The sequence below is a fragment of the Passer montanus genome, unplaced genomic scaffold (genome assembly GCF_014805655.1).
Source record: "Passer montanus isolate IOZ18808 unplaced genomic scaffold, ASM1480565v1 scaffold28, whole genome shotgun sequence".
Lineage (NCBI taxonomy): Eukaryota > Metazoa > Chordata > Aves > Passeriformes > Passeridae > Passer > Passer montanus.
In genome coordinates, this window is record NW_024367483.1 from 6,276,490 (window position 1) to 6,348,578 (window position 72,089).

Genomic DNA, 72,089 nt, shown 5'->3' on the forward strand with positions numbered 1-72,089 from the left:
TTCCTGCATTATTACTTGTAAAAGTCTGGCAAGTGTCAGAGTAAGGTGGTAGATGTTAGCACTCAAAAGTCTGATAATTCTATTAAGCTGATCATAAATATGTTAGTAATTATAGATAAAATAAAATTAAATAAAATAGCTTAAACCAAAATACCAATAATAATAATGGTAGTCATACCCATTTAAAAAACATGGTCTGAAATAGATTTCTTTAAACAATTTTTGAGGCTAGAAGACAAAATCTTGTCAAAAATTTATATCATAGAAAAGCATAATTTAAGAATTTGCAAGTAAATTCTTGTTTACAGAAAAAAAAATCATGACTTCTTGCAATTGCCTAATGAATATAATTTTAAAAAATGTTCTAAAACCATGAAATTATAAAGCGTAAATGTTCAACAGATAAAAGAAGCAACCATTAATAGAATGCTGGTATAGGAACCCCAGGAAGCTACAGTAGGTGTCTGAAGCAGTTGATGATTTTCCAAAGAACAAAGAGAATGTGAGGGGCTGTTAATAAGTCTTTCAAGAGAGCTGGACTTGAGCCACATAGTGCTTGGTCTGCAAATACTATGTTTAAAAATCAATCCTTTGCTTCACAGGAAGCCAATGTACTTTTGTCAAAATTAGAGCAACATGAACATCTGTCCTGGAGCCTGTTAACCATCTCACTGCTCGCACACTTCTGATATTCCCTTTCCCCCCATGAGCAGAGGAGAGCAGAATTGTAAACACCCACAGAAACCCAAGGGTTAATGCATTTGCACCAGTGTGAGGGTATCAACACACTTTAGGATTAGTGAGAAAATTCAGGCAGTCAGCAGTGCAAGACAGAACTTGAGGATACAGGATCTCAAAGCAGAAACCAAAGCCCAAAGTTACAAGCATTGAAAACTGTTGAGGATAAATAAGACAAGAGCAACACAGGATGCCATTTCACATCTTCAAGGTTACCTTTCAAAATAATTCAAATATGCGTTTAGGAAACACCAACTAAAAGGTGTTGATGATACTATTTAACTTGCAATCTCTGGTTTCAGTTAGATTTTGTTTTTTTCTAGACACAGGTTTTGAGAGAAAATGCTTTGGTTTTGGTTTGTTTTTGTTGGTGGGTTTTTGTTTTTTTTTCTAGTCACAGAAATACTAATATTGTAGGGTTGGAAAAGGAAAAATATCAGGAGGATTTTTTGCTTTCAATATATTTCTATACAGAGCCATCATTATCCAATGAATTAAGCACCCTCTGCTACAACCACTGTTGAATGGATAACCTTTCTCCCTTTCTGGAGTAGCTCTTGTGTGGATGCAGGTGGCTCAATCAAGTCCACCTCTGCCTTCTGATTTTTTTCCCTGGAGACCACCTGCCCAGATACTTGCATTTGACTGTAATTCTCTCCAACAGCACTGCTACTTACTTCCCTGGGGCAGGATTTTGCCTTAGCTATTTACAGAACCATTTTGATGCCACCTAAAAAAATCTCATTATCGTGTCACTTAAGAGAGAGAGAGATGCAAGTGAAATATTCCTACAGCATAGCTGAAACACTTGGGACTGGAATAGACTGGAAAGCTGCTCCCTGCCTGAACCTGACCCTGTTAACAGGTCTCCAAATCCTTCAGCAAGCTGCAGATTAAATACCTCAGCCTCAGTGGAGCAGACCCATCATGAATATTGTGTAACGCTGGGCATCCAAGCAGAAGAAATGAGATTTTTCAACTCGAAAATGCATCAAATTCTTATGCAGCACCGTCTGGCACAAACTAAAGCTTGCAACAGGCACTGCCACATGTGCCAAAAGCATGCTTGATTAGCATTGCCCAAGTCTTTGTAAACCACAACCACTCACATGCCTGGAATTTCACCTGTTCACAGGAAACTGTCAGTGCAGTGTTATGTGGCAGGTTTCATCTTGGATTAAAGAAAGGATTGAAAGCTCTTAGGAGAAAGCAGACACACTGTAAGAATAAGATCCCTATATGAGGGAAAAAAACCCACCAAACAAAACCATAAAGCAAACAAAGAAAGCTCAAAACAAAACAGGAAAAGAATCCCCAAGAAATAATAATTATAGCTACTGGCTTACACAACTGCCCCTTGAAGCTAAGAATAGCCAGATGAAAAAAAATTTATGGAGGTGCAAGCTCAAGAATAATCTAATTATCATTTTCAATTCCATTTCCTGTTTGCTGCTCTTAAGCAGTTGGGTTCTTTTTCCTTTTCAAGAACATGAAGAGAACATGAAACTGAATGTGGATTTTGGTAGTTTGCACCACATTTTTTTCTTACTGGAGGGATGGAATTGCAATTAAAGCACTGAAAACCATCAAATCCCATTTCCTTCCATACACACCTGGTAAATAAACATTTACAGGACACTGATTACAGGTCTTTCTCACACGGAAGGCAGTTTCTGCTCTCTTTCCTATACACCAATCTTTTTGAGTAACAAAGAAAGGCCATGAAACAAGGAAGGTGAAAATATAGATCCCTTGACTGCTTTAACATAATTGTGTTTTCTTATGGTAAGACACAGTATTTTCATTTCTTCCCTGGGTGGTGGCTCATTAATCATTTTAGAGTACTCTTCCCAAGCTAAAATTCTTCCTTATAGCACACCTTGTGGGAGAGTCTCAGAACTCTAAATCTTGGTGCATTAGGGGTCAATAATAAATGATATTAATTTTTCTCTACACAGAACTAAAGGACACTTTAATAAGTAAAGAAGGCAATAAACAAGACTGAAAGGAATGTGATTATGACAACTTGTCATAGAATATTAAATAATGTAGCATTGATATAATTAAGGATCAGAGATAGGGATGCATTAAAATAACTTATGCTAATTATTTCATTTGAGAGTTAAGAAATATTGCATATGTAGCTAGACCTATATTTGTGTCCTTATTTACATATTTATAGCATTTTAACTATAGTAGGACAACGGCTATTTCCATTTTGCTTCTTACAGAGCCTCCCTGCTGTGCTAATCAAATCTTGACATCTGACTCTAACACTGCGAGTTTTAAGATAATTAAGCACTTTAACCTAATGAACTTGCATTTTAATCCACTGTATTTGTTTAGAGAAAGCCCAGGAGACTAGTAATGAGATATGGGGTTTTACACACATTTATAGTGAACACTCAGATTAAGGAGCAAGACAGATCTGAAGCTTCATCTTCAGTTGCAGCACAACAAAGTGATGACAGAGCTCATCACACGAGATTAGATTTGTCTTGCTCTAATGAAATGCAGTATCTGTTTCAATACAATGGCTGCATGTAGCTCCCCAAACTAAAAACTCCACTGTGATTGACTTTAACTGGTGCTTGCAGCAGGCCAAATGCAGAATGGAAATGGAATTTTATGGCTATGGCTGTGGCTGCGCCAGAACAAGGGCAAAACCTTTCCAGTTGAAAGGGGTAAAGGGAGCTTACAACTGCCAGGGATGTGTCTGTGGCCATCAGTCCCAAGGCTGTTTTAGCAGCACTGCATTCCTCTACACAAAACAATCATGCCAAGAGCCAGAGGCAGGCCTCTGGCATGCTCAAATCCCTGTTACTGGGCAGTTACCAGGTAAGGAGCTCCACCGGGAAATGCATTATCTGCCTATTCACAGCAACCTCACCAAGAGAAGGGGCTACAAGCTGGCTATGTTTCCTCAGCTTCATGCAGATTTACCTCTCCAAAAGGCAAAACAGTTACAGGAAAGAGTTGTCTTGCCATCCATGCCTAGCTTCTCTCTTTCCCCCTGCACCCCACCCCCCACCCCCCAAAAAAAGGAAAAAAAAGTATATATTCTTTTTCATGATTGAAATAATCCAAGACTGTTGAACAGGAAGGCAAGAAACTACCTGCTTTCTAACAATTGCTGCCCTGCATTTAATTCAGAGAGTTGAGCTAAACCTTAATCTTACACCTCATAGAAGCATCTCCTAGCCAAGAGCATTTATTTATTCCTGCATGGACATTCTGGAGATGTTCTGTTTGGAGCTTTTCTTTAATTGTTTTTAAACACTAAAATGCTTTTCATCATCATGACTCTGTAGCCCCTTAACTCAGCAATGCCTCAGAGACTGAGGTTGTTGCCCTTGCAGCTCGTGAGGCTCAGAAAAAACTTCTACACTGCTGAACACCCAACAGCCTGACAGATGGATCACTTCCCTGGTGGGTGAGTTTTGTACTCCTCCCTGTACTCCTCCTTTCAGCTTTGTGGCTGCAAATGTACCCCTGATAATATGGAAACAAAGACACCAAGTTACCATACATAGCACAGCTCTTAAACATTTAAAAATGTCAAACTGTTCCCATCTCCTTAAGCATCACAGCAGTACTTGTGCTACTTCCCGTGGTTTTCTGGTTTCTTTTTTTCAGTGGTTACATTTTCAACATTTTAACCACACCCAAGAACAGTGAAAGACTTTGGAATTATTGCATTTGCCATCTAAGACCACCAGGCAATTTCCTGGTTTTCTTTGATAGATTAAAAAAAAGAGAAAAAAAAAACCAAAACACTAAGAAATGTTGTAGAGCCTTTAAAGAAGAAAATTATTCAAATGTGAACTGTCAACATAGAATGCCAGGTTTTCCCTCCAGAAGCACAACACATAGTCAAAGGTAGATGCAGTGGGAAGTAGAGGAGACCTTACCACCAGGCAACCATGCAATAGTCACCCCAAATCATCAGAGAGAGAGAGAGCTCTGCTTGCTTTCAAATTCAATAGGCTGGTGACACAACCTGATCTTCATTTCCCACAATGTGTTTTCCTATGAGAATTTTCTGAGAAAAAATTATCTGCACTAGATATTATTTCAATGAAATAATAATCAAAAGAATCCGCTTCATTTTGCATGATAGTACAGAGCAAAACCTGTAATGAACCTTTATCCTTGTGCTATTATCAAGTTAAAGTTCTGAGATGAGACTCATAATATCTTTTGCTCTTCATTTTTCAATGTTCTTTATTTTTCTAAAAGGTACACTACATCCCTTCCATATTATATTTGTGGTCAATACTTTATATGATAACAGGTTGATTTTTTATCTGTGTGTCTTCCCCAGCCAAGTCTGGGCACAAGTCTGCAATCAAACATTCCTTATTTAGGTTTTGAAAATAACAAGCAGAAATATCTACAAAATTATTCAAGAAAATTAACCAAAACAGAGGTAAACCAGAAAATTAATTCTTTTTACATATAACTTAAAAAGCCAGTGTTAACTGTGTTTTTAAAGTTTTTAATATGATCAGTGAGGTTTTGGTAGAAGAATTGTATCCTGCTGAGATCAGTCCATAGAATTAAAGCCTTCTGATATGAGCACTTATGTGGATTATCCACTTATACTCCATCTCAAACAGGTTATCTGCTAGAAATATAATCAAAGAGCCCTCCACCCTGAGTTTCTTTCAGATTTAGCTAAGCTGATTATATCCCCCCACTTTTAAGTCCTGTTTTTTCTCATGTAATCCTGGCATTCTGGTCTCTCCCTGGGTTGCCACCCACCATCACCATTGTCACCATTTTGCAAGGCTACCCCAAGTCTGCAACCTGATGTGCATGTGAAAAACTGATGTCAAGAAGCACACACCAACACCTGTAAAGCCTGCATGCATTTTAGAAACAAATGAAATTGCAATTGCTCCATCCTATAATCATCCTGTGTTTGCAATAAAAAACATCATGGAAAAATATGCTGTTTCTTCCTGATGTTTTTTAATACAAACACAAGATGATTTCAAGCTAAACATGAAAAATTACATCCAATTTTACTTATGAAAACAAATTTATTTTCTAGAGGAAGTGGTTGTGTTTTCAGCATCTAGTATTTATGTATATATATGTATGTACATGCATACTTTTTTCTTATTTAGGATTTTTAAAATTGCAAAAAATTGAAATGCATTTCCTTATGTCCTCTCTAGTCAAAATATACAAATAAACATTGTTTTTTATAAAATTTTGTAATCCTCTTTTTTGCAACAGACCACTTTGCTAATGAAACATTGAATTTTACATTTAACATTAAATTTTACATTAAACATTGAATTAAGACAAGGGTATACATTATCAGAATAATTTATTACATACTGTGGAGAAGGTAACATTTAAAATGCAGATGAAGATATTTAATGAACTTCTTATAGATTAATGATGTGGCAAACAGTTGTTTGTTTCTATTTGATGGTGATCCCACGAAACCATTAGAGGTCCAGTTCCACCTATTAGTCACAATTCAGTGGCTACAGAGCTCCAGAAAAGCCAAATGCAACACATCCTTGTGACATTCTGCACTAAAGAACTGATGAAATATTAATCACTCAGGCTCCACATGCAAAATACAACAAAAAAAGAAAGTCAGAATAAGAAAAAATAGCACAGCAGGGGTGCTGTATATTAACATCAACAAGCCACTTTGAAAGGCTAAAGCAAAAAGCAGCAACCCCAACCCCACATGTTTGTAATTTTAAAACTCTTGTCATAGCTAAGTAATAGCATGGCCACAGCAGGATACACCAAAATTAAAGGTAAAAGCTCTCCTAAGGGGTGCAGAGAAGACGTAATAGTGCCAAAACAATCATTGGAAAGGGTATTTAGCTTTTTTTTTTTTCATTTTAAGAGAGAGAGAGAGCAAAGCAAAAGAACCAGATTCATTACAAAGATTCATTTGGCACAATTATCTTCTCCTTTGTGATTTCGGAAAGCCTTTGTCTGTCATCTACTATTGCAGAAATTGGTCACTCATACAAATATCACCTCTTACCAGAGCAGCTCTGTGAGTACTACTATTGCAGAAATTTTCTGTGTTCAGACATTTGGTCACTCATACAAATATCACCTCTTACCAGAGCAGCTCTGTGAGTGACACTGGTCTTCCCAGATCAGGTCTCTTTTGCATGAAATATTTCAGGAATCTACTATGCCAAAAAAAGAAAAGGAAAAACAGTGATTGTAAAAATGTTTGTGTACAAGAGAAATTTTGCAAGTCTTCAAGTTTCCTGGTGATTCAAAAAGCATTCTCTTGTAGCAAACAAAAATGCAGAATAATATATTTCATATCTTGGATCTCTTCCCATGATGTGCTTCTAATACAAAATACTTCAAGATCAGGGTACCACCAATCTCACTTGGATTTCACTGATAATGTAATACAGTAATTAAACTATCTTGAATTTTCTGGAGCCTTGAATGTCAGAAAAAAATGTTAATTTTTTTTCTAAATACCAGCCTACTGACACATCAGTAGCAAGACTACAGTAAGTAAAGATTGCCCCATTGAGGCAATTATCTTATTTCTTGGGATGACTACAATTTACTCCACAGGCCTGTTTCTCATATTGTCTGAATTACATATTTGGATTCAATGCATTAAATTGTTCTCAAATTGTACTTATAAGATTTCAGCCATTCAATATCATCAGGCTTTCCTGTAACCAATATTACCCATTAATAAATGAATCTATTCTCCTAACAAAAAGCTATGGTAGATTTTTCTGTATGTGATCATCAACCAGTGAATTAAATGAGCCAGTGTGGTTATTTTCCAGCTTCAGAGTTATATATGAGAATATTTTTACATTCCTCCCTCACTTAAACATTGATCCCAGTTGTACAAAACACCACTGAGAATTTCAAAACCACATATTGTTATACTGTGGTCATCAGTTCTCATCTTCATCTTTACATAAAGAACTAATAAAGAGAAAGAATTTCAGTTTAGGATTATTGCTGGTGCTCATTGCTGCTTGAAAGGTCTTACTGTAAAATTCAAGCTACAGTAGTCAAGCTCAGAAAAGCAACACAGACACCATTTCACACAAAACACAGATTCTTCATTGAACTTGTAGATTCTAAAAATTGTTACCAGGCTGCAAATCAAACCTACTGACTGCTAATGAAATTTAAAATTTTAATTATATATTATAATTAATGTGATGGAGTGAAAAAGCAAACATGGGTGGCACCTTTCTCTTCGTAAATTCTCCATTGAGTTAATCAAAATCCAGAAGGAAAAAATGTAAGTAGAAAGAAATAAGAGTTAAATCAAAGTTGATATTTTTTCCCATTGTGTGACTTCATATTGGCTGCTAGAGTGTTCTACAGAAAGGGTGAGAGAAAAGGGGCCCCAGAGCTGGACAAGTGATATTTGAGCATCTTGGAAACTCCAGTAAAATCACACACAACAGTGAAATCCCCCCTCTCCTATGATGCCAGGCTCAATCTGTTTTGTAATAGCTGATTATGAAGCCTTGCTGCATCTCTACTAGATTGATTTTTATGCCAAATACATGAATGAAATGGGAGCTTTCAAAGGAGGAAAAGGATATTAATTAGGGATCAGCAAAAATTAATTACAATTCCCTTTTTCTCTGAACTGAAACTCTTCTAGAAATGGCACACCAAAGGCCCCTGCCATCTGACCTCCAGCCTGTAATACTAAAAAGGAGAATTTGAAGGCTTCTTGTGGCCAGTAGTTGCAATGTTCTGCACTTCCTAATGAAAGAACCCAGACTTTTTATTTTATTCCTGATGGCAGAGGGCCTCAGGACTTGCAAGAGCTCATCCAGATGTGCCTGGGTGCTGTGGCATTTGTTGAAGCCCATTATGCCATGTCTGGCTGAAATTTTGAGGCCAGAAGGGGAGTTCCAGGGTGGTCATAGCAGCAGAAGAAAAGGGTGGGGATTAGCAAATTTGTGCATTAAAATTTAAACTTTGTTATCAAAGAAGTTTTTCTGCATTAATTAGATAATTTGGCTGCAGGCTTTATCATGATTACAACTGGACTGAAAGAAACTGTTTGTACTTTTTTTAATCAATCTGTTAGGATTTTAATTACACTTGCAATGAATTCTTATCTCCTCAGTGTTCTCTTTTGCCAAAGCAAGGTTCCCAGTTTAACATCCTTTCCCACCACAATGAATTCTTATCTCCTCAAAGAAAGTGTTCTCTTTTGCCAAAGCAAGGTTCCCAGTTTAACATCCTTTCCCACCTTTCAGCTTTATATGGTAGGGCTACTTACCATTCTTTATTACAGTGCTGCTCTGCAGTCCCTTTCCCTTTTGCAAATCTCAGTTTTCTTGCTTAGAAAACTGGAAAAATTGTTTTCAATTGGCTCAGACAAAATAATCATACTGGTACTGCTTGTGAAAATAGCAGTGGCTGGAGATAAGTTATAAAAATAATTCTAAAAAAGAAGAATTATTACATGCCTGCATGACATAACATTTTTCAAGTTCTTTCATTTTGATTTTACATTTTTAAAAGGAAAATGTGGGCCCATACTGCAAATCCCATGTCATAAAGGAAAAGCATAAAGACTTAAGAGAAATTTACTGAGAGATACACTGCAATGACACCTATTTTATACACAAAGAAAAAATACTAAATGCACTAATGCTGAAAACTAAAGCCTGCAGGAAAGAACTTTTTCAATTTATTTGTAATGCTTAAAAAATTTTTAAAACATTTTTTAAAAAGTTCACAAATAAAATAAACCAGTTTTAGAATTGAACCAGATTTTGACTCATTACTTTAGTGGTAAAAATTATCAGGCAAAATCATAATCCATTATAAATTGTCACAGGTCAAGTCTAGGTGGCAAATGGAAATTTGTGATGTTTTTCTCCTACAGACTATGCAGACTTCTCCACAGTGAGTCTGAGTCTTCTGAAATTAAACAAATTCAGTCACAGTGGGGAACCATAAATAATATTTTTGAAGTCAACAAGAGTTTGTTTTCACCTGATTTCTCCATAAACTAAGAATGAAATATTTTCTCAATTTCAGTTACCCTCTACAACTGGACATTTCAGTCTATGAAATACATTTTATTGTGTAAACTGAACAAAGGGATATTCCATAGCACATGCTATCATGCTCAGCATACAGAAATGAATGTCTGAACTACTGTCTGCCCACGGGAACTGGTGAATGAATTCTTGGTTTTGCTTTGCTTTTGCATAGCCTCCGTTTTCCCTATTAAAATTTTTCTAACAGCCCATGGGTTTCTGCACTTTTACCCTCTTGATTTTTTCCTCCAAACCAATGTGGAGTGTGTAGCTGGGTGGTGCTTTGTTGTTTGGGGTTAAACCACAAGCAGAGGGTGTAATGGCAAAGACACTTATTGGCCACATCAAGGTTGCATGAGTAGAAAACAGCTTAATTTGTCTCTTGGATCTCCTGTCTATACAACAAAGACAGTGCCAGCTTGTTCTTTTCTTCCTTTTTTTTTTTTTTTTTTTTTTTTGGTAATTTACATTTTCTCCAAAATCAAAGCAGCTTCTCCTTCTCATGTCACAGTACAAAAAGGCTGATCATCTTGAGACAATATACGTGTGAGACAGAATATGTGGTTCACAAAGTGTTGTTTTAATAATTCATTCTTAGGTCGTCAAAGGGAAGACAGGCTTTAGAAGTTCCTTTTGTTGTCACTATAAAACAGGTAACACTACGCAGAAGAACAGCAACCACTGGGTGGCCTCTCCTGAGTACTGAAGCCAGGTCTTTTTCGTGTTTATATCAGGGATTTAACTGCAGTCCACCAAGTCAAGAATTGTAACAGGCTGCCCAGGGAGGTGGTGGAGTTCTTATCCCTGGAAGTGTTGGAGAAATGACTCAGTGTAGCACTTGATGCTATGTTTACCTTTTAAGTTGGTGCTCAGCCAAAGGCTGGACTTGGTGTCTTGGAGGTTTTTTTCCAACCATAATGATTCTTTGATTCTAACCAGAACCTGATGAACAGCAGCATGTCCACAAACAGCCACCAGTGCTGGTGTCCTCCCAGTGTCAAATCACAGGTGGGAGTGTGCAGCCACAGCCACAACTTCTGGAAGGTTCTGTGCCACCAAATGCCCAATGAGAGCCAACATATCTCTCTCTCTCCTTCCAATTAATGCACCAGGACAGCCTGGGACTCCTCAAAACCTCTTGGCCCAACAGCAACTCTATAAAAGAAGAGGCAAAAGGGCAGACACCCTCCACAGGGATGCTGGGCCAGCTGGTGCTGCTGGCACTGGAGGCTGGAGCCACACCAGAGACCTTCTGGTCAGAAGAATTAATGAGAGATTATGGCCCACAGTCATCCTCACAACTGCTGCTGACGTGCCACAAATGCCATAAAAGCTGCTGCTCTTGGGGCAGCAAAGGAGGAATGTGCTAAAACAAAAGAGACTTTTGATGTTGGTTCCCTGGGTAGACAGACCATTGTTGGCTGTATTTGGGACATAGCTAGCAGAAGGCAAAAGGAGAAAGAAAAAAGCAGAAACAGCTGCAGCTTTTATTGTGGGAGCTCAGTCCTGCTGCATGTGATAAATAAGGAGTTTTAAAAGACTAATAAGGAGAAAGGCTAGTGACAAAATAGAACAGTCAACTGGCACAGCTTCCTCTTTAGAGCCATGGGTCTATCTTGATAATAAAAAGAAACTGTAAAATAAAGTAAGCATTTTAGTCTAGAACATGCGAGATCACATTCTAAAACATTTATAGAGAAATGTTTAATTTTTAAACATATAGGTCCTAGGTTACTAAAAAAAAGGCAACATTCAAAATGAGCAGATAAAGTATAAAAATGGCTATTTCAGTTAATAGCTCTCTAGAAAATACTGTATAGTGGTGACTAAGAAGTAGTTTTCCACACCAGTACTTTAACAGCTCATCAGAGAGTTTTATTATCAGTTATTAAAAAAAAAGAAAAATTAATTTTTTTAATGTAATGATACATTCACATAAACTTAGCAGTCAAATTTTTATTCCCTATAAAAGTCGTGCCTTTTCTTATGAATATCTTATATTCCTGGGACCACATAAAAGGAAATCAGAAATAAAAATGCTACAGACACAAGGAAATTAATCTAAGCGGCAATGTATGTGAAGAGGTAAAACAACAGTAAACCAGTAAAAAACTCAACCTAAAACCGTGACATCCAGTTCCACTGGTGCATGCAAAAAAGTAGGGGAAAACAGCACACAAAAAAAAAATTAATTTAGGATGAGGGCTAAAGCACACTGTGTTCTACAGAAAGACTTCCTTTGGCTTAAGAAGTCATTAGTTCACGTCCTAATAGTGAATATACTGGGGATCTTATCCTGCATGTATCATTCCAAACTATTTCACTAAACTGAAGTTGAGTAAAATCACAAGGCATTATCAAAAAACGAACACTAATTTAGGCTAGACAAAACTTTCTTGAAATTCAGTAACACTTTAGCCATTAAAAACATATATGCTGTAACGTATTTAATAGTAAAGAGAATAATTAAGCTGGCTGACCTCTCATAGGAAACAGCTTGTTTCCAGTATCTGCAAGTATACTTTATTCCAAGGGGTTTTTTGCCAGTTGTATGAGGAAAAATTCAAACTTGGACCAACTAAAGTCATTTAAGTAATTTTCTTTTACTGTTTTTACATATCTGCTCCTGATTTTCTAAGAAACCTATGCACACAGTTGGAAGAAATTTCTTGCCTGTTTAAGGAATTGCAAGCTACCAAAAACACAGCTTTACATTTTGCAGAGTATACAGATTGCACCTGAAATTGTCTGTTATTTTAAAATCCCATATTAATGGAGAAAAAGCTGGCCGTATACATTTGATTTATTTGCAAGCCACCGAGACTTGATGAATTTTCCCCTGAATAGGGGGAGCAAAAACTGGCACGAACATTTAGCCGGAAGCAAAATCTCCAGCCAAGATACATGGTCCAAGATCTATTGTTCCTCAAAAAATGCTACCTTGTCCAGTCCAGCTTCAGCAACTAAAGTAGAAAAGTCCCATTCAGTTGCAACAAAATATTGAACTGAAAAGAAAAAATCTAATTTCAATTTTTATTGTTTGTAAATTTATTTTTTAGACATCTAAAATATTCCTACTGTAATTTCACTATTAAAATTCAGATCTGAAGGCTTCTCAGCAGTCACACCAAACAAGCTCCTGAAGATCCTGCAGCTGGGAATAAGTACTTTGAAAGTCAATGTGTTGCATTCAGGTTTCCAAGGATATTGTGATACAAGACTGCAGATCCAAGGTAGATATAAAACTTCAAAGAGTGAGATTAGATTTATGCCCAGCACCTAGGGACTTCCTCTTTAGGTAAAAATCAATTGCTCTTAATCAAATATCCTTATGTACTGCATAATTTAAATAAAGACATAAATAAGTACATCTATTTTTTGGTAATGAAAAGCACTCTAAAATTAAGTTGTTCTTCCCATTAAAATATGGAAATGAACAGGGAAATTAACACCATACAGGATGGAATTATTTCAGCATTGTGGAAGTACCTTCCCCTACTAATACCAATTCACAAGACAACAATTTGCTTCTGTAAATTCAACATCAACATCCACGGGGACTGCAGCATGTACTGCAAGGCCAGACCCCTCTCTTGGTACAGTTTTCTATCTTTTGTAATGAGAATTGTGTTGACTGGAACCCTTAAATTCTATGTTGCAGAGCACGGCTCTCTCATTATAAGCTGTCATAACACCTAAGAAACTATCATTTTCTTGATCCAGAATACTTATTATGGCCTTAAAATTGTGGCAGGTTGCAAATGTACTTAGTTTTAATAAATAAGTAGTTTTAGTGCAAATAGTTTTAGTGCCTTTTTTATTATGCAAAATGGATTTTGTAAAAATACATAGACCTCTATGTTCTATAGGTAGATAAAACAAATTAATCATAAGAATTCTAAAGTATCAATAATAAGATATATAAAAATAGGTAATCCAAGTTATGGACCATGGCTTTGGGAAAAATATTGTGGGTTTTTTTGTGGCAGCTCAGTCCCATGCAGATGTTCACTCACTTCCCCATAGAGGGATGGGGGAGGGAATTGGGTGTGTAGAAGTCTGAAAAGTCATGGATTGATTCAAAGACAGATTAATAGGCAAAGCAAAAAAAAAGCTCTGCACAGTAAAAAATAAAACATCCCTGTGTTATCAAGACTGCTTCCAACACAAATTTAAAAACACAGCCACTGTGAAGGAAAGTAACTCATTCCCAGCAAAATCGCCATAACTTAAGGAAAAGAAAAAGATAAATCATTCTGGTATATAATATGTACCTTCTTAATTGTAATGAAATTTATTTTCCCCTGTAACAAGAACAGAAACAAGAAGTTGTTACAGGAAAACAGACAAGAAAATTAAATTGAAAAGTTATATTAAACATAATTAATATTGTGACATAAACTGACAAAAGCCAGGAAATTGAAATCTAAGGCTGACACTCTATCTATAATGGTCTCTGTTTTTCCATTACATGACTTAAAACCAGAGTTATAGTCTTAACTTTGAATTTCCTGTCTGTTGTCAGTTTGTGTCACAACCTTCATGTTCCTTAAACATTTTGTGAATTTAATTGTATATTACCCTTTAATTGAAATGAGAATCAACAGTAAAATCAGAGCCTTTTGAAAATAGTTTAGAAAAAAACTTGCATGAGCTTTAAGTTGTCCATCTCTTGCATTTGAACTTTACCATATTTTCTTCAAATGAAAGTTAGCAGCAAATCTTAATTTCCTATTAAATTGTGAAAATAAACATTTTCTGTTTTCAAACACAGATATTTCATTTATAAACTACACATGGTCAAACTAAATCTCTAGGAAAAAAAGCAGCAAAATCTATTTTTGTTGGTGAAATTGTTTGCTTTACCATAATTGTTATTTATTGTATCTGTAGATCTGCCTCACATTATAATTTTATTTTTTGACGCAGGAAAAATAGGTGACAGTAAATGTCTCTGGGGAGTTTGACATACGACAGTAAAGACAGTAAATGCTCTGCTTGGGCCTCAGTTTCTTTCTATAAATAAGATCACAACTTTCAGGCACAAATTGTTACTGTTGCAACAATTCAAAGCTGCAGAGGAAGAAGAAATTTTCTAAACAACATCAGCAGTTTCAAGTTCTACAAAAATTCAAGAATGTGTTTAAAATATATTATATTTCCTTCTTTCAGAGAACTAGAAAAAGCAAAACCAAGTTAATTTCTAACATATATCTTAACACCCTATTTTGTTCCAAAGGCTTATGGTTTTCCCATCTCTTTATAGTTACTAGGTTAGCACACAGAAATGATAATTTAAAAGATAAAGAGCATAACTTTGTTGAGCTACACTACAGACTGCATTTACAACTCTTTGGTACAGGTATATATATTTTCTAATAAAATCTCGTAAAGATTTTAAGCGTACTGAGGCAACCTAATCTTTATTTACTGTCAAAATATTTACTTTCTATTTCAAAAGTAGTATAAAGTAAGAAAGTAATGATATTGCCTGTGTAAGAGAACGAAATCAGCTGAAGGGATGTTATTAGTTTTAATTCAGCAAGTGAATAGGTAGGAAATAGCATATTAGAAATCTCTTTCTGCAAGCCAGTGACATCGCATGTGAGGAAGCAGGATTATTTCATATATGATTAAAGGGACACATTTATTCAGTGAATTCATTGGAATTACACCAAGAATCTTCCTTTGGGAATAATTTTACCTGGTGGTGCAGATCATTCTCTGGTATAAATCCCTCAGGCTACTTTGGCTTGATTTATGACTCCTAGGAATGAGGCCCATTGTTCTAAAAGAGCAAAAATTTTGTTCCACAGGAAGAACTGCCAAGAAAAGCAAAGGAACCTTAATTGTAACATTTGATAAATTAATATTTTCTCTAAATTTATTTAGATAGTCAATCCTCTTTAAATAAACATTTTTTGAATGCCTAAAGAATTTTATACATATTTTAAACTGTGTCCTGCTGCATACGATACGATGCTATAAATTAACATATTTCCTGAGGAAAAAATATCTCTTTGACCTTAAGGCAAATTCATTCATATCAAATCTCTGCACATCCAAAGGACTCCTCCACACAAGGTGTGTCTAATGAGCAGGCAAGCTTAACAAGATGGTCCAGGGTTCACCTACCCCGAGCACACCTAGAGCCAAAGATGAGTCTCTCTGTAAATCACCTCATTACCCAAATGAGCATAAATGCCATTTGGCCTGGGCCTGGCTCCTGGCTGCTGAATTCCAGAACAATTTACACTCTCAGAAGAGGATCATGAGCAGAGTAAATGCAGAAATAAATTAAGAAAACAATGAGGTGCACTTAGCTTGTTTGTGCTCGCAGTGTAAACTCCACACTGTGACATACCCGTGGCCATGGGGGAAGGATGATACTGGCCAGTGCAAACTGAACCTGCCTCTCTCTCCAGGGCTGCCTGGAGCATCAGTGGAAAAACAGAAACATCAGCAGCTCTCTTCATGCACAGAAATCATCAAAACAAGTTAGCTGGCTTACTAAAGGTGGCAGCTCATCTCTTGTCTTAAAGGCAGGTCAAGGTGCCAGGCTCAGATGCAGATGATACAAATACCACCTTAGGTAACTAAAAATATACTTTTTTTTCCTCTCCAAATGCAAGTAATTTAAAATCAAACATGCAGAATGTTTGACTGTTTATCTCTTCCTGGTTTCATCTTTCTAAGTCATATTCTTTGATACATATTATAGAAAACTCTAACTCTTTATCTGTTTTAAGTACTATCCTTGTGGAAACTGATATGGGCACAGATTAAGCAAATGGCTCATTTCAAATAGCAGCTGCAGTGTATGAGAACAGGCTTTCTCCAGTCTGAAACAGAGTTACCTTTGATTTTGCATTAAGGCCATAACTGATTTATATGTAAAACCTATGCCTTTTCTCCCTACAGGCTGCTGGTTGGTTGGATAACCTGCTCTTTCACCATTTTTGCAAATCTTGCATGTGCAGTAAAGATTTTTTGGCAATAGTTTAGAGGCTTCCTCCCCCACAACTTCTTATGAACTCCATCTGGCCAGAATGAAGGAATCTAAGTTGAACAGTACATCAAATCCCCAAGTGATATACTCCTAAATCCATTGTTTCTCATAATGTTTCAAAGAATTATGTTTGAGTAAGGAAATTGAGGGCTTAGTAATATATAGATAATTAACACAGCAGATGTTGTATAAGTGTAGGTTGCAACAGCATTTCTCTCTGAAAAGAAAATAAGTATATTAAGCAAGAATAGAAACATTTTAGTGGCACTATTTTAGGTATTTTTAAAATAGTTTAGTCTTTTAAATAGCTGATTTCATGTCTGAAAGGAAAATATCGTCCAGTCTTCACAGTCTGCTCTTTGGATTTTTGGTTTTTTGGTTGGTTTTTTTTTTCCTGTCTTATTTCGTTTAAGTTCAAAATTAATCCATATTTTCCGTGATTTATTGGGTAACATTGTAAGAAAGGCAAGACAGTAACCTCGGGCAAACCATATGTAATGAACAGGTTCCAGAGACATTTTATTGCTTTCTACCAGTGGTAGGTTAGCACTGGCAGGCTTCCTTCTGAATAGGTTACAACTGCTATCAGATACATCTGTTCAGCATTTTACTGAGAAGGGGATGTAATGCCAAAACAATGCTGAACTTGGATTGCCCATTTCCTGAGATTAGTGCTCTCAAAAAGTTCACATAAAGTCTTTGTCTCTCTAATTTTAACATCTGACAAACAAAACCCGAAACAATGTTTTAATTTCATGCATTATTCGTAAACTTCTGCAGAAAATATAACTATAATTAGTATAATCACTATCATCTGCCAGCAGAGAAAAGAGGTTCCAGAAATCATTTATGCTGGTTAATTTGCAGGATTTTTGTTGTTGTTATTTTATTTTAATGAGGAAAGCCTACTTAACTATGTTCTAACCTTGCCAGTTAGATCTGTCTTGTCAATTTTGTATCCTCTTGTAATGGAAAATTCACTTAGATTTTATATCATAAAGTTTAGCTATTTTCAATTATGGAATTTTATTTTGCTACTGACAGTCTTAATAGAGACTTTCTACTCTATTTCCAAAATGCAGGCCTGTGCAGCCTTATCATATACACCACAACAGTTTACAGGTGATGACACAACAACAAAAAATATTCACAATACAGAAAATCATAACATTAAAAAAAAAAATCAATCTCACTACATTTGTCTTACTTTCATGTTAATGTTGTCCAATACCTATAGATGACCATAATAAGAAGAGACTACTCTGAGATGTAATGGAGGTGAAGCCTGTAGTTTAATAGCATGATAAATGTCAGCTCTGGAACACATTCTCCCACTGCTTTTTTTCTTGTTTCCTTTCTGCAGATTCAGTGGTGCAACAGAAAAGTTTGGGGTCCTGTATTCATGGCTCAAATAATTAATGTAATAATTTCTAGCGCCCATATTAATTTTTCCAAAATTAGCTTTACAAATCACAGTAAATCTTTGGGTTTGTACTGTGTGGGTCTCACTGCTGTAGTACAAATTTTACCTGACCATCTAGAATGGAAATGTGTACTCAGGAATACATGCTCAGCCTTGTCCCTGGCCATGGAGGGGACATGGAGCTGTGGAGCTTTGTATCTACCAGAGCTTTGCCACAGACAATGCCTTGCACATGGGAAACCATGAAATCCCTTCCTTCTCTAGTGCCAGCTGCACTTCTCAGCTTGGGGTCACCTGCAAACCTGCTGGGGGTGCACTGGATATAGCTGGATCACTGATAAGCACATCAAGAACCCTGAGGGACCCCACTCCTCACCAGCCTCAGCCTGGACACAGACACACTGACCACAGCCCCAGCTGCATCCATCCAACCCATGTGCAAAAAAAATCAAAAAAATCTCAGAAAATGAGACTGGACACAGCTGAAGAATGATCAGAGCAATAATCTTATTTTCATATTTCTGCCTCAATCCTATGACCAAACAGAAGTGAACTGGTGACTGAAGTAGATAAAAAATCACTTGTAGGTAAAGCTGAGTCATTTTTCAAGGCACAATACATTTGTTTCAGCAGTGTTTTCAATATTAAATTTACCACTGGAGAACAAGCAACTCTACTGACTTTTATTAAGACAAGACTTTTATATTCCGGTCTCCATCAGAGATTGAACGTGGCATTTAACTTTTTATCTCTTGTTATTCCTCAGCACCAGGTTTTCCTGGAAGGGTGGGAAATAAAAACATGGCCAAAAATATCAAATTTAGATATTATTAGATATGTTTCTTATTCACATCACTTATAATAGTTAGAACTATGAGGTCTGATGAAGACAGCTCTTATTGGAATTTCAGAAACACAAGAAGGACTATAATTATTGTTCTTGTATGTGCAACATCTTTTATTCTGATGAAAATTTCCAGCTCACTCTGCTTTGAAGGAAATTTTTGTGATCCAAAGATTCAACAGTTCCATAATAACTCCAATTAAACATCAACTCTTCTAAAAATCTTCTCCTAGCCCAGATGTATGTGTGATGATGTGTATCTGGTGGAACAGCTGACAGAGGTTCTATTATGCTTGGAAATGAAGCCTGGAGTTTACAACCCCTCAAACTCTTGAAAGCCAGGGACAAGCTATTTTACTTTTATGCTGAAGTGCCAAAAGGAACTGAACAACCTTCTTTACCAATTTCACCTATATAATGAAAACAGGAAGCCAAGTCAGTTTTATCTGAAATCTACACTAAATATATAACTTGCCACTTTGCTCTTCTTACTATATAAAATTTCTCAAGATTATACCCAGAACTAATGCATAAAGACCCACTTTTCAATACATTTTTTTTGTTCTTTTCAGAGATAACATTTTTGTGCCTAAATAATTTCCATAGGCCTGTAGAGAAGTGAAACAGAAAAATGACACATGATGCACTTGGTGTGCCGTTCCAATATTAACAGTCAATTAAGCAAAGGACAGGGACCAGAAAGTTACTAAGATTGTAGTGAAAGAAGCATCCAATTCCTTTCTTTGTGGAGATAAACATACCAGAAACCAGTATGTATTCTCCTAGTTTTATGAAGTAGCTGGGATGATGATTCAAATTTTTGTCCATCTCTGTTATGTGTTTAATAAAAGGCATTTTGCTTGACAAATAGAATTCTTAAAACTGATTTAGTTGTCACAGCATTCTGCAGAACCACCGCAGTTGATCCATGTGAGAAAAAGGGTTAGAACACATTTTTTAGAGCAGATTTCTAATGAATTATCATGTGGTGACTGATATCTGAGCAAACTCAGAGTTACTTGAATTTCTTTACCACTGTGACTATACTTAACCTCCGATTCCACTATCCAGTGGAGTCAAAGGTGAAACTATATTTTTTTCTACCAGGTATATAAATATCACTCTCTGAATCAGAGAAGTCAATACCTGTTTAATAACAGCCCCTGAAAAGTTCAAGTTCAGTCTGCTTCTACTGCAACTGAAGAAACACCCAGGAAGGAGATGGTTTTTTGCTTTCCTGTGAGAAAGTGTCTACAAATTCTCCAACACTATAATTACTGATAAAATCACACAAAACAACTAACACCTTCAGCTTCTCTCTATATCAGTGAAACTCAAATATTGAGGGAAGCACATTAAAAAGACATTTAATTCATAAAGTAATCACTTGTGTTTGAGCGTATACTTCCAATATTTTTCTGAATGCTTGATTTCTGCATGTCTTGACCTCAGATTTTCATTAAGTCAGGACCTGCAAATATTTCACAGCCAGTTTTGCATTACTCCACACAGCTCCTAATCGGTGGCACTTACCTGTATTCTAGTCCAGAGCAACTCTCACTTGTAAAGCTGGGATGAAAACCAGACCATGCTCCACTCTGAGCTACACAATTGTTCATAAGTGAAGGGACAGTAACACAGCCCTGCAGCCACACATTAGATGGGAGCAGCAAAACAGAAAGAGTACCCTGAACCACTCAATGCTGCAAGTAGTGACCAAAGCCTAAAAGAAACTAATCCCAAAAGGCTCAAAATGCAACAAGAAATGGTATTAGAATGGATGAAATTACATTAGTAACTCATGTACATAGATTCATACTGAAAAATACATAGGTGTTCTATCCTTGCTGCAAATTCTGGAAAATGTATTTGTTTGTTTGTTTGTTTTGTGGGAAATTTAGAAGAGGTTTTACCTTTTGCATCACAAGCTGAAATGCTTTCCACAGCAGCAAAAGACTATTTGGCAATAACACACTCTAAATTTTGGGTTTAAATGCTGGATCTGTTCAAAGTTCAATCTCGTGTGCTGAGGAAGGAAGTAATAAATTCTATATATGACCAGGCATGGACCTAGTATCCTATAGGGTAGTCTGATTTATTATATATATTTTTGATTTTTTGTCTTTTCATAAACAGTGATTATCTTAATGTTAAGCAGAACACTTTGTGAGTGGAACATACCAACTGACAGGAGACTGCTCTAATCTCAGCCACTGGACAAGCTGTTAATAGATGCTCAAATCTCAGTGTAGCTACATTTACTTTCCCTGCTAAGTATAAACCTGTTTGGTATTCACTGCAGCTGGTGTTACTAGAATGATGCTAATGATAGTTTATCTGCTTCCCACTCTTGCATAGCTCAATTCGTATATTTAAATCAATGATGCCAAAAAGAAAATTGTACAATATATCCCTGGTCAAAAGTTAACCTTCAGTTCTGGCACCCACCTGAACATGGAAAAATATGAAACTGCAGATGAAACTGCAGTCATAAACTCTCATGTAAATGCCTTCATTATTTTCTCAGTCATTGACTTTTATTCCACAACAAAAATGTTTTCTGTTTGTGTAAATAATGGCTTGGTTTTGTTGCTTTTCTTTCTCCTCCTCTTTAATAGCAAACCTGGCTTGTTGCCTTATAGAGTATATTACTTACAGTGATTCAATTTTCGTTATTAATTTCAACAACTCTAAACATTGTCACGAACTCCAGGACCACCAAGTATTTTTTGAAAATTGCTTTCTGTTTCCTCTAACTCTGTTTTCCTACTTTCAGTCTTCTCTCTCTTAAGAAACCAGAAGTTTCTCTCCCACCTCAATGCCCTGTCACAGGCAGGAATCTTCCCACAACAAAATCCCTCTCCAGCATCTCAACCACCTCTACGCCATCAAATGATGAATTAATAAAAAATTGTTTGGTATTAAATTGGATTTTCATGTTAATTTTAGTGAGATACAGAATTCTTCCAATAATGTAGTAATGTCATTATTACTGGACAAAGACACAGAAGGAATGACCTAATCTTCTAGGTTTCTGATTCTTTGCAGTGCCAGGTCCAGGACATCACAGAGCTGAACCATTCAAGTGCTCAGAAGGGCTTGATGAGGTCTGGGCTTCATAAGCAGAAACTTCCTCTGTACTCAGCACAGAACCCAAAATCTTCCACAAAACACCACTGCTTTGCCACACAGCTTGAATCATGAGGCCAATATCCAAACAAATAAAGCAATGGGGAATGAGATAGGTTAATGTTCTCAATTTAAATTGTTAGCACAGAGAAATCATTGTCAGTCCTCTTGTTGATGAAATTCTGACCCACCTGTTAGTCTCACCCCTCCTGTGCAAGCATCCATAGACAGAGATGAGTGAATCATTAGCACTGCACCACTGATAGGACCTGGAGCTTAAATATCATTATTTAATTCATGAGAAAAATACTAAAAATCTGTTATTAAAGCACTAAGATATTTCTCTACAATATAAACCCAGCAAGTGTGACACACCCTGTCATGTAGTTAGTCTTATGCCTGCAAGGTTCCTAAAATTAAAAAAAATAACAAATTAAAAAAGTTTATGCCATTTTAAAATTGTCATTTTATGTAACCCTCCTGCATTCTATTTCAATTTCAATGTTGATTACATCCCCAACACACAAGAAAGCTACAGAGCTACAACACACAATTTATTTACAAAAGACAAGTATATGGAAATATGTATTTATAGTTTAGCAGTTTAGCAAATTTTTGCTCATTCAACTTGCTGAAATTAATAATATCATGCAATGCAGTGAAAAAAAAACCACCTATTAATTCACCACCATGATTGATTACTGAGAAAAAACAAGGCAAAGAAATAAATAATAGCATTCATACCAGTAAATGTTCATGATAATTTTGCAAGGCTGTATTATGCAGTAATATTAGAACAATTTGTAGTAAATCAATTCCCTACTCTTCCCATTAAACTAAAGTTACTGAAGTCAAATATTTTCTTGACTTATATGTAATCCTTGGATGACAAGGATTTAATGATTTTTTATGTATATACACTACCATGTATCTTCACTATTTATCCACAGTGTGTGTTCCACTATTGCAAAATAAATTTGATTTGCCTCCAACTGTAAAATTTGTGTTAAAAAAGGCAATTACATGTGGATAATCAGCCTTAAAGAGAAAAGGAAATGACAATCTGTTTTTTGGTTATGTATCTCTACTCAAGTAATCTTGAACAAGATAATTTTTCTAATACTAATTCCTAACTGTTCTTCCCTTCTTTCTCTCAAATATCCATCTCTCTTCTCAAATATTGTATAGAGGCACATGTTTAATTCAAAATTATTTGGTTTCATCTAACAACTGAGAAGGATTAATTTCCACTTTAAATCTCATCTTCTCTAAGTTCTGGTATTAGTTTTTAGGAAAAAAAACCCCACTTTTATTTAAAATATCCTATCTTATATAGCCCTAATTAAATAATTGAAGTTGAATATGAAAAAGCTCATGGTAAGCATCAATATAAAAATAAAATACAAAAAATACAAATTTATACAAGGATGTAGAGTATCAAATAGTTTATCATGAAAATGTATCCTTTGAATGACATTTGGAGTCTGGGATTCCAGCCAAAAGGAAAAGGCTTTTAGGTTATGTTGTTTCAAGATCATAAGATCAAAAGTTTTTTATAATTTATCAAGTAAGAGTCAACAGATTTACAGTATGGTTTTTCTTGTCCTTTCAACCTTCAAGAAAATATTAAGCCAAAAGACAACAGGAATAGTCTGGAAAAAATGTATAATGTAATAAATATATTAGAGATAACAAACTACTTCACAATATTGATTTTACTGAATTATTTTGTAGATTATTAGAAAATAGATTGCTCAAGCACACGGTGGTGCTTGTCAATTTATTATATTTCTATCCAGAGAGGAACATTTAGGAGTGCTAAAGCAGCTAAGTATATGGGGATAATAATTTTACATTGTACAACATTTTTTCTTCTTGAAAATGGCAACATAAAAAAGAAAAAAAGTGCAGCTGCATAAAACTCAGGTCTACTTTTGTGGCTTGATTGGACTTCACGTATGTATCCTGTTTATTTTCATACATTAGTTCATGTGGTTATGTGCAATGCAAATAAAACACAAATGGAATGTAAGACCTCTTATTGTCATATGCTTCCAAGATAACTCAGAATGCTAGCACAGGATAGGTGAATGAGGATTTCATTATTTTTGGGGGGTCTGTTTTTCACACATTTTTTTCCTTAGTAGACTGAGGAATGCTCTGTTAAAGGTTTATATTCCTCCACCCAAAATTTATATAGATGCACCTGTGCTAAGTTCAACCTTCTCTCTTGAAGGTTAGACTTTCTTGACAGTGAAGAAATCATCAGCCAGCAAGATCCAACTTCTTTTTAGACATAATAGCAAAGTCAAGAGAAGTCTTGGTCTTACAACAAAAAACATTAGTACAGTACCATTTTTAATAATTACAAGAGCTTCCAAAACAATAAATGGGCTAGAAAGAACAAAAAACGCAAGCAACTTTTTTGCATCAGCACATGTGCTACAGTAGTTTAAAATATCTTCTTTTGCTAGTTAACATCATTTTTACTCCCTAACAGCTACAGACGAATTTGTCAGTCAAGAAATATCCTTTGTGCCTGATGACAAGGCTCAAGGCTAAAGCTGAGAATCAGCAATTGGAAGTGATACAAGGGCTGGAGCTTGAACAAAAGGGAACCTGCTGAGGCCACTTTGCCATTTCTGGTGAGCACAGGTGATCATGTGCACTGCACAAAGCAAGAATATACCATTTCCATACAGGATTGGAGTGTTTCAAATGGACAGCTCAGGAACAAGTGGTGTGATCTGACCCCGACTGTCCTTGGGGATGTGCAAATTTTGCACCCATGGTGAAGCAGCATGAAACACAGATTTTCTTATGTGTTAAGGTTTCAAGCTCTCAGGTTTGAAGTGTAAATTATGGTCCACAGGAGTGATCAAGGAGATGCTGAGTCTTTCACAGACTACTCTGTTCCTACTTTCTCTCTTTCCTGCCCAAACACCTTTTGGATCTCGGAAGCAGGATGATGGCAACTTCTGTATTTAGAATGAGCATCAAGCACTAATGAGCCATAATAATACATATTTTGCATATTTTGCTTGGATTTATTTTTTATGCATGCCTACATATTTTAAAATAAGATGCTGATCTGAAAAATAAGTTCACAGTGAAGATAACTACAATAGGTTTTTAAGCATTAATCCTATAGAGGTAGGTTTGGAAAAGATTTCTGCCTGCAGGACTGTCTTTACCTTGACAGCAGGCTCTAATTCTTCATGTGCCATTGTCATTTATGTTAATAAAATCCCTACCAGTAGTTTTCTGCATTAAATATATGTGTGCAGAAGAAAACACCAGCATAGCTGGAATTTTAATTTAGAGAGACAGATTAGCCCATTTATGCCAGGTGACGCTGTCAAACCAGCCTAGTAAAAGCACAGAATTTACTTACCCTAAGTCCAGGATGTCAGAAAATATACCTCAGGTATTAAGCTACATTAATTTAAGTCCTAGTTCAGTCATTTTAAAATGGCATGGCTATTTAATCGTACTTCAGACTGGCAAAACCAAGGTTTGAAAAATTCAGCTCTGTGTTAAAAGATGTGATAGAGCTATCAGAACTTTGGCCACTGTTCTTACAATTCTGTTGGAGCAAGAGCAGACTTTGCAAAAAAAAAAAAAATCAATGAGGTTTTGGCTGTACATTTATGGAACGGGCATCTAAGCGTGAAAGGAAATGAGCTGCAGTGCTGGAGAGCAGCTGAGGAGTACTAAAACACTTGGATTTTGCTCAAAGCTTCTCTTCATTCTTTAATATGTGCATGGGAGACCCCATGTCATGCTGGAACATAGAGAACAAATATCTGGTCTTGAAACATATCTCCTGCTACATAATAGGAAAAAAAATGTGTGTGTATATATATTTATTGTGTATATATATATATATATATGTACCAGGCAGTCTGTTTAGCCAAGGAGGAGAAACTTGAAGGAAAAAAAGTTCACTAAAAAGAACCACATCCTGCCTTCTTGTGTTATCTGACACTTCTATGCTTTACTCAAAAAAAAAAACAAAACAAAAAAAAAAAAAAAACCCCCAAAAAAAAAAAAAAAAAAACCCCCAAAAAAAAAAAAAAAAAAACCCCCAAAAAAAAAAAAAAAAAAACCCCCAAAAAAAAAAAAAAAAAAACAAAAAAAAAACCCCCAAACAATTACTGAAGTCCTTTTAGACCTTGTTAGGACTTTTTAAATGTCATTCTAAAGGGTAAAAGGCAAACAGGGCTATTGACTGGTGAATGCAGTGCTCTGTGTCTTTTTTGCATCACTTTTAGTCTTTTAGCCACAGTTCCTCTGCTATCTATATTTAATATAAACTCAGAATAAGTGATAGATACACTCACCAGACTTTAAAAAAGCCACAGCCTGAATCAGAGAATCATTCTGTGCTCATTCTTTTCATGTATAAGTGGATGAATCAAACCTAGTAGTAAAAGAAACAGCAAAGGAGCTATCTATTCTACCTGTAAATGAAGAAAATACCTACTCATAATAAAATAAAATAAAAAAAACAATTTCCATTTTAAAGAATAGTTAAATAATGCTAAAATAAAACCTTTTTTTTTTTTACGGGTAATTCTTTTTTACACTTATTTTCTAATATTGGAAGGTGTATTTTGAGAATGTATAAGAATTTAAAAAAGAAAAAAGTAGGACAAGTAAGAGTTATTTGGAATTTCCTTTCCATCTAAAAGACATTAACACACACACAAACAAACAAAAAAAAAGACCATCATGTGATGTTTGGTGTGCAAAACCTATGAAAATATTGAGAAGCCTAGTAGGGCTTCTAAATTTCTCTTTTATTAAGGTAATGTTCTACTTCTTGCTCCTATGTTTCGCACCTTTTTTCTCTCCAAGATTCAATTTATCCAAAATACTAACAGTACCTTTGTGTGTCTGAATTTTTCAAAAGGGACCAGAGATAGATTATGCTTACTCTGACATATCTGTGATATGTTTATGTCTAGATCTAAAATCCCATCAAATAGGTTTTAATAGTCAGGTATGTAAAATTCTAACAGAAATATAGATAGACATAGATAGATATAGATTATAGATATAGATTTAGATTATATAGCTATAGATTATATAGATGATATATAGATATAGGTATAGATATAGATGATATAGATATGAAGCAGCTGTGCAGTGTTTGAGGTTAGTTGGAGACCTAATTTTATTAGAAATTTCTCCTACTATAGCAAATTTTATAGAGAATAAGCAACAAGGAAGGATCTTTTGCCAGGTTAGAACCTGACTCCATTTGCCAGGTACTTAACTTTGTGAACAAAGTGTTCCATGAAGGGGCTTTGAAACATCTCATCTAGCCAAAGAACACTGGCTAGAGAGCAAGGAAACACGTGCCATGGATTACAGAGGAAGCTCTTGTAGACTTTAAGTCTGGAAATATAGGTTTAACCTTAGAAAACGAAGATCTGTACAAAAAATACATGAAAGCTACTTTTGCTTGTAGTACAGATTCTGGACTTAACTCTGCTTAGCTGGCAGCTTAAGTTATGACATCCTCCATATCAAAACAGCCGCTAATTTTCTCCACTTCTCCCCTTCCTGATGAACAAGGTAGATTTCTTTCCCAAAAACAAACCCCAGCACTGTGGAGGATGGTATGGATTGACTGCCAATTCAGCTAGGCTTTGCTCAGTTAGGTAAACTGAGCTAAGTCCTTAACATCCTACCCTAATTTTTGAACCTATTGGATGACCTGTGATTTCTTGTGCCAGTCAGTATTACACTTCACTGGCTTCAACACCTAGGCAACAGTTTTCCTATCTATGTTTTTTTTATTTGGTTGGTTTTGTTTTGTACAGCTGCTAAAGCCTTACCTAAAATCTTTTATCTAAGGTCATAAAGAATGAAAGGACAAGTTTTAAAATATACTTAAATGAGATCAGAGAAGATACTTACTTTGAAACATGAATATATAAACTCATAACCATTTACTGAGATTCTTACCGTATTTTTAATCTCTAGAGTCTAATAAAATTAAACCTTGCATTTCTGTTGGCAGAAGATCCAGCAGTAAAAATAACACTGTACATTGAAGTGCCCTTCCTCCTTTTTACAGATTATAAAGGGGGAAGGGAGGGAGCCCTAGTTCTTTAAAGGGAATTACAGAGTTTAAAGACCTAACTCAAACAAACCAGATCTCCAGAGCAGCAACTTCCTCTAGCTGTTTGTCAAAAGCCTGAACAGCTATACAAGGTCAAAATAGTGTGGTAGGAAGGGATGTACTTTTTTGTGTATATAGGATTGGATGTTTAAGTTCAAGGTCCAGACTTGTTCATTACATCTGCACTACCTCTGGCAAAGGAAACAATGTGGTCTTTTTCACAGTTTATATGGCCATGTAGATACACTTCAATAAACTAGTGTTTACAAGCAGGCAGTGAAATACTAGGAAAACAATGTTAATAACTGTCCAGATATCAGATTCTGTATTAAATCCTTAGTTATTACAGCTTGCTGTGGAAACACAGCAGTTAAACTGTTGAGTATTAAACAGTTCGTGGCGTGCTATAAATTTCAGATGCTTTTATATTATATAGTACTGTGCAAATCATTATCTGAAAGTCAGCTTTATTTGTGCAATGTGTGCACAATGTAGAAGAAAAACAGTTCAAGCATGTGTGTCTTCCAATTTCATAAGGATTTTAAGGGATTATTTAACTTGCATGAAAAGCAGCTTCTAATGAAATTTGAGCTATAGCATGAAGCAAGGATCACAAGCAATAGCTGAGCTGGCTAAGCACTTAGTAAAACTCTTTCTCAGGTTTATGATCAATTTAAATATTTTTTTAACATTCCATTTGGGAAGACACAGTACTAAATTGCCTTATGAAGTACATGGAGCAAGCTATTGCATAAATCAGTTAACCTGGTTCTGTGTTAAGGGATTTGAATCCACTCAGTTCCCAACCACTGATGATTTCAATTCACAAATACTCCAGTCAGCCATGTGGCCTCGTTTCCTTTGGCTTTAGGGAAGGAGCACCTTCCTTCAAGACATAAGAGAGTGGATCCATAAAAATCTAGTTTCTATGGGAAGCACAGGGAGGACTAAGCACTGTGCTGATATGGCTTGATGTTACCTTCAAAAAGGTAAGCTCAAAAAAAAAGCAATTCAGGAATTGTTCTTCCTGTTGCAGAGATGGACAGTGTAAAAGGGTACTTTTCTCTGACAAGTATAGAGCATTCCTTCTTTTCCTGTGACAAAATCTGACATCCTTCAATGCTATGAAGCAGGAAAAAAATAGAATATTAACAACAAAAATAAAGAAAATTATAAGAAAAAGTAAAGGGGGAAAAAAAGAGCAGAGAGGTAAACAGGGAGGAAAAAATGAGAAAACTCCAAAATAATAGGGAAAAAAAGAAAAAACAAAAAACAAAATCCACCAGGATTTTTTTCTCCTTGAGGTATCAAAATATCATGAATCACAGATAGGGGAAATTAAAATGTTGCACCAAGATAAGCCAGAAACCAAATTGGCAACTCCACACTAATATATTTAATCTTTTCTGTGACAAGACAGCAACTAAACAAAGTGCTGACTGAAGTAATCAGACTATAACTCATTTGTTCACTTAATTTAAACATATTTAGTAAAACAGTGATTTAACATTTGCCATGGCTTAAAGGAAATAGACTAACAAAGCTGGTGTTTTAACAGCCATAGAGATCTGAGGGGACAAAAAGATATCTCTACAACTGAGGGTGGCACCAACAAGAGATAACTGTGTTTGGAGACTCCAGCAGTTGAAAAGTGATTTCTGGAAGGATGTTCTCCCTTCCCCTCCATGCCCCCAGCCCAGCTGGGGAAGTTGTACCTTGCAAGGCTTACACCATTAAAAGAGCACTGACAAAAGATGTGCTTGCTGATGCCAAAGATCCTGAATATTGCCTCAGTTACCAGATATGGCCAAAAGATCATCCTAGATAAAATATAGGTTGGCACAATTTGGATGTAGGCTGGTTTATGTATTTTGAAATAGTATCCAGGGGTCTTCACAAGAAAGACTAGTACAACATTCAATAGAGACTTCAGCCTGACTGTTAAATCTGAAACAGACCACAGAAATATTTTTTTATCCTGTACAAAGTTTCTGATATGTTGGGATTAACAGATAATTCTAGCAAATTGTGCTGTAGAAATTAGCATCCTCCTACTCTGCCTCAGATTACCAGAATTACAAGAGAGTCAGGAGAAACTCTAAACCACAGATTATTTGAGGTAAAACTTTTTTTCTCCCGCTAACATTGCTGGGAGGCAGAAAGCTCTTGGGAGAGAATGAAAACCTAGAGCTGAAAACATAAACTGCAATAGCAAGGTTTGACAGCGCTTGTAAAAAGCAGTAGATAAACACATAGGTTCAAGAGGCATTTCTGGATAAGGCAGAAGTCTTATAAGTGCTGAATATAAGTGAATATAAAGCATTAATTTAACAAAGGGCTGGTTCCTGTGAGTGGAGAAGAATGCAGCACCTTCGAATGACTTCCCATCTAGCAGCACTTGAGAGGCAACACAAGGACTGACCCCTGCTTGAACTCCCCCGACCAGGTTGTCAAAGAGCAAAGGCACTGAGAAGGCAAAGGATTTTAAACAGGTTTGGAAAGCAAATCCTTCTCTGGACAACAAAAACTGCTAAGAAATTCCTTGAAAATTCGAGCTCAGAAAAAGCTCACTGTTCACTCTTATGGTTTATAAAAAACCCCAACAAATTCCTGAATTCCACAGCAGGGTATGGACAGATCCAAGTTAAATCACAAATGTAGATATTTTGGTTGTTCAGATGACCCATGGAAAATGTATTGTGTTCCCACCACCAAACAACAGCTTGAGACACCTGTCTGGTCACCATTTTCTCCACAAGCCATGAACTCCAGAAGCAGCAGGAGGATTTTAAACTGATCCAGGAATGTAATATGGCAAATAACTATAGGAATTACAAGTGGAATTGCTCTGTCTGTCAGGATCAGTCACAACCTAGACCTTATCTCCACTGAGGTATGATCAAAATAGAAACGAAGATAAGGGTAGCCCCATAGCCAGAAATGCAATGCAATAAATACTGATTAGATAGTACTTCTGTTTATGAAGGACCACCTTTAATAATGTTACCCATCCTATTAATATATTAGCCCAGCCTATTTGAGGCTTGCTTATTATGTTATTCAATTTCATCAAGAAAAAAAAGAGAAAGAACAGCTTACACTACTCACAGCAAAATTCTTCTTCAGCACCCTTTACCTTCTTTTGTCATCTTAGTAAGACATTTTCTCAAACACATCTGCTTTAGCCTGAAGATTAGGGCAGGCGATGTTCCTCATGCTGAAATTATCATCATTTTGCATTTTTTGGGAAATACACAAAGTATCACATATTTCTATTGTGCACTTGGAACATAATTCTTTGAAAAGCATCTACAAAGTGTAAAATGATTCCTGTGTTCTCACGCAGGTTCATCACTCCAGCAATGGTGGATAACACAGCAAGTGGTTAAGAAGTCCAGTTTTATTAAGATTCAGCATTCTAGTCTGACTTGTTTCATGCTCTCATCAGGCAATCTAAACCTCAAAAGCTTTGTAGTAAATTCCATGGTTGCAGATCTTCCATGGTGGCTTCTGGGCTTCTTTGGGAAGAAATACCCCACAAAACAAAAAACCAGAACCTATAGCAGTCATACTAAGATTTTGCATTCAGCAATAAATTTTGCCAAATCCCAAGCAGTATTGTCCCTATAGACGAATAAGAGATCCTCCTCTCATCTCCCCTAGAGTCTCTATTTAGCAGTCCTTTATTTTTGACTGGTGTTATATAGGTAAAAAAGGTTTGAAAGCAGTAACTCCCTTGCAACTTATTTTATTTCTTACTAAATCATACCTGCTATATTAGATCACACTTATTTATGACACCAAGGAAGATGTATCTAAACTGAATATTAGATACAACCTATTCTTATGTCATATAATTAAAATATGGCTCCATTCTCAGAGCAATTCCTCTACAGAGTAGAGAAATCTGTCCAAGAGAGATAATTTGCCTTTGTTTTAGAGTAGGTCAGTCTGATTCCCACAATTCTCTCCAGAAGAGAATCTCAAAACCTTGTTTGTTTGGGAAGTGCCTGGTTGAATGCCCATGAAATTCAGTGAAGATTTTGCCACTGACACTTTTAGGCATGGTTTATGCATTCCTTTAACATCATTTATAGTGAGTTTTTTTATACCTATGTTGTTATAGCCATAAATACTTATGAACGCATTCGGAAACACACAGATGTTTATAAGGAATATATAGACATACCTTATTAAGAGGCAGCTCTGTGATACAGTTTATCCTTTGCAGGCAAATTCCTGATTGCCACTAGGCATTTGGTGGGGATGGATCTGTGGAAGTTGCATTTCCTTTCTGCAGGAGGCAAGGCAGCACCAGACAGAATGACCTGCTGGTTGACTAATTCTCCTGGATCTACAAAACCCATTTCACAGAAGAAAAAGACAGCTTTAAATGAGGAAGAAAACTCTTTTAGCTCTTTTTCAGGGACAGTATGCCTTTTTGGAAAAAGAGGCAGCACCCACAACAGGGCTATAAAAATCTCCACAGTTAACACATAGAGGGCAGGTTGCAGTCATTTCTCAGTCCCATCATTATTTTTTTTTTCCATCTAATGAGTTTCACGTGAAACACAATGGCAATTAAACGACAAGGACACAGATATCCTCCTTTTCTTTTTGAATTTCCCTCTTCCTGGGACAGGACAAAGTCCTGCACTTCACTCATGGGTCATTTCATGGTAAGCAAACAAAAGGAAATTAAATCCTTTGACAGTGAAGAGAGCACTGAACCTGTCTTCTCCTATATAAAAGACAGATGAACATAAGGCAATTTTTAAATGACTTTTTTTTTGTGAAGAACCCAGTCCTAGGGACAGACATTTATTATGCCTTGAGCAGGTCTGTTGGGTAGGTCCTGTTGATAGCCTTCAGAATAGATAAATTTGCTTTCTGAATAATCCCAACACCCAGATCCCTCACCTGATCAGGCTGAACAAAAAGACCGATGGCACTGAGGAAGTTCCTATGTGTTATGAGGAAAGGAAGAGAAAAAGTTTGGTACAGGTTGGCAACAGAGCACACAAAGTCCTGGTAGACATTTTTCATTAATTTTAACAGTCATTAATCTACAGATAAAAGAGTGAGTAACTTTTAATTAATAGCAGTTCACTGCAGATATTGACTCTTAGCACTATGTTGATGGCTATGCAGCTTTTTTAAAATAAAGACTAAATTCTATCCTATGGATGTTGTGAGCTTAGGCTTGGACCTCAGCCACAGTACTGAAGTCCCACCTGTATATTTTTCCAGGAAATTAAAAGAAATAAACAGAAACTCAGCCATAAATCAAACCTCACCCTTGGCAGTGGATGTATGGGATAAGTTTACAGTTCAAATGCTTAAAATTTAAGAAACCCCTCATCTCATTTCTCTAAAAATTTTATCAGTTGTTAACTGCTCAGTAAATCTCTGGGTCATATTTTTTTTTAATTGCTTGGAACTGAAGACACTGCTGATGTAGATGTCCCTGGCTCACCCTATATAAAAACAATACCAAGGGTTCTGGCAGGTCTTTTGTAGCAACTTACAGTGGGCATTACAATATAAAAGTGAGCAACTGACTAAACACAGAAACCACTTGCTGACAGATGATAGGAATAATTTTTCAAGCAAATCTTTGAACAGTGAGTCTTGGAATATAAACTGTCAAGCCTGATTTCATTGACTGACAGTTTTTAGTATTTAAGGAGGTAAAGAGCTGTGAAAATTCTTCACTTCATAAGCATTTTTAAAGTGGTTTCTGACATATAAACTTTTGGCAGCAATTTTCAAGGGGGTCATCTGAAATGACTGATATAGTAGTTAGTGTGGTGCAGGCATAGCACATTTAACAGTCACTGAGCTTCGAATATGACACAGTGTGATACTAATTGCAGCACTGCCAGCAAGGCATAAAGGAGTTGCTCAGAGTGCTTGACATATACTTTATGACTTTGGAAAAAGAAAGAGGCTTCAACTGGTAAAATCAGGACATGGTACAATACCTCCACTTCATTTTACACATGAGAAAGTGCCATTTACTAGCATGACCAAGACCATTCAAAAAGTAAAATAAGATAAATCCCAACTTATTTTAGCTTTTCCAGATCCCACGTCACATTTATTCTATTCTCAAATTCACAAAATTATTACAGCATATTGTAGTTTAGGTTTTCTGACACATTATGAAATATGGAAGCTGGAAGAGTAAGACTTGGATTCTGGGACCAACTCCCATGCCAAAAACTCAGTGGTGTGAAGAATTGCTTCTGTTGTATGTTGTTTTATTATAGCAATGTACATGATTTATACTAGGAGAGACCTTGGCTCTATGGTTTTAATTCAGTTCCACTGACAGATTTTCACTTGAACTGCTCAATACACATGAACTTAGGGAGCTGGTTTTGTGAAGCATTTTGCAGCTACAGAAAGGCTAATTGGATTGCACCATGAAATTCTTTCTGGAGATATTCTTTGTAAAGAAGAAGACCTTCCAATCAGCATTTCTGTACTTTTTAAACATTGTATTGCATTTTATGAAAAAGAATTTTAAAAAAGAAATCAAATACTTGCCCAGAGCACTCGTTCAGGTTTGGTTTTTTCCTGTCTCACTACTAAGAAATTTAGTATTTAAGCCTTTGAGTTCTGTTCTGATTTTATATTTTCTTCAGCTTTTAGAGAAAGCAATACTTCACATCCTAAATTAATAAGTCCTTTTGAGGCCTGATGTCAGTTGAGAGTCAAACTGGCAGACTTGGAGGAAACCATGGTGGTAGACAAAGTAAAGACTTTGTATCTCTCAGGGTTTTTTCTAATATTTTTCTTAACTATTCATACTTATGTTTTTCTTAACTATTCATGCTTATTCATTTGTTTGATGCTTAATAAAAATGTGAACATTCATCTTTTTTGTTTATCCTTTGATTGTTTTTTAAGTTACTTTTTCTTTCTATGCTAAAATTACTCTTCAGTTGGTACAGTCATTTAATGTATATAAAACATATAATTATCTTTCAAGCAGAAGCAGTAATCCTCAAACCTGTGAAGCAGCAGCTCCAGCCTTTGTTCTTTCTTTCAGGTGGACACGTCTATTTGCTCTGCTGGAAATCTCAGGGGTGGTGCCTGGTGCTGGCTGTTTTGTGTGACCTGCATGTTGGTGGCACGTGTACAGCCCTGTAGTGCAGCTCCCAGGGTCAGGGAGTGAGGCTCTTCTCACATTGATAAAGTGGCTGCACATCACAGCAGAATTTGAGTGCTGATATGACCTCAGTTTGCTATTAGGGGATTAAAGCCTTGGCCAGAGATAAGCCAAACAGAGCAAAAAAGCAAGGCTGAGCAGGAACTGCATCAAATGGCAAAGAGCAGTGGGACAGGCAACAAAATTAGTTTAAAATACCTGCTGCAAATGTTAATTTATAGAGAATCTTAAAGGTCTTTTGAAGGATTCTTAATTTTCTGCTTGAAATGCATATTTAGCAGTGTCCTAATCATCCATGATGGCATTTTTTTCCTAGAATTACCACATCTCCGATGTGGTGAAGTGTTAGCAGATCACATTCCTACCTCTGTTCTTCCAGTCAGTCCTCCCCAGAACAAGTGCCTTTGACATTTGACTTAGCCTGGGGACACTTCTTCATTCCCAGGCTTGGAGACATGGTCCTGCTGCATCCCAGTGCTCTGCCAGGCAGAGAGCCAATTTGGCACCAGTCCCACTACATACACACCAATTGCTACAAAATAAAATAAAGACAGGAGCCAATAAAACATGCACAGACTGAATGGAAGACCAGACAAGAGTGAAGAATCAGGACCCCAAAAACATACCCCTGGGAGCTCTTGCATCCAAGTCCAAACAGCCTTGGTGATCAAAATCCTTAAGTCCTCTGTGGCTGACAAGGGATGTCAGCAGCCACATGATCAAGCAGGTTCTGTGTCTAAACCAAGAGTCTCCCCCACGGTGTGGGGGGTGCTGAGCTCTGAGGCCAGAGCAGTTCTGCAGTGCCCAGAGAGATACTTCAGCCCTTGCAGTCCAGGCACAAATGAGCTTTGAGACAATTTCACCTGTCAGAAAAAGCAATAATATTAAAATGTGCCTTACAAAGCTCAGAAATTTCTGTTTCGTTCTTTAATACATTTCGATTCTTGACCAAGGTCTTGGCATATATAAATCTGATTGCACTGGAATACTGCATAATAAACCAATGTTTAATGAGGTTTCTGATTAAAAACTGAATCTATTCCTGCAACAAGGAGCACCCAACCATATGCCAGGGCACTGTGTGAACGAAATGCAAAGGAATGGCCCCTCCCTTAAGTGAAATCCCAAAGGAAGATGTGGACAGAGGAGTAAAAGCTGAGCTTTAGGGAATTATAAGTCAAATATACTGTTTCATACTGTTTTTCCACATACATTTTAATAGTTATTTTCCAGTCTGTAGAAGATGCTAAAAAACCACATTTCTGTTCATTTTAATGTAGAGAAGGATTTATTTTACACTCCAGGGTGATCCATTAGGTTAAGCTGTATTTTAATGATCTGATTTACTCAGAGTATTTGAAACACCACGAAGACTTGCCATCCATCCTATTAAGCCCAGTATCCAACATTAGTAGCAGAAGCACATGGATAAGCAAATCAAATGAAAGCTGTGAAGAAAGTTGCACAGAAGCTGCATAAATGAGATCTGTGTATCTGCAAGGCTCGTGGGAAGGATAAATTATTTCAAGATTGATTTAATGCAAAGACACAAGCTGAACAAGCTGACTGATTTTTCTCATTTATCAGTTCTCTAGAACTGGTACAATGTTGACTCATTAATTTTCCTGAAGTGATAGACACATGGAGAAAAGTGAAAAAAATCAGCTAAGATGAATAAAAACCCTGCCATTAATTCAACACAGAGGAAGGGTAGACGGATGATGTTACTCTTGCTAGCAGCAACCAAAGTTAACAGCCTAGTCATAATGTTTGAACTGAAATAATAAGAATGTTTTAGTCATTTGGGTTTATTTTCCTTTTTCAAAAAAGACATAAATTTTATGGAAACCGAGGGAGAGAAAATTAACGGTAGTAGTTCTGGAGCTGGAAACAGTAAAAAAATTATGCCATGGGATACATTGAATAAATATGTCTATCAGCCAGATTGTCTTACAGATCTAAGTGAGGTTTGCAGTGTAGAGAGCTTGTAGGATTCTTCAGAAGGCAGACTGGGGAGCTGCCATTATAGATTCATAATAGAAAGACCACAATGGAGTGGCACACAATCAAAGCTTGGGACTTAACTCAGAAATTAAGCCTGAGCCTACATGGATCACAGTGTATCTGTGCCTTGATCTTCACACAGCTCACCAAAAAGCCTCACGTGTCATATACTGAAGAACAATTCGGTGATAAAACCATTAACATTTTCAGTTATTTTCCAATCCATCTTTTGTTTCATAACACAGAGCTGGAAGAAATAAATATCAGCCTCTTGTAGATTCTGGGAGAAGCAACAGAACTTGATGGCAACAGCAGAATCTAACACAAGTACAACTGAAAAGAAACATGTTTCCAGGGCAGATTGACTTAGTCATGATCAATAATTATTTCAGACACAAATGCTACACAGAAATATCTTTAGCTTTTTTTAGTACTCAGTATCAAAAATAATTTTATCACTAGCATCCACTTCAAACATCCAGAAACTTATCCTTAAAACTCAATACATGCATTCCATACTTATTTTTTAACGCTTTTACAATACTATTACTGGTTATTGCTTCTTCATGAGATTTTCTGTGTTCTCTCTCTTCTGACCTTATTTTTTTTTTTTTGAGATATGGTCTTTCCTGACCTTAATTTATCTCAATATGAGAAAGCATCAGTAAGCAAATACCAAGTAATTTCATCTGTGAAAATATCTTTTTTACATCTATATTTGTACTTGTTTCTACTGATAGTCATATTATATTACAGAAATTTACTCAACTGTGTTTACCCAGCTGAGGGCAAGCTATTGGTACAGAGGTAGTGTTGATTTACACAGATTGTAAATTAATATTTTAGGAATAGTAGGAATTTTAGGAAAATATCTGAATACACAGATTTGAAAGTTTCACCTACTCTTTTTCTTACTGCAGCATAATCTCTTGCAATTGTATGCCTAAGGAACAAAGCAAATTCTATTTTAAAATCACAATATCTACCATTTTTAAGAAATTGAATGGTTTAAAATATTTTCCGTAAAAATAAACTAATTGTTTTCAGTAGCTGGAGACACCACATTTAATGCAAAATTGTCCTTGAAAATTGAGATTAACAAATCCAAGATACCAAAGTGAACCAAAATATCTCTTCCAAAACTGGAGGCCAGAACTCCTGGCCAGTCTAGGATTCCTCACATATGACCAAAGTTCTGAAAATTCTTGGTTGCAAGCCCCACCATCAAGCTTTCCGTGGGCAGAAGATGAGCATCTGAAACCAGCCCCAAAGTGTGTTTTACTCTTTTAATTTTGGATTGATGGGATATGCAGTCTTTGTAGCAAGAGCTCTCTCAAAGATCTTAATATGAAGCTATGGCCTGAAAACCACTAGGTTCCAAAATAGATGAAATAATAAAGAAAAAAATCAACATTTTTTTCTCTCCCATGCCCTTAGGAATAACATGGTGACTTTTCCTTTTCAACAAGTGCTTAACAAGCCACTATTTATCTTAATTGACCAGCTAAACCTGATCCAGCCAAATTGTTCAGGACACAGAAAAGAAAAAAACTGTATAAAAAGGTCTCTGGTAATGGAGATTTCTTTCAACTATTTACTATAACCAAAAAATTTATTTAAAGTACTGAATACTAAGAGTAGCTCTTCAACTAGGTAATGTATCAATAAAGCAAAATCCATTTCACTTATATCTTCATTTTTTAGAATAAAACTAAAGGTAATGACAAAAAGTACAGCTTTAGGCTCAGTTCAATTGATAAGCAATGAGGAAAAGATGACATCATAAATTTATTTTTTTGCTTTGTTTTGAGGGGAGAGAGAGGGCAGTCAGCTTGTTCCCTATCTGATTCTGTTTCTTGTTTACCTGGCAACAGATCAGTGTAAGGGCTGATGGGACCAACTCTCTCTGCTACTGCCTAAGCTGCCAAAGAAGGAAGCAATGTCACATCGCATCAATAGGTCAGTAACAATTTCTTTACAGAAAACCAGGTTTCCAATCCCACAAAATTACCCCAGGAGAATTCACTGACCAGATGTCACGTCAAGAGTTGCCACAAATGCTGTGCAACAGTCCTTAATCCAAAGTATTTAATCAATTTCAAAATCAGTATTGATTTATTAGATTTCTCTTTTCATAATATAGAAATATTTCATAAACGCATTTACACTGCCTGGGTAACTAATTTAATGCTATATTAGGAGCTGTATCTCTGGTGACCTGAAGTGTTGTTTTGTTTGGTTGGGGTTTTTTTTCTGAGCGTTTTATTTATTTTTGCATTGTGAATTCAGGCAAGTAGATACAGGCACAGACACACAATAATTATGTAGCTTTTCATCGTGCTATTGATCTCTGCTCAAAACTCCTATTGATATGCAGGATCAGGTACATCTTTGCCAGATGGGATTTTTCCAGACTAACCCCTCCAAATTTCACAGTGCTCTATGATGGCAATGCTTACCACCTTAATTGAAAAGGTAACAGTGAAAAATCATTGTAAATTCAGATTTGTTGATCAAATCCTCAACAAGACAGTCCAGGAAAGAAAGCTGCAAGGTTCCTATGTGCCATTATACACAATAACCTCTCCCCATCCTAGCACAATTAGAAGGATTACAGAGCAATGTCTACCCACATGACATTGGCCTGACTCACCAAAACAAAGGAATATTATATTTTCATGCCCATTTACTTTGTCTGCCTGTCAGCCTGTCAAACAGCAACCATCTGTGACTATAAGGAAAACCAATCCCCTGATCAAAGCACTGAAATACAGTGAGCAGAGGAGTAGTAACATCAAAATGATGGCCATGAAGGTCTCCATAATCTAACACGAACCACCTGTGAATTTTCTGGATTGAAATGAGAGTGGGAATTTGTTCCACAGGTGTCTTTAGGCTGAGAGACCAACACAGCTGACAAAAAAATAATTGCTCCCTGTAAGTTCACATTACTACAGTCTTTTATTTAAACAGGGGTGTGTTTTTCAGCACATAGGTACTGAAATTAGCCTTTTTCTAGGTAGTTGTGGTGACTGCACTCCTATCTTGTCCTCAACATCATTTTCTGCTAAATCTCACATATGCCAGGAAATCAGAGATTTTCACCTTCCCATAGGTTTCAGCTGTGTCCAGAATGCAATTTGTGCTGAAACAAAAGACATTGGTTCCCATACCAACGTACGAATTTACCATTCCTGGTGTATTGATATTTTTCACTAGTAACACCAAGTGAGGTATTCTGTAAATCTGTTTACATTTCCTTCTGTAGCCTTCCTCTCTGCCTTTCAAAATTGATGTCCTTTCCAGATTCCTTCTTAAAGTCCTTTTCTTCCTGTCACCCATGATTGGTAATGAAAAACCCAATAACTTCTTTTAGTGGATTATGATAAATTTAAGTATGACCAGCATACTAGTTATAACAGAGGAAAATGTACATGCCAATGATATTCTTCAGTCCAGCAGAGAGAGGAAGAGGCACTCTAGGGTACAGTTCCCTGGCATCCCATCCCTTTTGACTGCAATGCAGTTGTTTACATTGTTTGCACAGTACCAGACACAAAAACTGTGCAGACTCTGAACTCCTCCCTGTGCCCTGATCTACCTCAAGGGAACAGCCAGGCCACAGGAAAACCAAACAAATGATTAGAGTCTCAAGACCAGGATCACCTTTTCCCTAGGCTGGATGAACGACTTGACTTCTGAGGCTCAGTCTCCAGCATCTTGAGTGAACCAATTCCTCCTTCCCATCACTTCCTAAGGTCCCAGCAAGAAAACAGCTTCTCATCTGCCAAGGGACTATAGGGCACCATTGCATTAATGCCACTTGTTTATTGGACAGTGATTTCTGTGTCCATCTAATAAATAATAATTGAGATAAAAATACCATCTCTTTAATCATCATTCCTCAGCAGAAGATCTGATGCTTCCTCTTCTTAACTATAATCATACCACTTTGGCAGACCTAAAAATATTTGGGATCTGTGCAATGGGGGAACACAAATAAAGGAGTTACTCACGTTGGAGGTGACCTGGCTATATCAAAATCATGGAGTCCAATAAAGACTCAGAACCATGAATTTGGAAATAGCACATCATACAGCACCACAGAATTGACTACAAATCTCCCAGACTCAGACTGAAACAGTCCTGCACATTTAGTTTTGAGGATCTCTGCTTGGCATCTGAACCATGAATTTGGAAACAGCACATCATACAGCACCACAGAATTGACTACAGACTCAGACTGAAACAGTCCTGCACATTTAGTTTTGAGGATCTTTGCTTGGCATCTCCGCTTGGACACAAAATCCCTCTCTCCAGAGTAAAACAAATATTCAGTCACAGTGCCTTGGTAATTGCAAAACACTGTTTCAAATCCTATTATTTAGCCTTTTCCTCAGCCATAACCAACTGTTCTCAAGTTCACAGGACTAAGCACAACCTCATTGACACCAGCACAATTAGACCCATTCACAACCACTAATGGTTGCTGGTTCAACAAACAGGAATTGGCTGAATAGATACCATTATGTCACTTTATATCTTATTTACTTGCATGTGTAAGCCCAACAATAACAGTTTTTTGGTAAGGTACAAGCCAACTAGTGCTTTTTTTCCAGACAAAATAAACCAAACAAAGCAAACTTCTGCACACATTTGTGGATAACACTAAATGTCACCCTGAAAAAGATAATAAGTGGAGAATAAACATACCCAGGGATTTATTTTTTTTTTTTCTGAGCCAAATAACCTGGAAAATAAACATTGGCATCTTTTTTCTTAATTCTCTAAACTGCAAAGTTAGATTCTCCTCATATCACCCTACCTGATTCTTAATTTTCAGCTGCACAGTCAGAAATATTTTCCTGGGTTTTTTTCCTTTGGAACTGAGAAACTGTGTTGTAGAAATCCCTGGGATAACAATTTTTCAGAGATGGAATTGTCTTCCATATTTTAAAAAGTGTTCATTCTGAAGCTAGGATTAAGGTCTCAGGCAGGACAGGATTCAAAGGATTCAGTGGTTGTTTATCACTCTGAGGATGGTTTTGTGCTGCTGATCAGATTTTAGTTGCCATTAGCACTGCAGATTTTTCCAGCTGGAACTCACAACTGGAAAAGCAGAAAAGTCAATGGAGAAATCAAACTTCTTACATACAATTGCTAGATTTCAAACAAAATTTTTGAAATTTGTTAAAAAGAAAATTGAAAGTTTTAAAAGAAATTTACTTGGTTACACCCACATGGAATTATGGATAATGTAGTTACAGTGAACATATATATATTATTAACAACACATCTTTAAAACTCTTAAAAATCTGCAGTAAGGTTTGGTTTTTCTTTTTAAATTATGATATAAATTCTCAAAGTGAAAAATACATTCAGGGATACAAGTGAGATACTATTTCACCCTTGTCTAAAAGCCATTTCCTTTCATCTTTCTGAACACCTCTTTAACCAGCACGGATCATATCTGCACTCAGCAGTGACACGGAAACAGAGGCTAAAAGCTCTGGAATAAGAAAGAGCCTGGGATAGTGAATGGCATGGGAACTCACGTGGCTGGAGAGTGCTTGAAAAACTCAAAACTCCTCTGTGAAAATTGAGAGCTGTGCTATGAACAGCCCAGGTCACTGCCAGCCCTGGCTCAGCACCGAGGTGCAAACCTCACACAGCAGGGCCAACAACACCCCAAAGGCCCTGGAACACTCAGAGGTCAGCTGGGCAGCAAAACCATTAAGGACTTCCACCCTAGGAGCTCACTAAAGGATTTTAGAAGCAGGATTGTGCTTCTTTTCCTCACACCTGCGTTTTAGTGGAACACCACTGCTAATGGAAAGGCAATTGAAGGCTAAAATAATCAAGGGATCACCCTAACATTCCTGAGAGAATATCAGTTTCTGATTCCTCTCCTTTGAGCAAATAGAGGCAGAGGGAAGGGGTTGCTTGTCCAGGGTTTCTTTCCTGTTCATCACAGCCCTCTGGACATGTACAGCTATGGCAGAAGAATAGACCAGCACATAAAAACTGCAGACTGAAAAAGGACCAAGCTGACATTCCTGATGAGCTGTCCTGGATGCGCCTCAGCTGAAAGCTGCAATTACAGCCCTGCAGTCTAAATTCCAGTATATAACAAGATAATCTTTGTCAATTACTACTAATTAAATTTCTTTATTCTTTTTTTTTTTCCTCCTCACCTTTTTCACTCCACTTTAAAAGCACACTCAGCACATTTACCTTTTTTGAGTTTCTAGATGGTTGTGAAGCACAGGCCTGTGTCCCACTGCAGCCTCTGCAGCCTTAAAATCCTCATATGTTCTGATTCTTAAAAATTATTATTCTTCTGTTGCCACTTTCCTTCTATCCAGCACATACAGGTGCAGTATTGCTCATCCTCATCTACTTCTGCAGAACCTCTGAAAACCATTAATGAAATAGTAAGGGGGACAAAAAAGGCAAAAATCATAAATGATTAAAAATGTAGGAAATTTACTTTTTAATCAAACAGTATTTATTCAGTGGAAAACTACACTATGCAAGACACTAACAGCTGTGTAAAAAAAAAAATATCTTAATATTTAATGTGTGTCCTCACCCCATTCTAAATTCCAAATTACAAAGCTGAAGACTTCTGCTGCTGGTAATTAATTCTTTGCCTGTTATTAACTCAAACACTGATGCCCCATTCACTAGGTTACATAGGTGCAACTTCCGTGGCAGTTTGTCTGCATAACTAAATAAATTATATGTTTTGACATTACTGTGTATTTGGCCTTGATATCCACAGCTGAATCAAAGGCAGGCAAGGGCCCCGATCTCTCCCTGTCTGGAGAATACAAACAGATTGAGAGGTGCATCACCTGCACATGTTACTGCAGCAGCCTTCCCTTTGTTGTCAAACTCGACTCAGATTCATTTCAAAATATCCAAGTCCAAACCTAATTTCTGGCAGGACCTGCAGGATCAAATATGTCTCCTTGGCATTCATTTGCTGCCAGAAAGCCTCAAAAGGACAATGAATGACAGCCAAACTGATTATCAGTTTCAGTGAGTGAAGGTCAGTAAGTGTAACATCTGCCTGGCTGGTACATATTCATGTGCAGCGCTCTGCTCATCCAGAGGTCACAGAAACTCACAGAATGAACAAGATCCCACTGGAGCCCTCTGCTTCCACAGGCATACAGGCACATCATTTTTTACTCATTTAATGGATTTTTTTGAAGGAAATTACTGACTGAAGGAGCTACATAGGTCAAAATAACGCTGGTTTTTATTTTTCTTTTCAGTTTTTTTTTCTTTCCTTTATTTGAAAATGCAAAGATAAAGAGGAGGAGGATGGCAAGCGTGGTACAGGAATATTTATTCTATCTATTATAACCCATTCTGATTCACTGAGACAAGAAGAATTACTATATTTTTTCAAGTACTTTTCCTATGGGGTAAAAAAAGAAAGGCTATCTTAATTTTTTGGACTAGTACAAGCCATAAATTAATGCATCTCTGTCACAGATTAGTGATGAATATATCTGTCCATTGTTTATAAAAAACTAAACTTAAAAATGACAGTTGCAAATCATAAAATTTAATAATTAACTTCTATGAAAAAAAATCTCAAATGCCATTGGAACTGCACTGGTTCCTCTGCCATGATCTAAGAGATCATCTAGTCCCACCAAGAAGGACTTAAAAACATCATATTCCAATAGCATATTGGAACTGTACTACTTGACTGTATCCATACCTAAATTTTACAACTTGAAAAGATAGTTTTGAATTCAGAGAGACCAAACACAAATGAACTTCAAAATACATTTAACAAAAGTGAGACACTTGGCTCTGGAAAACTGGAAATGTGATATTGTAGACATGGAGTAATTTATAACAAAAAGAAACTCTAACAGAATTCAGTATTTCTTCTGCTGACACCCATTGTGGTTATGCTGTGATTATTTTGGTTTCAAAAATAGTTTTCTTAGATTGGGACAATATTCCTACTGTATTGTTATCCAGAAGTATCATTACTATGTATTAATATCATATTAATATAATTTATGTTCCTATAAATTAATATCCTGAAGGGATATTCCTTAATAATAACCCTTTTTTTAAAGATACAGATTCAGTGCATCAGTATATTCAACATACCTCAAGCAAATTTGTTTTCATGATCCAAAAGCCCAGACGAGGATTCCCAGACATAAATCAGGCAGTGGAGCCCCAGTGCCTGAGTAAGAACTGCTCTGTCCAAAGCACGTTTTCCATCACAGTCCTGGGAAGTGGCTGCACAGTTCCACAACCTCCTCAACACCAACAAGCAGCCCTTCAACACCTTAAGAGACAGACCCTGTTATAAAAAGGGAAAATTCCAGAGTTCTTATTAAAGCTGTTTTTTCTAATAGCCTCTTTCTTATCACCACATGTTTATTGGTTTCATGCTTTCCCAGTATACATCAAAATTAAGGAAAATTCTGTACATCAACACAGTACATGAAATGCTTTAGGCTCTTGATAAAGACTCTGAAAGAGGTAAGGCAGCATCATATGTTAATCAAACCCGCATCTTTAGCAGCTAGAAATTTCTCATACTCAATTTTGACATAGTGAAACAACAGCAGGGGAACGCCTAGGTGCAACTAGAGCATTACAAAAACAGACCGGGAAAGATATCAGCAAAAGAGGACAGGAGTAGTTGTGTAGAATAATTCCAGTAGTTAGGCTACAGAAATCAGTTTCATAGGCATGGGAGTCACTTAACTCAAGCTGTGCCTGAGGCAACAACAAAAAAAGTTAAAATCCCTTTCTCAGCCCAATTTTCTCTTCTTGCAAGAAGCCAATATATTTTATTTTTGTGTTATATTAGCTAAACACAACAGAACCAAGAGACATCAAGGTGAGACAGGGAGATAAGGTTGCAGCTCCATTTGCTGTAGACAAAGCACAAAAACACAGCAAGAAATATTCTATCCATGAAGTCAGAGTGCAAAAAAAATCTTTTTTTTAATTTGCTTAAGGTAATTTCACATATACACCATACAGCTTCCAAGTGCTCTGACTGAGAATGAAATGAGGAACTTTATTCTTTAAACAGCTGTAGCTGTTTAAAGACCCACAAGGTCCTTAATGCAATATGCAAAATTTCATGAAAATTTTAATTCCAAGAGAAGATATTTTGGTTTCCATTTACAGTAAATTACATGAACGGCCTGCTTCTTGAATCTTCATCCTTCAAATAAATTAATGAGCAACTTTAATTAATTAGTAAATACCAAATATTTGTTATTAATGATCATTTCCTTGTCCTTGTCCTGGATTATATCAACAGTTTGTTAGAGCAGGAAATAATGAAAGTCGTGATTCATAGTTGTGTTTATTATAGTAAATTCTAATTAGTCTATAGATAGTGTGTTCCACTGTTGTAACTGCTTACATAAACATAGCATAGGAGAAAGATGTATAACATAAATAAATTGAGGAATGCAATTGCAGGAGTCACCACGGCTCCACAATATTTCAGGAGTGCTCTATTTAGCAAGGATTACCCAGCTGGAAGAACAACAAAAGAAGAAACTGTGACTGTATCAGGGGAAGGGAGAGGTGGAAGGAGAGAAAAATGTTCTCAAGTAGAGTGAGGAGCAGTTGGGTGAAGGACAGGAAGGAGAAACAGCTGCAAGGAGCAGGAGAATTTCACACAACAGAAGCGCCCTACACCTGGTGATTGCTGATGGTGTATCCCTACAGCTCATTAACTACTCTTCCATCTGAGGAATTCTGCTTGTTCCTATGCCAGATATTGTGGGGCTTGGGGGCTGGAAGAGACTTTACATAAAAAGTCCACATGAGATTTAAGCATGGCACATTTTGTTATTCATTTCTGAGGCAGGAAAATTGGCATGATTTCCCTCTACCCACATCATTGTGTGCAAAAGAACATCCTAGGTTGGGAGCTGAACTGCGAGAGCCCAAAAAAACGCTTCAGCTTAATCAGAGGCACAGAGAGCATAGCTAGGCAGAGAGGTGGCTGAACATTTTTTACTGAAAATTTATTGCACAGAAAATGGTTTATCTGCCAATTTTACAGTGAAAAATATGGATTCCTACAAGCCTCTAAAAAGATAATAATTTTATATCAGTGATAATCCATTGGAAAAAAGGTGTTTTATCTCTTCATATAAATCTCCATTTTTCAATATTGCTTAAAAAGTGTAACTTCTGAGTAACATGAGTAAAGGCATGGAAGATGTGTTATTGAGCAACGGTCCATTGAAAAATGAAAAATTAGACAAGTTCACCACTCTGTTAAATAAAGAAGCCCTCTCCTTGTGCCTGAGAGAAATTGAGGAGTCGCAGTCATTTGCCAGCTTTCAAAAAACAGTTCTCTACCATGATTTGCAATTAGATTATTAAGCATTTCTTTCCAGAACCATAACTTCAGAGACCAGACTCTATATACTCCAGCTTTAAGTTTTTGTGAAAGAGCTGCTTTTATTTTAACACAGGCAAACTAAAAATATTTGTCTGGTCACACATTTCTAGAGCTGGAAACTTAATTTCAAGATATATATACTTACTTTTATGCTCCAGCCATTGCTTTCTATCACTGAAATGCTTTGGGAATGTAGCTGTAGGCAGCCAGGGAGGAAATTTTTTTTGTCTCTCCCAAGACTTTTGGGTCAGATGTTCCTGTCCATGCTTGCCAAGCAAAACTCCAAATCTTGTTTGGGCACAGTTTTTATTCTAAAAGTCAAGACTTTTGCTCTCGTGCTTAACTTTAATTATTTCCCAGGAGCTGGGGAGATTATTGGCAGCAGGTTCTTACCTGTTAACTCATGACCAGCATAGGAAGGAGGCCATAGATCAGATAAAGTTATGCTGTGTGTATTTAGGAAATGGGTTTGGATTTCAGTAAGTAACATTTGCAGTCATATGAGCTCTTGCTCTTCAACTAATGTGTGGCAAAAAACACACTTTACATTTCAGCTGGAAAATATATAAGGAAAAATTACTTTAAGCTAAGCATTCTGTTAAATCAAAAAGTATTTAGTTGAGTCATTTATATGCAGTACATTAGGTCAAACAATTTATTTTTTATGGTTAATTACAACTTTTGAAGGAAATTGTAAGGCCTTCATATTGTGTGTCTGCTAATAATTACCAGTAATGTGATTAAATTCATGTTTAATGCTTATCTAAATTAGCTCATTAGCTTTATGGATGTTTGAAAACCTCCAAAGACTGAAAAATATTCCGTTTTCATTATGGTGCTGATACTGATCTCACTGACTGTGGCTACCATATTCATTACTCTCTGTATACATAGTTCTGTATGGAATATCACTTGTTTCAAACCAATTATTATGCAAATCCCAAGACCTTGCTTGACACTCCCTGGTGACAATGAAACCTTGTTTGGCTTAAATAATAATTTGGGAGCCATTTATACTATGAATGAGTATTACAAATTTTGTATACCAAGGAACTATATTTTCTTTCATCAGAGAGTATCAGGAAATAGCAAATATCAATCTGAAGAATAATTTTAGTTTGCCTGCAAATAAATTCTGGTGCTTCAATGCCTTTTTCTGGAGTATGCGTTGATAGATGAAAATAACAGATTGCTATAAGAAAGTCTTGTTTATGCTTCTTATTTTTCTTATATCGAGAAGCTTCTTACAATGGACTGATTCCAATAGCATTAACTTACCCTAAGTTTGTTGCATTCCACCCCCTAAAAAGAGTATAAAAAAACAATAAGAGAAATATTTTTGGAATCAAAAGTTATAACAAAATAATTCCTAAAGCAACTTACATCTTGTAAAATCCTAGAAAGTACACAGTTACAAAGCAATATTATAAAACTGTTTTTATGAGGATGTGCAATTCAATACATATATAACTAAAATTATTAGTGCCATGAAAAAATTTTTGGTTTTTTTTTTAATGTAACAGTATGGGCTTTATTCTGCCTGACTTTTTGAAGGTAATCTGAATTTTTTTCTCAATTAACATGTGGTGAAATTTAATCTGCACATGAAACTTAATCTTTAGACTACAAACTCATTAGAGTTTCTTTAAAGCAGTTATTTAAAGCATAGATTTAGAATCATATATTATTTTTTAACAAAACATTAAAAAAAAAATTAGTACCATGCATGTAACAACTCATTTTTTTAGAATATACTGAGTATTGTCTTGCCAAAAAAAAAAAAAAAGCAACTTCATGGCATTCATTAAAACTACAAATTAAGATATAATTAAGTAGATTCCTTCTGGCAAAGCACTGAGACAAATTGATAGAGGAAAGCTTTTTCCTCTAACTTCTCTAGAGTCAGGAGAACTTTAGCTGCATTAATAGTGCTACATTAAAATATCTAGCTGTGTAAAACTGTCATCATTCAGAACTGCTGACACATGAGTTTGTTTTAGATAAGACTCTAAACTTTCATTTGCTCAATCCCTCCTCTAGCCAATTTTACTCGTCCAATGAAAAAAAGGAGAAATTAGCTCTGAAACCCTCAATGAAGGAGAATGAAATGCTAAATCTTTTCCCCTTTATTATCACAGTTTTCCACATTTCAATATTTTCTCTTCAGAATAGATGCTGTAGGCTGCATTTGTTTAACAGCCTGAATAATTTCAGAGCCAAAATACCAACCCAAAAAATCCTGTATAGAGGTAGAACAGACTCTGTCTAACAACCATCAGACTTCCAGCCACTATAATTGAAATGTGATCCACATAACCATGGGAAAACAAAAATAAATTCATCAAAATTACTCCTCTGGCTGGTGAAGGCAATTTGTCTTCGACATCTGTAAATTTCAAATCCAGAACCACATTCCTCTTTCCCAAGTGAGCATTAAACCAAAGGCTTCCTGTTGTTGCTGTGAAGGTCAGTAGCACTTGTACTTCAGGATACCTCACATTTGGCAACCAGGAGTAGCCTCTTCATCTTCTTTAAAACACTTCAATTTAGAAACAGTGATTATTTCAAGAATTAGTGAAATTCACATCAGTATTTTCTTATCCCTCCCTGCAATGTGGAATTTTATAAAATCTAAAAACTGTGATCTTGTGGTGCTTCCTGGCAAGGATAATTTCTATCTCTAGTAAAATATTCTCAAGCAGTAGAGCATTCATGGCACCCAAAATTCTCCCCAAGGACAAGAGTGCATCTATTTTATTTCCAGGTTCAATTTTCACTGCAAGTGGCTTGTTTTTTTTCTATTTGTACAATGTTATCATTTATAAATTAGAGATGGTGTATATATGTTATCCTTCAAATAAATTATTCCAAGTCATTCCATTTGTATGGTTATACAGCCAGGAAAACACATAAATAAAAATAATGTATTCTGCACAGAATGTAAAGTATATTGCTCTCACTCAAGCCTACATTTGTATTTGGATGAAATCACAGAATATTTTGGGTTGGGACTTTAAAGGTCACCTCATGCAACATCCTACATGCAGCAGGAACATTTCCTCAGAGCCATGTCCAGCCTGACCTTGAATTTTTCCAGGAAAATTGATTTTTTCCAGCAATCTACCACCTCCTTAAGCAACCTCTGCCAGTTTCCTCACCCTCATTATAAAAAATTTCATCCTTATAGCTAGTCTAAATCAACCATCTATTAGCCTGAAAACATTACAATTTGTTCTATTAAAACAGGCCCTGCTCAAACACCCATTCCCATCTTATAAATCCCCTTTAAATATTTAAAGGCCACAGTGTTTTGGAGGCTGAAGAATAATTTCAGCTACAACACACCTAATTTTTCATTAATCTACTATGTTTAGCTTCTTCTTGGCTGAAGCACATATATCATGGTGTGGGGGAAAATTCCTTGGTCTAAGTGAGGGAAGGAGTAATATATTTCCTAATATACTACATACACTGGGAAATCTACTTGGATGAGCCTAGCACATAAAGATACTCAAGACAAGTTAGGAAATGCCAGGAAAATACATAGAGACACAAGTTCAATATTTTAATATAGAAAACTAAAGTCTTTCAACTCATTTCACCAATCTGGCATGAAAAAAATTGTGTATCTGTTTATTTTAAATGCTCTACCCCAAGGACAATATTAATGAAACATTAATAGTTGTAATACATCTTTAGATTTTTCTGAGAAATGTGAATCTTATTTTTTTGCTCTCTCTAAAAACAATACACCTTTTGAAAAATTAGTTTTCGGCTAGATTACAATTTCACTATGCAAAAAGCTCAAGGACTTTTGCCTTTAAAGATAAATATTACTTCCTGAGAGATCTTAATAACATTTTCTGAAAATTACTCATTGTATACACTGGTAATATAAGTTTGGATTGTCTGACTTATTTCCTTATTTATAAAATGCTGTATTTCTATTGCCAAAACAGGATTGTAAGGGGATGTGTTCTCATGGCTGACTCCTCCAGTTAGTTTTCAATTCCATCAGCATTCATGATAGGCCCATTTGTACTGAACTGCCAGAGAACACATCAAAGAGCATTTCCTGCTGTTACCAGCAAGAATATTTATCTTATCACCAAACTGAAGCCTCAAGTTTACCTATTGAGGGGAATATCCTGCTCTCATCTCTAAAGCTTAGTCACCTCCTATACACCTTCACTGCAAAATGAGACCACAGGATCACATTTCACTAATGAATGTGCAGCAATTCATGGAAATAATTGTTTTCTAACCCTGGACAGTAGGTACCTATATTTTAATAGCAGAGAAAGGTTTAAGTTCTTTTTAATTATGTCTGAAAGTAACAATTTAAATTTACAGTATTTTTTAAAAAAATCTGTCAGAACACCTATATATTAATGATCAAGTAGCTGCCCTTTTTTTTCCCTCCCCCAGGAGATAATTACATGCTCTATGCTAATCAGCAGATTTGGAGAGGTAACATGAGCTTTTTATCCAAATCACAGGCAAGAAATGCTAAGAAAAGGATTGAATTGGGAGAATATATAGAACATATAAATACATAAAACCCCATTAATTTTGGATCATTATACATTTTTCTAAATATCACATGAAAACAAGGAAAAATATTTATACCTTTAAATAAAAAGGGTTCCAGTACAAATGAAAAAATCATTAAGTGAAAATATTTGATGTGTTAATTGATTTCACTTCTGCAAATATGATTGTAAGAGAAAACAAGAGAACTCAGAAATGTCACACTCTATCTGAATAGCTGGTGGCTATTTGGCTCTGAGCTGGTGTGCATTAACAGGTCCCAAAGATGTGCAACTATTCATTGGAAATTCAAAAAGCCTGCATAACACTATCATCCTCTAAGAAATACAATCTGTTGTAATAAAATATCATTCACTAATGTCTTTAATAGCTGAAGAGTGCTGATTAATAAGCCCACTGTCTAGAAAAACAAAATCCTCTTTGATAGTTAATAATTTACAGAAATTATAAGAGTACATATACAAGTGAGTGCATCATTTAGCCCTTCTTTAGCAGTAATAGGAATCAGTGCTTTCATTTATTCATCATCAAAGTAGAGCAGGTACCAGCAGACCTGATACCTCAGTACAATTCATTCCTGTATTTACATGAATAACATCTGCACAGCAAGCATATCAATAATAGATGTGCCAAGCAAAACAGAAACCAGTCTGCTATGGCAACTTCAGAAGTAGTCGTTTCATCTGCTTTCACTCTTAGGATCTCACTCTTTTGTCACTGTGTGCACAGGTTTTCTTTTTGATTTTCAAAATAAGTTATGGGATCTTCAGCTGGGAAAGAGCACCTGCTAGATTGCGTTGTACACTCAAGATTGTTCACAATCTATGCATGGATAAAAGACTGCAGGCAGGCTCTGTCTAGCTCTAGATCTGAAGTGCAGACACAAGGATTCTCTTTTCCATCTGTACGACAGAAAGCACCACAATCCTACCGTGCACTTTATGTGTCATCCTGCCACAGAGAGACAACCTGCTGGGATGAATTGGAAATGCACAGGAAAGCTGCCTCAGCCTCCTAGCACTGCTGAGCTGTCCTCCTAATGCCAGCAAATATGGAACTGCTGCTCCACATTTAGCAAAATGGGGGGGGGGGAAGAAAAAATATGTCCTTTGGATGCTGACAAACCTGATACGAAACAGAATGGTAGAAACAAGCCTTACGTTTACACCAGTTGCTTCAAACTTGTCAAGCTGTTACTTTCTTCACAAGCAATAGCTGCTGCTCCACATTTAGCAAAATGGGGGAAAAAAAAAAAAGGAAAAATATGCCCTTTGGATGCTGACAAACCTGATACGAAACAGAATGGTAGAAACAAGCCTTACGTTTACACCAGTTGCTTCAAACTTGTCAAGCTGTTACTTTCTTCACAAGCAATATCACTGTACCTAGCAGAAATACTATAAATGGGATAAAAAGGTAACAAGAGTATGCTTACTGGGGATTTTCTTAAATTATCTGCATCTCCAAGGTATTTGAGAAATAAATATCCTAATGTAAGGGAGAATAACAGACTCATTTGGAAAAGCTGAATTTTGCAAAATGTCCCACAGCCCTTTGGGTGATAAAAAGACAAAATTTGTTGTAAACAAAAAGGGAATTTGAGTAGGAGCTATCAGAAGAAAAACAGGATTGGTAGCTGGTCTGAAAAATGGAAGCTAACTCAGGAAAGATCCATGGATCTGGTAAATACAGAAAATTTGGTAAATACATAGGTGGGGGGAGTAGTAATTGAGAAAATATAAGATTAGGTTTGTATCTGAAGTTTGAAACAATAGTTGCACAAGGCCATAGGGCAGGAAAGAAAAGGAAGTAAAAATAAGTACTATCAAGAAAGGGGGTTTTGCAAAAATCTTGATTAAGGACTGAGGTGAAGAACCTGAAAGAGATGTGTACAAACCGAAGAGCACAAAAAAGGCAACTCCTGATGTGCTGCTTGTCAACCTGGAGCTGCAGAAGCAAAGATACATAAAAGGGAAGAGGAGTATAAAAGTTATGAACACACCAATTTTCTATGCAATACATTTTGGGTTTATTATCGGATTTGAGATGTGCAGCCACCAGAACATCCACTTAAAATGCTTCAAAGTGATCCTTACTGTAGCATTTGCCTAAAGCTATCAGCAAATATTTATGAAATGCACCAGCTGAGTAAGTCCAGTAACATTTTGTACACAAACAGTGTAAGCTGCTCCTGTTATTAGTTCCCCTGTTAGGTCTGGTAACAAACATCCATATAATGGCTTTAGCATGTTCCAGTCATGCAAGTGGCCTACGAAATGTCACTTCTTGGTTTTCATTTGCATTTTTTAATAGACTATGAAACTGAACCCTCTCCATAAAATGTAGTAGCTTTTGGTTTTTTATTTTTTCCTTAAAAAAAAAAGAAAATAAAAAGTGTTGTGGTTTGACCCCAGCCAGCAACCTAGCACCACCCAGCTGTTTGCTCACTGCATCCATTTTGGGATGGGGGAAAGTCTTGGAAGAATAAAAATGAGAATACCCACAGGCTGAGATTAAGACAGCTTAACCAGCACCACCCAGCTGTTGTTTGCTCACTGCCTCCATGTTGGGATGGGGGAAAGATTTGGTAGAATAAAAATGAGAATACCCACAGGCTGAGATAAAGACAGATTAACTAGTCAAAAACAAAAACCCAGACATGCAAGCACAGTGAAACAAAGTTTTCATTCACCACTTGCCACAGGCAGGCAGGTGTTCAGCCATCCATAGGAAAGTAGGGCTCCCTCACACAAAACTGTGACTTGGGAGTACAAACAACATCACTGCCAACATCCTTCCCTTCCTCCTTCTGTGCCCTGCTTTACATATATGATGTCAGAGGGTGTGGATTACGCCTTTGGAAAATACTACCTCCTTTCTACTCACAAGAACAATTCTAGCTATGCAGTTCACTTTAAGCATTGCATTCCAGTGGGACAGGCCTCATGTAGGAATTTATTCATGTTCATATTCTCAGGATCAGGTGCTAAACATGCCGGTGCTTCTGAATAAATTCTCTCTGTAATACCAGAAGAGCTGAAGGTGGCAAACAGAACTGCTGCATGAGCAGTCCAGCAAAGTCTCCCTGTAGTTTGGAGAGGGTGACAGTGTAGATGACAACAGCATTGTCCACATCAGTCACTCACTGCCAAGATGCCTTCATACATCTAACTAGCTAGAAACCACTTTCCTTACTTTCTGTACAGGCAAAAGTCCAGAAATCAGAACCTGACAATTTTACTGTTGGATTTTTTCCCCACTATTTGTCCTTCAGACAAGAAGGAAGGACTTGTCTTCATCAAGAAATAAAAACTTGCCCCCTTGCTCTCTCTCACTCTCAGCTTATTTTGTTTTTCAGCTAAGAAAGTTCCACTTGAATATATTTCCCTCATCTTTCCTCACTATTTATTGCAATCAAACTGTTCCAACCCTGGTAATTTCACCAGAACACTTTCTTCAGGAATTACTTAAAATATCAATTGTCTATTTTTCCATTGTTATAGTATAGTTTGGGGATTTTTTTACTAGATATATTATTCCAAGTAGTAATGATCAGTAATAGGCAGAGCACTTGGTGTTATATAGAATCCTTAAAAAACACACAAAACCTATCAGAATCTATCAGATTTAGTTGCAAATGTCTATAATCTGAAGAATTACAAAGTCTAATTTAAGCAAAGTAAAAACCAATAGTATAAAGAAGGCACAACTGCAGTAACTCATCATAAAGGATGATCTTCCATATGGCTATCAACAGATAGAGTCAGATGTAATAAATAATTAAAGTAACAGAATGAATTTTTTTTCAATAATGTTTAAGAGTTACATTTTGGCTGTTCATTCATTTTTTAAATTTTAAAACCAGGATTGAAGATTATTTACAATACATTTAACATTAAATTATTAGACCATAAGTAACCCAAAACCTTGTTTCTCATAGTTACATAATAACAATATCAAACACTTTGATATTATTGACACATGGTATGTCAATATAAAAACAACTTTTCCTATTTTCCTCCACTGACTCTTTCATGTCTTCCTCATATTTCACCTCCCTTTAACCCAGATTTAAATATTCTTCCATTCTTATTGAATGTCAGGGTCCCCCCCAGGGGTAGAAACTTATGCTTAGAGTTCTCACAGATTTCAGCTATTACAAAAAAAAATGCCAACAAAAAAACCAACCAAACCCAAACCAGTATAAAACCTCAATTGCCTATTTTTTGGTCAATTTAAATCTACTTTCAGCTTTCCAGCTTTTACTGCATATGGCATACATCAAAACAAAGATTGCACTTAATGTAAGAATGGTCACAGTTATTACTCACAACATTATAAGGCAGACAGAATTGAAGAGCCACAGCCTAAAAACTACTTTTAATCCAGCCTTATGGTTTAAAAAGAAAAACAACTGAGAAGTTAAAGGTGTTTACAGAGAAAATGTACATCAGAGGAATTGTACTCTGAGTGAAATAAACCACTGCAGTCTTAAGCCCAGTTCCTGAACAGAAGATTAAGGTCAAAGTCAGCTCAGGAAGGAGGTAAAATTTTTTATATTCTCCTGCCTTTACAGGCCAGAAGAGACCTGGGCCTTCCACTCTCATGGCATATCTGGGCTGAATACACCTCTGCTTCAGGGCACTAGACACAAGCTTACTACTGTACCTTTCTCCCTAACTCTGCAGACAATAAATCATGTCAGAATTCTCCTTTCTAAGCTATTGCTTTTTAAAGTATTTCCCATAGGTTTCCATCTAACCAGCTCCATGGAAAAGGTTTTGAAATTTTTAAGCTCACCTTTACATGTGCTTACTATTAATGTTTTTTTTTTCTGGTATAGGTTTCAAAGAATTGAGATTCAGGCAAATGGTAGTTGAGAATTATTTATATCCTAGGGCACATTAAGAAAACCCCAAACTGTTCTCCTATGCTAATCAATCTGTCTGCAAATCCTCTCTTCAGCATGAAATTTTTGGAGGCAAAGAAGTGTTTCCTATCTAACAAAAGTATTTTGCACAGAGGAGCACTCCAAATCCTTTATCTCCTATAAAACACACTTTTAATACTCAGTAGCACAGTCATTTAGATCAGCAAAAAATTGTTTGCGTATGTAGTTCCCTTTATGTCATCAAAGTCCTGTGCTGCATATTTTAATAATATGACAAGAACTGGGAAATATTTCACCACAAATGTAATCAAAAAGATTCACTATATTACCCTACCATGAACACTTGTGAATGAAAGTATTCAAAACTGGTCATTTGAAAAAGAAAGGCGAATAGGTTTGAGGAGGAAATAGTTAAGTACAAGACAATATCACAGGTCTGTAGAAACACCTATGCCCCTGAAAATAGAGGAGACAAGGAAAAGAAAATAATTAAATCTCTTTTAACAATGACTCAGGTTATCTATTCCAGTTTTCTCTGGGTATTCACTATTTCAAACCAGGGTTTCTTTCTACTTCTTCTGACAACTTCTGACGTTTCCCTATTATTTCATTTTGGTATAAGACGACAGAATGGATACTTAAAGTCTCTGATCAATCTATTTGAAAAGATGCACACATCATTGAGCTGTTAGTAAAGAAAATAATTTAGTTCTTGCTGATCAGTGAAATTTGACTTTTTTTCCATTTACTTTTATTGATTTTTTAAAAAATAGATTACTCATTCAATAACTCTAATCAATTAATTTTCTATTTCTGCATATTTATTTATTTAACAATTATTAATAAGATTTCTGAGGCTACTTTTTTCCAGACATCGTGGAAGTTGATTTCATGTCTTTGCATCTTGAGTGTACATCTTCAAGAAAGATACTTGACCAGAATAAAAAGAAATTTACATTTAAAAGAACTTTTTTACACTACATCTGAGAAAATGAAATCAGAACCACCCTTATTTCTAACCAATAACTGACTTTTCTGCTGAATAGACTTCTGAATTCTCTGCTTCATTAAAAGCAGAATATTCACTGGGGTAGAGAACGATTTCTGTGAACAATCTCATTTAATTCTTTACACAAGTTCTATGTTGTCTTCAAGACAAGATAAACTTTGGTCCATGATCTTCATAAGTATTCAAATTAATGAATCAAAGACTTGACTTTATTTATCATTCACCTGGGAAGAAGAAAACCAGTGCGGGTCAAGAAATTACATTTAAAAAAAAATGTTGGTAGTGACCAGAACTAGTAAATAACACTGCATTGGTAAGAAGAAGAGGCATCTGAAAATTTCAACAAGTATGAGCATAAATCAAATAGAGATCCAGAAGGACTACCATAATGCATTGTTGGTCAAGAAAGACTGTGTAAAATTCTGAGGTTTAGTATACATAAGTTGTTTTCAAACCATTTTAATGATAGCTGCAGGTATATTCAAAGGAGAGGTTTCATTACAAGGATTTTCTGTAAAAGTCAGTGTATACTTGTCAAAAGTGCAGGTCAGTGTACTTAAAACTAAGAAACTTGTAAGTGGCCCAAAATATTTGCTGTACTGTGAGCAAAATGTGCGTGCATAAGGAGTGACACTGGCACAGCAAGGAGGTACAGCAGAGAAGATGACACACCAATCACCATTGTGTTATGACCTAAATATATTATCTTTAAAACAACACACTCATAAATATGAGCAGAGTAATTTAAAAGCAGTTATCCAAACATTTCTTTTTTAAAAGGTCTCGCAATAGCAAAGGTTTCATTCTCTATTATAACTCTCAGTCTACTTCATTATCCCAAGACAGAGAGGCCATATAATTAAATTAACTGTGACTTTGCAACTAATTTTCAGATTTTAAAAAACCATATGGTACCTTTCATGGGACATTTAATCTGCTCATTCATTAAAAACTTTGACCCCACAAGTATTTCCCTCAGTTCAATTAAAAATCTATTAGAATATTAGTTCATGCATCAATGTCGTGTAATCATCACTACTCAACACAAGACAAATATAACGAGTGAGAACTGAATAAACCTTAGCATTAATTTCAATAATACAGTGTGAAGTCTTTGAAGTGAATGCTTTCTTTTATCCATATTTCAAACATTTATCATTATTTTCATCTTTCTCAGAAAGAACCTGTTCCATACCCTCACCAATGAGTATCAAAAATTTACAAGCCTGTAGGAAAGCACAGGTAAATATTTGGAGCTAGACATTATGCAGGACTAGAGAGGAAACTTGGAATGCCTCTATGTGTGTTTACACCACCAGTTTGATTTGGTCCCTGTTTTTCTCTTATCTGCCACTTTTAAACTGTTCAGGGGCTGACTACACCAAGTTTGATACTCTGCCCCCTCTGTATTCCATCTCCCATGTCATTGCTCCACGGTCACCACTCAAGAACCCATATTCAGTTTCATAATATCTCTTATAATTTGATTATCTTATAATTAAATTTTTCTTTTATCTTTATCTCTTATAATAAGAATTTATGAATCCAAAATCCCAAAAGAGTCAATCCAAAAAATGGAAATTTTTGCCAGTTAGGTGTATATTATGCCTTACAGTGCCAGACCTCTGCAAACACAGGCCAAAGAAGGCTAGGGACAGAAAGGATCTTTGTCAGTAGCCTCCAGACCAGGACAAACAAAGGCTGCACTTCCAACAAACCTGCAAGGGACAGGAAAAAGAACAAGGCTTGTAGGAGATGCACTGTGGGAGAGGAGGAAACCTTGACCTTTTCTTCACTATCATAATTTGAATTATCTCTTCTCTTTTGTTGTGGCACATTGATAACAATCTTTGCTGCTAATTTATAATTAGTTTCTTAATAACCTTGCTTCCTCTCCTCTTTCTCCTCACTCATCATTACTACTTTTTGAAACCTCTTTATTCATGCACAGAGGAGTTTTTTTAGGATTATTACCTCCCTATACCCATCAGAAGAAATCACATTGCCCTGCTGAATTCAAGTTTCAGATTCAATATTCCCCTTTTTGCCACTTTTATTTTCACTTCAGTGGCCCCAACAGTCTAACAACCTTAGCTTCTCTTTTTGCATGTACGACATCTCCAAACTCATCTACAGAGCCATGGATAAAATTTTATAGAACAATCATTTAAAACTCACATCTTTAATGTGTCTCAGACTTAATAACCTGCAAGTAAAAAAATTTTTGTAAAATATTAATGTCTGCAAACTACTTCCCAAATTTACATTTAGACAGTGAATGTTACTTAAAGTACCACACCATGCCTGATATCTATATTTCCAATCTAGATAACATTTGGAGAACATAAATTATTATACCATACAGAAAGGGATTTGAACACTGAGCACTTAGCAAAAAACTGTTCAAAGTGTTTATTTAAGAAGAAATATTTAACAGTGACCAGCCTCAGAAATTTCCAGAACTAACACTGCATTGATTTTATGATTATTTCTATGGAGTTAACATGAAATTTAAAACGTTTTTTTAAGAGTACAGTTGTGCTACAGCTAGTTTGCATGAGACAGTTCTGCCATTTTCTGTTCAGCTTTCTGTAATAAATTTCAGTAGATTTATCTGAAAAAAGATGCTTCCACTGATTTAAAAGGTTAAAAGAAATATGTTTCAAAGACAAGGTTCAGTACACTGCAGTATTTGTTAACTTTCCATAATATTTATTGAAAAATGTCCCTTTTTAAGAGTTCTATAGTACAAGAAAGCACAGTCCAATTTTTTAATAGAAAATACAGTGAGCTTCTTCATAGAAACTGTTGTTTAATTTTCAGTTATTTTCAACTGTATAGTTTTATGAGTGCATAGGAAAGATAAAGTCCTGCCAAGAAAAACAAAAAATCAAGAAAATAGAGCAAGTACCTGTACATAACTCTATATGAAGCAAAAAGGATGTCAACAGTTTCCTAGAGTTTTTCTAAGATGCTCTTCTTAAGGCTTTTTTATTCCTGCTGTATATAAACATTAATGATAATGAGGCACCAGACTGTAAAGAAAAATATTAATAAGTTAGATTGATAAAAATATTATCAGGGGAAATATCATCTAATACATGGAAAACTTCCACTCAAATTTTCATCAGATAGTGCATTGCAAAAACAAAACAAACCCATAATTTGCCAAAACAATACGCATAATTCATTGCATAATTTTACATTTAATACAAAATATAACATGCATATGAAGTGCAACTGCACTTTTGTGCATTATGAAGAATTTCTATTTAGTACAGCAATGCTATTTAGGCTTTTTTAAATTGAAATACTTGGAACAAACGCCAAAAACATGTAAAATTACCCAATGTCAGTCTGTACTAACTCTTACTTCCCTTCAAAACTTGTAAAATTGTAGTTCCTACCAACAGCCAAACTCCTGTTTTTTAACCATAGGGGGGAAAAAAATCTGGTTTGAATAGTTTTTTAAAATGCTTTTTACTTCTTGCTCTAACTAATGCTAGTGGCACTGTTCTGCATCCTGAAAATATCATGAGCTCTGTAAATTGAATATATATTATGCCCCCAAGAACTGTCAAGAGATAGGTAATACATTCTAAAATTACCATTAATATAAACAGAATATTAGTTAGAGAAATAGTTGATATACATTTCAGCAGCAGCTTCATCACAAAACATATAATGAATTGAATATAAAGGAATGCAAAACTGTGTGTAAAATATTGAATTTTTATCTTCCAATCTAGTTGAGGAATACTTGTTTGGCCCCAATATTACATACTATTATATATTAAAGAAAAAGGTTGTATATCCTTATATCTGCCTTACAAAGGGTCACAGGGTAGATGATTGTGAAACATTAGAAACAAAGGGAATATTAAAATGTAAAGAAGAAAATTGGAAGGCAGGGAGGACAAAACCACATTTAGTTCTGGCAAGTATCTGCAGCCAGCAAAGAGGCACTGCCAGCTGGCCATCAGCTGTGGATGGAAATATGTTCTAGCAACTGTTCTGGGTGGTTTCATCCCAAAACAGTGTCTTCTCTCTTCTGAAAAGGTGCCTGTCTTGGAAAGAACCGTATGCATCCATCCACAAAAGTCTAATCATTTAGGGAAGCTTATATTTTAGGGAACTGGATTAAATGAAAAAAGCATCAGAAATTCAGGAATTAAAGGCAGCCAGTAAAAATCGTGTGCTTGGAGCAAACTTACCAGCTCTCAGTTGAAAGGTTTCCATGACAATTCCAAAGTTTCCCACAGATTTTTACCAGAATAGTATTCAACATGACCAGACAGTTTCTATACCTAAGAAGAGGCATGATTCCATAGATGATGTGAACAAGGTCAACTACACTGTTTTCAATGGGATTTCCAGCTAGGAGTGTTTTCAAGAAAATAGAAGCTTACTTATTATCATCAAATATGGTACATTCTTGAAAAAACAGCATGAGAACAAGAGTTTGTAGCTACAGAAGAACATTCAATCAAAAGATATATCTACATCAATAATTTGATAGATAGCACTCTAGAATTATTTATTGACTTTACCTTAAAATTGCATATAATTTATTTATTTAGGTGCTCTATACATCTCTTAACAGTAGTATTCAGGAGCAGATTTTCAAAAGCATAGAAATGCCTATAAACATCTAACTTTCTAGAGTCCTTTGAAATTGTATTTTTAAATCCTCTAGCAATTTTGATAGTTATTGTCCACTGCAGGATTTAGGTACCACAACAAGCATCTGACCTGTTGATAAGGCATCTTCAAACAGCCAGTAGTCAAAATTATTCAACAATGCATATTAATTTTTTTTTAACCCATGGTCTTTTAACGTACAGAAAAACCAAAATTGAAGATTTCCAAGTCAATCAATTATTTCCACTTCTCAATTGTTCTCAGACCTATTCATAGGCAACCTCCCTACTATTGTTCTTCATTTCTTTAAGAAACTCTGGAATACACCAGGCTGAAGACATCAAGTTCTACTCTTTTGTGCTATTTGAAGTCATTGTGCTGCTATTGCAAGTAAGATAAAATTGTCCTTTTTGCAAGGGCCTGGGCTTGATTTTCAAGGGGACTCAACTGGTTTATCTTCAGAGAAAACAGCTATTTTTAAAGAGAATTTTCACTTTGAGTACTGAGCACTTGAGGAATTTGGGCAATTTGCAAAAGTGGAACACCTTCAAACCCACAGCTCATTAAAAGAAAAAATCTAGTACAAAAGAAAAGGCTCACCACCCCTGTTAAGGAAACCAGTTCTTTATGATTATGACCTGACCAAGTGTTCCCTGGGTCATCTCTCTGCAATCACAGCCTCTGAGGAAGTTCTATTTCTGTCTCTTGCTCAAACCTCTCTGCTTGTCATGTAGTTTCAGAAGCACCTTTGATATGAGCCACAGGACAATCTTAAACAATTGTTGTTTCTTTTCCATGGCACCTGTTTAAGACTGCCCCAGCTTATTAAATTGAAAGGGGAAGACATGAAGGGGAGGGAATATTGCCTGCTTCTATGTCCAGTTATGGAATTCCTAGAAAAGCAGAGCAAGAGTTCAGTAAGATTTCTCTCTGCACACAATAGTGGGCTTGCTGTCCACTATAAAAATGAGATAGTTCTAAGTAGATCATTGATTTGTAAATATTTTTCTTTTTTTCTTGTATTTGAACATTCTTATCATTTGTCCCAAACTTTGATTGCCCAAATGCTCTATTTTGCAGCCATACCTGTAAAGCACAAGGGGGAAAAAGAGATTGCTATATTTTTCTTCAATTTTTCAACTCAAGTGTTCTCCAGAGGTTACACAAAATGGAGGCATAAAGTCTTGGATTTTAAAGGCTTGTAACGTGTGGCTCTTCCCTGCCACAGGAAACCTCAAATATTGTCTACTTAGTAACATCCAGTTTTTAGAAAAGGTGAAGAGCAGGATATGATGAAAATAGATAATAAAGTTTGATCTGCTGCTGCTGCAAAAAAGAAAGATTTTGATACTTGTAAGATGGCACTGTCTTCTTATAGTGAGAGACTGAAGCATTTTGAAGGTTGAACTTCCATCACACAAGATTCCAAATCTTTAGAAAGTGATGGATGCTTAGAGACAAAGCTAGCTAAAATGGCTTTCTTCTGAATTTATACTTTTAATAACAGTGTACATGCTTGAGAAATCCACAGGACACACTTCATTGGTAGAAATGCCTCTGCAGGACTAATTCTTTCTGTGTGACCTGTAGTTCTGACACACCTTTGCACTGCAATAATCTCTTCTAATTTCATTTTTTTCCCCCACACTTCTCAGCTGCTGACTCAGGAAGGCACCACTACTTCTGTTACATGCTGGAGATGTTTTCAAGTCTCATCTCTTTCCCTTCACATGGGTGAGAATGAGAAAAAAAAAAAAAATTATTTAAAATGAATGCAATAATGTTTTACTTTAAGTCCAGGATGCTGGCCCTGGATGTATTTATGTTTTAAGCCCCAGTTTGGACATATCCTTCCCTCCCCCCTCCCATGGGATATGTATTAGTTTGCTGTATGTATCATTTGTGAACAGGAAAGAAAATACCAATTCTGCCAATGTGATACTATCCAAAGCATGCAAGGTATTTATTTTTTTATATAGCATTCATCCAACTTATCTCCACTTCCCAGCCAGCCCAGGACACTATCAGCAACCTTCATAAGTCTCTTGTCTTAAAACAAAACTGCCTTTTTCCCCTGATTTGGCTGGGTATTTTTTATATTTCTCCCTTGGACCATTTCCCAGGCTCATGCATTCTCTCTGCATTGCTCCAGTTAATTACTTATATTTGATGGCCACCTCTGCGAGCCCTATTACTTATTGCCACTTGTGAACTGCTGTAATGTGGGGTGTTTGTCACATCCACCAAGGTCACAGCCAGCCCTGTTATCATGTGGGTGCCCTCCCTATCTGGCAATATTGATGGTGGTGGGGTGTGAAGCGTTTTCATCTCACGCTGACCCCATACGAGCGAGCACTGCGTGTTCACCTTAGGTAACTTCTGCTGAGTAAGCCTTTAGCTCTCAGCAGCCACTGCTGCAAATGTTAACTGTAAGTCATTGTGGGGAGCTGGGAAGCAACATAAAAATTCAGTTGCTGCAGCTTTTGTGGCTTGAAAGGTGACATTGGTCATTTTTCCCCACAAGCTTTTGCTGCTTACTGCTGATCTTTTCCATCCACTCGTCATGCAAGTGGGAGTAAAAATAATGTCTCATTTTTTAATGACAAATATGACACTACTTTAATTTAGAAGGGCATTTCTAGCTTTCATATTCTAGACAATAACCTCTTTAAATTTTCAGGATCCTGTTTACCAGAGTTCCAATTTGGTTTATCAATAATATTTACAGCTATATTAACAGTTTATAGTAAACAGTTCAGGAGATTTGACTCCAGATGGACTCACATACTTGCACTTGCTTTCATCCTATCCTGCTGCTGTATTTTAGCAATCCCTTATTTACCCTTTGGGGTTTTTTTCTACATCCATCTGTATTGCACCCTATCATCCTTCTCAAAACTGGCATACTCCAGCTGTCCGTAAACCTTTTTGCTTTCATCAAACACCGTGTCTATCTCAAGAAGGATGATGAATGTATAAGACTACATATTTTTATTGATCCTTGATATTAGCAAGACAGCAGGCTGAATAAGATCATTAATAATTTCTCTGAAGAAGAAAATGAGAGGAGTCAACTCTCATTCAAGCTGCAGACACCTTTCAGCTCAAAGGCATTCTAGCCAAGCTAATGCCTTGTCTTGAGTGCAACACCTCTGTCAGTGCTGTTACCAGTGACTGACGTGACTGGTGGCAGTGGGCCAGTCCCCAAGCTTCCTCAAGCCTCAGTCTCCCCATTTGAAAAAAATCCCAAGCCCTAAATTCCTGCTTTGAAATTTTTCCATATCTGCTTAGGGTAAAAAAAAAACCCATAAAGAAACAAACAAACAAAAAAACAAAAACCAAAACAAGCAAAATAAACCAAAAACAAAACACAAAAAAAACCCCACCAAACCAAAACAAAAAAAACCCCAAACCAAAACCCAAAAAAATTCAACCAAAAAACCCCCAAAACAACAAAAAACTCAACAAAACAAAAAACCCAAAATAAAAAAAATAAAAAAACCAAAATCAAAACACCAAAACAAAGAAAAAAATAAAAAGACAAAAAACAAAAAAAACCCAAATAAACAAAAATTTTAAAAAAACAAAGAAAACCCAAAACAAAAAAGCCAAAATTAAAAACAAAATAAAAAAATCGAAAAAAACCAACAAAACAAAAACCAAGAAAACAAAAAAAACTAAACCCACAAACCAAAAAAAAAAAGAAAACAAAAACCAAACAAACCAAAAAACAAAACCCCACCTAACCAAATCATCTCCACAAGCAGTTTCCATTCAATGTTGTAGTAGATGACTTGTGATCCCAGACAACTTCCTTTTTCTCTAAGGTGTGAGAGACTTTAATCAGGAAAATACTTGAAGTTATTTCAGGAACCATTAGCGCGCTAGTAAAAAATAAGGAATCCACACTCTTAAGAAAAAGATTTCAAGCTATACAGATGGAAAAATTTGCCTCTATCTTTAAACCAAAAAAAAGGAAAAATGCCAAAAAAATAAAGACAAATAAAAATGAGGTTTCTGCAATCTTATGCACAGGTCAGGGCCTTTTGAGCTGTACTCCAGAAGAGATTATGGCACATGATGTACAAAGTGAACTCAAATCAAAGGTACACATTTTATCTACAAAGCAATATTGAGAATTTCACCACTATAAACAGCGTAAAATGACATTCAATGTGTCTATGGCCATTCAAAAAACATTAAACAGCTCTTCAGAAGTTCCACTAGAAATACATTATTAAAAGCCAGTTTAAAATGTAGCTGGTACAATGCTTTTCCCAAAATTCAATCATTGTCTAATTTAATACTCCACTTAGTTTGAATAGAAGCTCAAAAGCAAAGCTACCTGTATTAAAAGTATCATTTGCTCATTATTCAGATCACTACAGACAGATATTATTGGATCATTTCATCTGCAGTAGTAAAAGCTATCCATTTATTTAAGAAATAAGGGAGAACAAAAATACTATAAAAGATCACATACTAGTGAGAAAAAGTAAGTCCAGGAATTAACAACAGTAATAAACTCACCATTTAGGCTTAGAGTGATGGCAGGTAGAGAGGATTTGGGATCAAACTCTGAAGGATACTGACTTGGACAGTGTATCTATTTAGATAAAAAGATTAGCCACTGAAATACAAATGAACTTTATGATTAGCAAATAGATAGAGGATATTGGCAGATACAGGATATAGGCACATCTGTGCCATAGATGAAACGGTCTTGGAAACCTTGGCCACTTTATTAAGTCAAACCTCAGTTTTAAATAACTTAGAAAATGTATTTAATTCTCTACTATGTTATTTCCTGAATATATAATCAAGTAGACAAAAGGAAAAGTTTAGAATAATTCAGGATGATTTAGAGCAGCCCTGTCTACCAAAAATTCCAGCTCTGGCAGCACAGCGAGATGTGCTGAAGAAACACTGTTGAACATCAACTACAATGTCATGTGTGCAAACATAAGTTGTAATTCACATCTACAAGGAAGAACACTAACCACAAAATAACCAGGTTATAATTCTAGAAATTAGCTAATTTGTGTTTCTCAATAACTACTTCTAATTCAATGTTACTTTTTTTGTTACAGACATTAGGCAGAGGAGAAATACAATGATGAAACTCAGTCAAAAAACAGAAAATACTGTATCTTCCTACAAGGTAGAGGAAAAAAAATATTGTTTGCATATTTGCCTATATCAAGACAACCCAATAAAATATGATAATATGCTCAAATTTCAACCCTTAATTAATCCTAGTCTTATTCACAAAAGCATTTAGGTTTATCATCTCAAACACCTCAAATGATCATATGTTGGCAAATCTCCAATGCCACATGACCTTCTCATCATCTGTGATTAAAAAATGCCCATTCCAGTCCACATTACTTACTATATCAGTCTATCAATATGGACATATTATGAGTGACAAGGGTAACCACACTACCAAAAACGTACAGAAGTTGTTTTATGTTATGATTTCAATATCTATTTGTTAATACGAGAGGTTTTTCCTTTGGCTTAGTTGTCTCAGGCACTCTATTTCTTCAAGTGAAGTAAAAATGAAGGCATTCCCCCATAACAGCAAACAGTGAGTTTGAATGAATTCTAACACATTCTTGAGGTTATGCTGCACTTGCCCTCTTTATAATTTGTTTTCCTTTCTGGTCAATTCTCTATGCATTCTAGCTGTATCTTCGACCAGAGACAAGTTGCTTAGATAAATAGAATTATTATTTGATGAACTTTTTTATGTTTGCTGCTTTACTTAATGAGACACAAGGTTATTAATTTAGTCCTTGTTATTTTCCTCTTTCAAGGTGACATAAGCAGAATATAATTGACCAGATCTGGAACCAGTATAAATTAACTCCATTGAATAAAAACTAGTTTACATCAACTACATCAAGGCTCTTAACATGAAAGAAATTTATCTACATCAAGATGACACATTTAATTTGCCACACCATAGTAGTATGCGTACTATTACATAAATTAAAGATTATTGCTCACTCAAATCAAAGAAAAATTCCATAAACAGTGTTTTGAAGCATTAGAGTTCATCCTGTTCCTGATAAAGCAGTAACTCCTGTTGGTTAATTGGATGTATAGACTGCTTCCCAAAGGCATGCATGAGTCATTGTCTGGAACTTGTCCTTCTCAAGAAAATCATTAACACTTGCAGAGAAAATCATCTCTATCAGTGTTTCCTTCCTCAAATTAAAGATAGGCAGCTTGGCAAATGCTTAGAGTTGCTGTCAAAAGGTTTGACAGGCTAAATAGAGCTACAAACTGAGTGCCAAAACAAAAATGGATTGGAAGATTACAGCAACCTCACAATAACAATAGTGGGACCAGACCAGTCATATATCCTAGAGATACATACAAATAATTTTAAACAGGTAATTAGAGGTAAAGCTATAAACAATATAAGTCCTGAAGAAAAATAATACTTCTAACTCTTAATCTATTATTCCAGGAAAAAGGAACATATCTTCCAGTTTTGAAATCCATCATAAAGCAGAAGGATCTGTAGTACTCCCCAAAGAGATTGTGTTGCAGGCTGGTGGGAAGGTTTGAAGGCAAATAAAACACCACACAAGCAGCAAAGGTTATTGTAAGTGGCCTAAAATACATGAAAAACAAGACAATTCTCTCTCCTGGTGGATAGCTGTCCTTAACTGCTTGCTCTGCACATTAATGTCCTTGCGATCAAAGGAACACAAACCCTTGTCAAACTCTTGTATTCCCACCTGTTTAGCAGCCACAGTAAATCCATTTCCTTTAATTTGTTCTTGTTTTTACTGCTATTCTTTTCTCCACTGCCGATAACAGAGTGGGACTTGCTCTTTCTGATGCAAAATACTATCAGCAGCAATATTTGTAGCTATCTCCAGGAAAATTAGTGTTGATGTCCATCTTGGTCTTCTTCAAGTGGCTGCTGTTCCTCCAGATGTCCTAATGTGTGCTTGCAGTTACAATACAAAACTTGGTAATTTTTCATAGAGAAAAGAATTACCAAAATGCATAATTATAGCCCTTGTGGTCCTTATTCTCCTACTCTGTTCTCTGGACTTCAGTTGTAGTGATCATGGCCTCATAGCAACAAAGAGCCTGACCTTACTGCAGAGAAAACAACCTACAACCTTTTATTTTCATGATTAAGACATTTATCTTATTGAAAGAGGAGGACTCTAATTGCAAGTCCACTCTAAAGACTGGTTTATGCACTTCAGCTAATATGTAATCAGACAGAAAGCATACTACCAACTTCACCTCCATCTCTGCTGCTGCCTGAGAGGCAAATTCCCACTCAAGACTTATAGAAAAAGAGCCATTATCATGAAAAGAAAATAGACTTTCAAGTAAAAAAGCTCTTCAGATTTAAAACTGAGAAAATTTCAAAGATGCAGACAAATTGCAAAAGATTAATTAAGTTTAACTCTATATATTAGTCAGTCCATCTGAAGGATGTTTTCTGACTAGAGAGCAGAAAATGCTGTAGAAGAGAAAAGTGTTGTTATCTTTCAGAGAGGAAAAATCCATGCTGTCCATAACCATCAAATAGCAATTAAACTGGCAAACAAAAGAAAGGAGATAGAAATCATGAACTGGAAAGAATACATCAATGAGGCTGACAAGCAGCTCTGAGCTTATTCACTACAACAAACTTTTACAAAGTTTTATATCTCTATCCCTCCTGTGTACCAGTGGTCTATACTCAAGCTGTCATTCTAAAGACATTAAAAAATCCCTCAGGAGACTGAGGAATCTTGAGCCTGTGTTAGGATTCTTGTCCTCTCCAGATGACAAGATGCAGCAGAAAATAGTCGAGTTCTCCCAGACTAATTTCTACCTCAAACAATCTTTCCAGCCAGATGAAAAAGAATTCAACACAAGTATTGTGAACAAGAATTATTACTTGTTGATACTATTACTGTCAAAGTAGCAGTTGTTCTAATCAGTCATCATTAATTAATTATTAAGAATAGAGATAAAAAATATTCATTGATATGAGACACCCCTTTAAACACCAGCATATCTTCTGAGAAGGACAGATGCGATACCACTCAGCTACCTAAAAAGATTTTTAACTTGGCTGGAGCAGTATTCTTGGAAAACACCTCCTATTGACAATTTTTATTCACAAAAATACAACATTTGAAAACTTACAGCCTGCGCTAGGAGAACTTTTAACCTTAAAAGATATTTCCCAGAAGCTCCTACCTTTCAAGCAGCCCTTTTTATCATTGCACTCCCTGACTACATTATATGCATCAAACATGACCTGCTTACACCAAGGGGAAAAAAGCACAAATCTAGACACTCATGGAAGATGCAACTCACAGTGGAAAAAATCACTCCATACCCTGTCCACACCCTTTCCAAAATGCAGGGTACACTACCCAAAGCACCAATAGTGCTCCTCAGTTTGTGTGGATCAACAGCCTCACAGTGACCTTGCAAAGACAGTGGATGAAGGGCACATGTATCCAGGGCAGGGCATTTATCCTGAGTCAGCTCTGATTCCTCCTCCCCTCCAGAGAGGCTCCCCAAAAGCCTGGGAAAGATGATCTAATTCAGATAAAAACTAGAAACTGCAATCCATAACACTAGAGGATACTCACAGTTAAGAACTCCATAGAAGCACTGCCTTTATGAAACACTGCAGTTCCCTATTAACCAACAGCCTCCCACAAACGGTAGGGAGATAGAAAAAATCACTATCTCCCTAAGTCAGGAAAATAGGCAAAGACATGGTTAACACCTCCTTGTAGATCCCAGTTATCTGTTTTCCCATGGTCTAAGTAACACAGCTAATTAAGTTAGAATAATTGTTTTCAAGAAGTATTTGGTTTTAATGATTGCTGTTTCTCTCTCAGACAGGAAGATCACATACCCCTACAAGCTGCAGATTTCCTTCCAGACTATGCTGGTTGGTCTAAGATGCAACTTCCAGCCAAAATCTTGTAGAGCATAACAGCTACTGTAGTACTGCTGCTGCAACCAAATGCAACATAAATTTCAGAAACCTAATTGACCTGAGGATGTTAAACTTCCAAACACACAGCAG

General features: G+C 36.1%; 2 long non-coding RNA genes across 2 annotated transcripts; both read right to left on the reverse strand.

Moving 5' to 3' along the window:
• Positions 1–34,459: 34,459 nt before the first annotated feature.
• Positions 34,460–45,822, reverse strand: LOC120504072. The gene is made up of 4 exons (XR_005627923.1): positions 45,647–45,822; positions 43,739–43,917; positions 36,127–36,363; positions 34,460–36,032 (listed from the first exon to the last, which is right to left on the reverse strand). It is a non-coding gene; the product is annotated as an uncharacterized LOC120504072 (long non-coding RNA).
• A 14,204-nt stretch (positions 45,823–60,026) lies between these two features.
• Positions 60,027–62,726, reverse strand: LOC120504073. Its single transcript, XR_005627924.1, has 3 exons — positions 62,590–62,726; positions 61,287–61,410; positions 60,027–60,093 (listed from the first exon to the last, which is right to left on the reverse strand). It is a non-coding gene; the product is annotated as an uncharacterized LOC120504073 (long non-coding RNA).
• Positions 62,727–72,089: the final 9,363 nt, after the last annotated feature.